This window comes from Ptychodera flava, chromosome 6 (assembly GCF_041260155.1).
Source record: "Ptychodera flava strain L36383 chromosome 6, AS_Pfla_20210202, whole genome shotgun sequence".
Taxonomy (NCBI): domain Eukaryota; kingdom Metazoa; phylum Hemichordata; class Enteropneusta; family Ptychoderidae; genus Ptychodera; species Ptychodera flava.
The window spans coordinates 18,874,343-18,946,431 of record NC_091933.1 but is presented as its reverse complement, the minus strand read 5'-3'; the positions used below and the strand labels follow the sequence as shown (position 1 = coordinate 18,946,431).

Here is a 72,089-nt window from a genome sequence, read left to right as displayed (position 1 = left end):
GCGGCACCTGTACTCGTAAGCATGTTGCAAGCTATTCTTGTCATAATGTATTAGTCTTTTTTCATTCCTTCACATATGCATACAGGGACAGCTTTAAAGAGTACTTCAGCAGCTCGTCTTGATGCATACTTGCATAGAAATGGAAGACAAGAAACTTCGCAGTGATCATTTAAAACAAATGGAATGTCTCCAATCTATTCTGTTTTAGATTCTGTAGTATTTTTTATTGATTTACCCCTTCAAGCTGCCGTCGATGTTATGTCTGGATTCAAATATACTGAAACACAAACATCTTTATTTATCATTTAGCATACCTCGGTATTGCACTCTTCGACGAAAACAAGTCACATAGGCCTACATGTGATAGAGTACTTTTCGCTCGAATGGCGAACTTGGTAGGAATTCAACATTGGTGCTTCATAATGATGATGATGATAATGATGAAAATAATATATTATCATATTTTCATATTTCTTTAATAATGTTCATATTTTCCATTATATTTTTTTCATATTTCTTTATTATCTTTATGACTACTGAATACCCTAAGCTTATGCTCCGATGTTATAGAGAAGAAATAACTTACTCTCGAAAATTCATATAGAAGATGAGTAGTACGTTATTGTTTATTGTTCATTGTACCAACAAGATTGACAAATGCAATTAAGATACAATTATCGAAGCTATATTCCAGGGGACAGAGGGGATTCCTTTGAGTTCCTTGCTTTGTAACACAGTCCCTCCTTGTAACCATGACGGGCAGTAGCGCCACCTACAACAACAGAAGACGCCCACAACGCGTGACCTAATGACCTATCATCACGTGGTGTCGAACTGAACACACAACTCTGCTGAGTCTATCCGAAGTCACAACGTCAACGGTGTAGGTCTTTTTAATTTTGATGTGGATTAATGGACAACGGCATCAGGTGAGCTGAAACCCCGAACCGCGTAGATTAGTGACTAATATTAACAAAATATTATCGCACAGCCACGTTATATGTACTGATATATGTACATACGTACACACGGAAGAAATTGCCCGTTTGCACTTGTGTTGATGAACTTTGACGGGTACGGGTAGAGAGTTTCCGTGCGGGCACCATGATCGTACCCTATCCACGGTCTCTCCACAAAACCGTTTACCCCTGCTCGAGAGCCTCGTTGCAGCAACTGTACTTGGCTTTTTCCATGTTTTTAAACCATTCATCCAAAAGTTCTCTCTTCTCTAGCCACAGTCGCTCGTGCTTGTCCCGACAGTGCATTTACCGCACGGGGATCTCGTCCTGCAAATGACAATAGAATCGTCAACGGCAGTGCGGTTACATAACCTTGCGATTGGACAACCGCGAGGGAGCTGTGATAACGAGAACAAGAAAAGTGTTTTGTGAAATGAAGTGTGTAGATAACTGTTAACCGTTTTCACCACGATAAAACGGACACCACTTCAAATCACGGTCAGTGACCATGTTCAAATGCAACATATTTCGCACGGTTGTACTGTGTTTCTCTGATTTATTGAGGACAGACGACATTTGCAATAATTATCATCATTTATTAATCGTAGAGGTCAAAGCCATATTCACACCCAGCGTCGAGCTTTCCAACATAACGTTCTACATGAAAAAACATACAAAAAGGGCTCGACTATCATAATTTGAATAATTTTCCCGAAAGTCTGCATATTTTGGGTTTGATTTGGTCAATGCTGGGTGTAACATTAGGGAAATAATTGCCTGTAATTTTTTTTCGTTTTTTTTTCGAGCTGATGCATAAAATTTAACACGAAGGTTATAGCACGTACAGGTCAAGCAAACGTTGGTTCAACTAGAAATGATATCAAATGAAGTGTATTTGAACTAAATATTAAAAACATATTGAGACTGGCATGGCAAAATATTTTATTATTTCACATAAATAATGATTAGGGAGTGCCATACTTTTACAACAAGTGTTGCCTATTTTTGTGTTTATTAGTCTCCTTTAGCAATCACATGAAAATTGTGGTATGTGCGCATATTCACCAACACCGACCAAATTAGTAATTTATGTGTTAAATTCCGGTAACCCGACCTACTCTTGTAAAACCCACAATCCTTCGGTGTTTTTTTGCATTAAAAAAATACTAAAATGCTCTAAATGTTACCTTATTGTGTGGATCTCAGCCAACAAAACTTAAAATGAAAATAATTCCGCCAACCTACCCACCCTCATTTTGGAGGCCAGTTATCAGAAACACATTGTTTTCTCCATTTGGTCCAATTGTTTCCAGTTATAAAGGTATATGCACACCATCAGTGGTTCATCCAGGATGCCATCAACAGGGGGATTTCCCCCTTTACCAGAAAAGTTCTGGGGGATTTCACTCAGTTCATGTGTTGTACTTGTATCTCTAAGGACGGTGTGACTGACAGTCCCATTTCATGTGGGGCTGGTACCCCTTGACAAGTTACTAGGGGGTGCCAACATGTCAACAGAGGGAGAATAGACCATGTTCCGAACCGCGCGAGACATTCCGAGATATCGCGAGAATATGTGGTTCGCAGTGGACGTGTTCTCGCAACACAGGACAAACTGCGTTAAACAGGACAAGTCGCTAATTACGTTAAACACTGCATAAAATATATGAAGTTGCAATCTTTGCTCACTTCTGCTCTTTTTCTAGTTCCATACAAAGTTCGACTTGTATTACAAAGCTGGAAACCTGTTTCTATGGGCATGTATTAAAGTCTCGCGAGATCTCGCAATCAGCGGAAAATCGTCTATTCCCCCATCCCCCTGTCTAGATGAAACACTGACTACTTTATTTCTAAGCTGTCATGCCCTTCAGTTTTGTTGACTTTCATTGCCAAGGTCACCTCTCCAGCAACACTGGCACTTGTTTATATTCTATAGGAAGGGGTAGAATGAAAGATAATGAGATTAAAAGTAGTAAAATTCATTGAAATTTTGATGAGATATATGCAAAGACTATTAAAGTTGTAATTCAATGCTTAGTGGGAGACAACAATTTACAAGTGAGAGACTTCAAGCAAAATGGAAATCTAGTTTTCAAAAAAGTTGGAAAAGGATGCTCGTAATTATTATACTGTGACATAATCATCATGTGAGTGGTATTTGTAGCGTATCATAGAAATGCTGGTTATCGTTCACCATGATGCCGAGTCATAAATACAAACCCAGCATGCAATGCAATTCAAAGTCCTTTTGAAAAAAAATTGTTTCGGTCAAAGTTCGAAAAACTGTACCAGTTTTAATAAAAGAAGGCTGGGTTAATACAATCACCATAGAATTTACAGTGCAGTGTGACTTCTACCTTTGATCTTTGTCATTGGTAGCCCATGGTTCGTGGTACTGGAATACAGGGAATAGCTTGCACAGAAATGTACTCTCTGACCTGTAATACATTTTGCAAACAATAGTCAGCAATGCAACATGGATCCATGTTTGACCCTAAGTGGGTGGGGGGAGGGGGCTGGTAGAAACAGAATAAAATAGCCCATAAAACTGCCCAAGGGTGTACATGTACATACATACCCAGTATGTTGGCGTTAGCATTTGATTACAATCGACAATGTTTGCCTTGTTTACTAGGCTGAGTTGTTCGAACATAAAATGCACCAAGGTTACCAGGTGTGGCCTCAGTGCCTCCATCCACACTCCAGTGTGGAGTATGGATGGAGGCACGGAGGCCAAAGTGAAGAAATAGGGTCTAGGCTAGGTTACCGGTAGCTTTATTCCAGTTTGTAATCCCAATCTTGCTCAGTTGCTACATGTATGTATTTAGTACTTTGACGTCAATACCAGCATCGTTGGACAGTTGCTTCCAGGAGTAGTAATGTGAGTCTGTGTATGGATGCGATTCAAAGGTCAACCCTTCTCTGTTCAACTGGCCATTACTACTAGGAAAAGTTTTATAGTTTAGATCCACCCATATGGAGTGGTATGTTAGAGAACAATGAGATTTGTCAGTTGACCGCCGATACAGGAGAGCTTGAGTCTGCCTTTTAGTCCCGGTAGTCTGATAAATATACATGTATATGTACCTAAATGGAGAAGGATGTTCATGTATCAAGATCTGCTGCAAAGCCAGGAAAAACAATAAGAATTTTAATGTGCAAATCATCTTCATCTGAGAAGCTGTTAAACTTTGCCAAAATTTGTCTGGTAGCAGGTACTTTTGGTGATATTTTTCCCTTTTGTTGTTTTCTCAATTGCAAGTTCTTGTTTCTCCTCCCCAAAGGATGTTGAAACACATGATTTACATGTAGCTTGTCAACATAGTATCTATATATGTAAACTGCACATTTACTGTTTACATTTGAATTCAGTCTGGACCAGAATTCATTTGTCAACAATAACATGATGTCTATACATACATGTATAAATCTGACTCATACAGCTGAGTTGACAAGCTGAAAACTGTGTATTTCAACATGCTTTGGGGAGTAAACAAGAAATTGTTGTTTGCTGTTCACAACAAAATGAGTGAAGAAAATCATGAAAAGTTACAGCTACTGGCCCTCTTAACCCTTTGAACCCGGGTCGGACATAAATGTCCGATGACATCATAGAGTACCAGGGGGTCAGGGTGCAAAGGGTTAAGCTAAAGCCCCTTGTGAGTGATCGCTATAACATATTTGAGTTGGTCAGATGAAGTTGGTTAATTTGTGTTTGATTATCATACAGATTATATGAATATCAGAAATAACACATTAACACCCCATTTCTCCTTGGATTCATGGTGAATTTATATATTTATTTACAGTGAAAAATGAAATTGCCACCTTCATGGAAAGAGGATCTAGGATAACACTCACAGACGGTTTGCCAGCAGCTGTACCCTGGCCTGTGTGTGTAAATGATATTCTCAGTCATAAAATCTCACAAATTTACCAATTTTACCAAATTTTGAGTGATTGATGGCAGTTTGAAAGCAAATTCATACAATATAACTACTCTTCTGACTCTACTATGGAAATCAATTGCTCCTGAAACCATTACTAACAGCGTTGGAAACTACCGCCCGTCCTCCCGTCCGAGACGGGTAACTTTTCAGTCGGACGGGAGGAAAATTGTACTTCCACGTCCGTGTGTCGGGCTCTCGATAATAGCCCATACGGCATACCCAGTAATCTCATCGATCAGCTGCTTCTTGATGTTGTGTAAAATAAACGAAATGTAGTATACCAATACGTCCAACTTCAACGCGCTTATGCTACTGAAACTGTGCAACTGTGTGACGCCGGAACGCAATGCAAGCTGGACATATAAACACGGGTAAACAGGAGGTCGCTCATACTAGTAAATCTCACACGTTATATCTGTGCTTTCTTAGGTCACTTTACAAGCACGGATACTCCATTTTATGGAAAGACCATGTGTGATCTAAGTCGAGGGCTAGCAAACACGAGAATACCCTCCGGGGTATCCATCGACTACCTCATAGGTAACGCAGTAAAAAACCAGCAAAAACATGGATCATTTCAACCATTATCTTTGTGTACAAAATATATACTTATTTTAACCTTGGCTCTTACACGGAAACCATTGGGACAAAATAAACTTCATCAAAGTTTAGTGCCTGAAACCAATTAACCTATCAGATAACGGTCCACTTTGACGGTGACGTAATGTAAATATACTCAAACCAGTAATCACATCCTGCCTTGCTACAAATAGAACAAGCTCAAAGTCTCACCAGTCTCAGACGAGCTCAGATAGTGATGTCTCCGCATCTACGGCCTGCTCGCTTAAACTAAGCACATAAGGGAGGACTCTATTACATGTAACACAGGAGAGTGAACAAAAAATCACTGCTTACTTCTGGGATCAACCCTCGAGTCGTTTTCTAACGACACTCTTCATGGTCTATAAAACGAGCATCTTTAAACAAATCCTTCTTACAAAATCATAGCTCGTTATGAATCTTTGACCAACATGTGAAGGAGTAAGCATTCCGTCGATATCCGGAACGACAACCGAAAAGTCCGGTGAGTTAATTCAAACACACTTTGCCAATATCACTCAAACAGTTAAAAGGTTTCACGATAGCGGGTTTAACAACGGGGAAACTGAATTTTTTTAATTTGTTTCCATTTTATGCCACAACTTATCGTATAAAACCAAGATGCAATCTGTAATCGAATTGGTACTACAATCAACCAAACTGAAAAGATTGCTGAGCAATACAGAAAACATCATCTGGCAAAGAAAATCAAAAACTGAGAGAGCTGCCATATAAGTAATCAAAGTTGGCGGCATGAATTAAATAAACCAATACTCTCCTCAGACCGAACCGATTTCAAAGGCCGTTTACAGCAAATATTGTTAACGAAACCATGACACCTGGGAATGGCTAAACACAGAGAAATAAGATTTATTTCTCGAAACAGCCTTTCACAACATGCTTTTCAAACATCGGAAAGCAGGCACCAATATCAACCCGAAATCTATTACAAAGTCCATGAAAAATTGACATAAAACCAAAAGTTCGCTTAATCGATTTAAATGCCTAAAACAAGTTATCGTTGTCAGATTAGTACAACATTTACTGTTAACATAACGAGCACTAGCAACGCTCAAAATATGCCCTAAAACAAAAATCCTTATAAGCGTCCAGAAACTCCGGTCGATGCTGGGTCATATATATATAATATGACACCACACACCGGACCGCTCATTATAGAGTCAGTCAATAGTGGCTAACTCTCTCAATAACGAATCTGGCTTCTCCTCCTCGAGGACGAAGATGACTTCATCACACAACCAAGCGGAGGGGATACAAAACAAGCGAGCGACTGATGAAGGAACCCCATTTTTGGTCCCGAAACACTGTTAAGACGAATCACTCAATCAACAAACCGGTTTACCGGGGACCCAGATCACATGACTAGGGTCAAAGCACTATCGATTCACCGGTGTCTCGCCATGTATTCCAGACAAAATAAATGCAATGATCCTTTTATTCACCATATCGTAATACTAAACAATCTTGGTAGAGCCGATGTGTGGAGTTGCCCTCATTTTCCTTTATATACTTAATGGTTTGGTGTTTTTTGAATGAATGGATTTGTCAAAAATTCAGGACAGGCAACTTTCTGGCAGGACAGGCAAGTTTTGAAAGTTACCAGTCCTGATGTCTGGCAAATATTTTGGCCAGTTTCCAGACACCATTACTAAGGTCATTCTGCATTTTAGTTTCGATGACATAGAACTTTTCAAAGTTGTTCATTTCAAACATATGTTATTCAGAGTGTGTTAATTGCCAGATACTGTAGTACATCGAATTCAATGGCCAGCAAATGAACAATAGCATCCTGTATGAATTGACATGTGAAGTGCAACATCTGGGACATGTTATGTTTTTAACCAAATCGACCTTGGATGGTGACATATGAACTTGGGCTAGTGGCCATCAATTGAGCAATAAAGTTGCATACACAATAGCATGAAATTCAAAAAAGTCTCCACGAAGTGTACGGTATTTGAACAAGTTAGTTGTTAGTTTAGAGTGGCACAGTTTATTTCTACAAACAATGGATGAGAGTGGGAGTATATGCACCATAAACTTCAGTCAATACATTTATTATCCTTCTCATATCTTTATCCAGCAGTCTATTTGCTGTTAGCTACATAAATTATGACTTGTATTTTGATGTGACTTTAAAAGACCCATTCATCCATTGCAGAACCTTGAGCTCTCAAGCCCTTGGTAATGACAGTTAGAGTTTGAAATGACTGTGACAAAAGGAAACTCTGTTAAGTGTAATGATCAGACTGTGTGTGAGCTCTCCTGTGTTCTCAACATAATGAACTGTGAACTGAACAAACGCCCACTTTCTTAGAGGATATTTTCCTGCACATCACAATAAATGTAATAAATTCATACTACAGTAAAAATGTCAAAGCAGCATCACATGTTGTCAGGTCACACTGTATGGTGCTTTCGCATTGACCCGACTTTAGCAAATGTAAACAAAAGTCATGTGACAGTGGTCTGTATGAAACAGGAAGTGCCATTTGCTGGGGATACTGGTTGTTCTGAGTCATTTCAGGAATAAAAAAGAGGTTCTCTGGACGAATCCATCACACTTGTTGCGCAGATTTCCTATCTGGTTTCAGATCTCACGTATATATCACTGTCAGTTTAACTTCACTTCTATGATCAAGGAAAAATTTTGAGATTGTGGGATACTGTTCAAAGATCACCACCGGACAGGTAATTTGGACATACATGTAGTAAATCTCACAGCTTATTTTATTGTCTTGTTTTATTGTTCAATTTCAGTTGACATTTATAAGTCAGGCATTAAACATGCGTTGAAAATCAAGCTAGCATTTCATTTGCCAAAAGGATAAGAATAAAAAAGTAGGATGTAGTAAAAAACTATAAGACCTGGTTGTGAATCGTGCAAAGCTTAAAAGCGCAAATATCGTACATGCTGAACAAGCTGTCTGTCACTTTTGGTGGGGGGTCATCCCATCTACAGCCTTGTGTATGGGACCCATACAACAGGTCTGTTGTTATGCACAACATACCCCAACATCCCTTGTCCATATCCAAACTTTTTAAATGGCAGCCGTACCGACACTGGTGACCACAGCTGAAGCATCATATAAAGGGATGCACCCAAAAGCTTATTTGGCAAAGTCTTGCAGTGATTTGAAAGCTGCAAAACTGGTGAACTATGGACATGTATCAACTGCTGAATTTGCTTCACATTTGCTCGTCATTCATCGCTTGTTTAGAGGAAGAGCTAGGCTATGTTTATCAACAAGAAAGTGGTGCAACCACAGATGGGATAACCAGGTTCCTTTCCTTATGCAATCAAAACATTACAATTAATGTTCATTCTTGGATTGACAGAAAACAGGAAGAAAAATATGAACGGAGCATGTCCTAGAGACTGTGTGAAGAGTTTTACATGCTAAAAACTGAACATTGACAATTTATATTCTCTGTCTTCAAGACCGGTATTGCTGTAATCATGATCTCTCTTTCTTGACTCTGTAGGAAGTCTTCACTTGTGTACCTGATCATCCGCAATGGAACCAGAGAAAACTGATGATGCCGAGTCTGATTATGAGGAGAGTGGCGGAGTACACGTGGTTAGACGTAGATCACAACGATGCATCACAGTTGAGCCGGCCGTTTTCTTCTTTATGCTTGCCTACACAACCAGTATAACCGTGCGAGTGCAATACGTGCAGTATGCTGTTTCTCTGAGCCATGGCGTCACGCCCTCGTTTTCACCGACAGGTGGTGGCTTTGTCCAGCAGAATGGGACCTGTGAGGAACTCAACCATAGTGACCCTGAGTATGAGCGTGAGAACACCATACAGTCAGAGTCTTCCTATTGGATTCTGTATTTTGACGTTGTCAGCTACGCTCTGTCAATATTCACAGCGCCGCTCATTGGTTCGTACAGCGACAAAGCCGGGCGCAAGATTGCCTGCATGGTTCCCTGTGGCGGCCTATCAATATACTGTGCCGTATACCTGACTGTCATTTCCCTGAATCTACCACTAGAGTATCTGTTCATTGCAGAAGCCATGCGCGGTGCCACAGGCAACTTCTTCACTGCCTTGTCAGGATTCTTTGCTTTTATTGCTGATGTGACCACCAAGCAACAGAGAACATATCGCATTGTTATTGTACAGTTCTTGACTATCTTTGCAGCCTCCTTCTCCCAAGTTGGTATCGGTTTTCTGATTGCCAAGCAAGGCTTCGGTCTTCCCTTCATGTTGGCATTGATATTAATTGTCTTGACTGTACTGTACACCATATTTCTAACACAAGAGACTATCATCTATGACCCAAATCAAAGATTTCACATGATGGAACAACTGCGAGACATTCGGAATCTCTTCAAAGATAACACCCAGGGGAGACGTTGGAGACTCATTGCCATCTTTAGTAACAACATCATTATAACACTGGTTGTCAATTCAGCTCTGGGACTGACTGTCCTATACGTAACGGCATATCCATTCTGTTGGTCTACTATTCTAATTGGGTTTTATGTTGGCACAACATTGCTTTTCAATGCTCTGGGTACGTGTGCGCATTATTCATGACTTCTCAAATCTATAGAAGTTCAGCCAGGTCAACCCATTCTGCCATTTCTATAGACAGTGGTCAAAATTCTCTATTTAATATTTAAGGTACTGGTAGTACATGCTTCAAAATTTGATGACTTAAACTTTTGCTCAATCTTTTCTCAAGGAGACATGAAACCTTTTCCCTCGGAAGTCAAGAAGAAAAATCAGGGGTCACCATGCAAAATTTGGTATTAGAGAAACAAAGTACCTAAAAATCAATGGTATTTGAAATTCAAAATGGCCACCATCCCTGTATTAATGCTATAGGGGAAATTAAATTTTTCATCTTCAAAAAACTAGGATGGTGATATCTGAGCCCCAAAGCAGTGGATTAGAAAAGTATTGTAAAAATTTGAGAGTCCGAATTTCAGCCACAGCTAGTTGTAGTTTAACAAGTTGCTACAAGCACAAACTTTCTTCATTGAAACTTTGAACTTTTCCTTTCCATAATCAAATACATAAGGGTCATTTTGTGCAAAGTTAAAGATTTTGGAGAAACAAATATATAATTTGCTGATATTTGTAATTGTAAGCGGGTGCCATTCCCTGTGTTAACTACATGTGGAAAATATTACTTTTCAGTTGTCACAAAAAAAATGTGAAAACAAAATGAATTCACACAAGCAGAAGGCCAGAAAGTATTGAAACATTTTCAGTGTTGGAAAACTGTCCCCAGGGATTAGCTCCATGATTCGACATGACTGGAAGAAAAATTGATCATTGCTGTTTACATTTTGAAATATGCCATCTGTTTCAAGTTCAGGCGCTATCATTTCTTTGAAATCAGATGACAGCATGCACGAGTCAGTGTCCTAACAGAATTTACCCAACGCTCATAATATCTATTTTCTTTTTTTTTTCTTTGTCTAGGTATGGTTGTGGGAGGCAAGCTTTTATCATGTTGTCTATCTGACCTGGGTATGATTCAGGCTGCTATAGTTTCGTACATTGCTTCATTGCTGCTGGTTGCCTTTGCATTTACTCCGGCCATCATGTTCATTGGTAAGGCACCGTTCAACTTTGTAAATTGATAGTTTAAAATTATTGTGAGGGTTGCGATTGCTCCCAAGAGGCCTCTGCAAAAAAGTCATGCGGACTGTTGTCCACAGATGTGCGTGTAGTGAGTTAGGAAGGAATCGGCTTCTTTATTACATGCCTCGTATATGGAACGTCGCACGCTCCATAGGATTCAATGGTAATTCATCGATGACGTCGCAGGCTGCATAGTCATCACTTGACTGAAAGTGACCCGAAACTATTTTCAACTTGACTGTAAAATGTTTAAATTACATTTTTTGCATAGTAAATCTGGGTTCTGGAAAATTTTGCATAAAAAATATTGTTAAACCGCATAACAGTAGTTTTAATATATCAATGCACCATTCGATGATGAAGATCGTTCCATTTGTAACACATTTTCGTCTAGGATGGAAATAAATCATTTGGCAATAAATGTAAATATTTTGAGTAAAACTGTGTAAGAGACGCATGTAATAAAAACATTATAGCCCAAACAAGGGACTATGTACCCTCGGGGCAGGAGACCATTGCCCTCCTTACGTTGGGCAAATGGTCACCTACCCTCGGGCACATAGTCCCATGTTTGGGCCATAATATATATTGTGCATATAAACACCACATCTATGCTGAGATAGTGTTATATTATAGTATTTTTGTAAGATAATGCATGGGTATGTCACCATAGACTTATAGATGTGTAGTTGCTTTCTATGCACCATTCAGCATCATAGAAATGTAGAAGAGTTCATTCAGTAAGTTTAAAGATGGTCAAAAACTCAGTTTTAGTCCTAATATTCGGGGAACTTTTCATGTATTTTTCTTGTATTTCTGTTTCTTTACACAGCTGCAGTTGTTGGTGCAATTAGCTTCTTGGCAATACCGATATTCAGGGCTAAAATTTCCAAGATTGTCAGAGAGTCTGAACAAGGTGGGTCAGTTTGAACACAGGCCACAAACTACACAAAGGTATTCTCAACAAGTTTCTTGAATGCCTGTTATATGTCAATAACATTTCCAAAGATATTATTTAAAAGTCAACGAAAGGAGGTAGTAAATATGTAAATTTAGTGTTTACGATTTGAAACTAAATATCCATATTTATTGGTCTGTTACATGGGTATCGAACAGATTGCGTATCATTGAATGAATACTGGTACTTTCAACCAATTTACCGCACCCAACCAACAATAGTTTAAACATACTAAGTTGTTACAGCATATATATTATTGTAAGTTTCTGCTGAGCACATTATGTGAAAACTTGAAAAAAAGGCTTTGAACTTATCCCCTTGTCTTGCAATTTTCATCTTTCTACAACAACAACAACAACACCACCAACAACAACAAATACAATGCATGTTGCATTGGAGTAAAGCGCCCTCACACCATTGGAGTAAAATGTTAAATGCTTCATTGCAGGAACGGCCTTTGCGACAGCTGGTTGTTTTGAGAGTATAGGCATGTGCTTCTCCCCCGTCATTTTCAACACTATCTACGCCGAAACTGTTGATGAGCTTCCAGGGTTGGTGTTCTTGACCATGGCCTGTCTTCTGGTTGTTGCCATCGTTATCACTGCGTAAGTCTCAAAAAAAAATCCCAATAGTTAAAATTGTTAGACAAGATTTTTAAGGGATTATAATAGTTTTCTTCCATTGATGTTTGGTCAAAGGATTGAAAGATGAAGTAACTGCAGTTCTGTTTGTACTGTATGAGTACATATACTCCATGATAGAGATAAATCAAGAGTTCAAAAAACAGTGTAAATGACTGTGTGATGTTTAATTACATCATTTCCTCAGTCACTATCTCCATAACAAAACAACTAATTTTGCCATTTAAGATATCTGTGATGTGACATTCAGAATATTTTTTTGCTCCAAAATGTTTTAGGTTAATTTATGGGTGCATTGCCATGGAAACACCTTAACCATGAGTCACCTTTGCCTAGATTATGATATTGTAATACATCACAAAAACACAGTTATCATGTTGTATTTTCTCTGTTTCTCACAAGTACGTGATTTTTGTTTTTAGGGTGTTGCAAATCAAAGAACCCAAGCAAGGTTACATACCACTACCAGGCAGGGATTTGAACGCTGATGGCGATGAGAAACCAATCATAAACTAGTACCGGTACTCCAAACATCAAGAGTATTGGAAAAGGAGCAATACCATTTTCAATGCCAACATTATGGTCAATAGTCTTATTCTTGAATTTTTACCCATTTCTTATGGTAAACTGGTCTCATTTACATATTTGGCTGGTGTCATTTCTATGTATAGAAAGGTGGAATATCCACAAAATGTTGTCCGGAATCAACATCCAGGGTGAAAGATTACTATAATTGACTGCTTTCACGCTTTTCATCCAGAATTGCCATGAAACATATTTGTCTTGTTATGTCCAACTTTTCAATTTGGTCTGATGTTGCATTGATGGTATCACATTCATTTTATGTACATTGTATCATCTTCAGAATGCATTCATCATTGTAACTGCTGTGGTTTACAAGAACCTAAAAGATTACTTGCAAACTGTCAGGCTGTCAGGCTGAAGGGGGCAGACAGATTGTTACCCTGTGCTAAAAACTCAAAATATACCACACACACAGATTTGAAGAAGTGTTGTGTTAGATGCTGACTTACATGACTATGTGAACTAGTTTCTGTTTCACTGCGCTGTTGGCTGGTCCATACACTCAAAGTCACTGAAAATTCAAGGAATTTTTCCAGCAATTTTAAAGGACTATTTGAAGTCTAAAACACCATTTTTCACGTGTCATTTTTTTCAAAATAGAATTTGTATATATCATCATACATATCACTTTCATGATATCATGACCAATCATTTTGTGATCAAAAATAATTGGTGGCTTATCAACATTCAGGAACTTTTCAGGACTCAATTTCATTCCAAAGGACTTTTAAAATACATTCCAGGAGACTTTCAAAAATTCAAGTACTTTCCAGAAGTGTATGGACCCTGTCAGAGTCCAAGGTCAAGACTTTCAGCCAAAGTCAGCCAGGATATGTAAATATAATTGTTACAGTGATGTACAGTTTGATGTGTCTTTTCCTCTAGATCTCTCTCATTACAAAGCCCCAGTACATGTAATCTAGGGAGATTTTCGAAGGATTTTGGTATCATGAATGTACTACGTTTAGTTTTTGGTCCTCTCCATTCCGTAAGTTTGAATACCCTATCAGCATGTAGTACATGATGCATGTATGTGGTGTAATTGTTCTGTCACAGACCCGATTCAGTATAGGTTAGATGTACCGGTATGAAATTGTCAATGATAACTGTGCATGCTATGGGTTTACAAGCTGTGTTGGCAGAAGAAACACCAGCCACTATACATGTATGTACATGCTGTTGGGGGTAGACCAACGGTTGTTGATTTTTATGGTAGAATAACAATACCAAAAAATCATCATGAGTTACAGGTACCATGACTCTCAATTAAAAAGTTCTCAGAAGGCCAACTTTCTCAGCAACTGCGGCAACATAAATTATTAAAAAAACTGATTATTTGAATAAATTAAAGACTCCTGCAGGGTACTAAGACTGATATAATACTGTGATGCAATACCTGATTTCTAATAATGCGTTACAAAGATTTTACTGCAACTTATGTACAAATAGATATGAACATTGTGCCTATCCATTGATAGGATACCAATGATAATGAACCGTGAACTTATCCTTGTATGTAAAAGAATCAGTTTTGACCCAATTGTGCTGACAAATCTGTTTTTAGCTGCCACTTTTTCACATGAATGTGAAAATGGGCGATTATTGAAATTCCTGGTCATCTGAAATATGCGTTGTAAGTTACTTGTAATGCAGATGACTATCTATTCCAGAAAATATTAAAGCCTTGAAGCTCAGAGACACTAAAGAAACACTGACAACATGTTCTTAATCTTGCCATTATCAAGACCATGACAAAATAGGGATTAGGGAGAACCAAAACACTGATTTCATGTCTAGTGAAAGGTACTTTATGTTAATTTTAAAAACTAATACGAGTTTACCATAAGAGAACAGTTTTATGGTATGTTCTTGTCATTGTCAACTGATTCTACCGTTATCCTTGTAACACCCCCGCAGCCCCTATGGGACGTTCCACCTTCACCACTGCAAAGGATGGAAGTGTGGTTTAAACCATCTTACAAGCAGGTTTCAATTGCGATGGCAATCATGGCTCACTGTTAAGCAATTGATGACATCTATCTTCACCACATCCGTGAGAACATTTTTAAAGTGTTTTGTGACTCCTTCGATCACTTTTTAACTTGTTAATCTCCAATCCTTGATGTAACATTTTTAAATACTAATAGTTGATGGATATGTGCCTTGAATTTACTTGGGATAGAAACAAATATTTAACTGTGTTTTTATTAAGGAGCCTAAACATGTCAGTGTGTGACACTTACTATTGATGTATCTGAGTTAAAAATATTGCACCTCTGAGTTTAAGATGCACTCTTTGTGAATAGAACACACCTTTACTAAATGTTGATAAGATTAAAGACGATACTGTATACTTGCTAACCATTTACACTACAAAGAAATGTCATTTCAATAATTTCATGGAAAATTTTTATGCGTAATTATTTCAATGTGTTCTAAAACCCCAAAACTTCAATTTCACCTCGTTTTTAGTCCCCACGGACACCGTCCGGGGGGACTTATAGGTTTGGTCATGTCCGTGCGTGTGTGCGTCCGTGCGTGCGTGTGTGCGTGCGTCCGTCCGTTCACGCAGATATCTCAGAGATGCAAGAAGCGATTTCATTCAAACTTGGTACAAGGATTACTTCATATGTCATACAGATGCACGTCGATTTGTTTTGTGATACGATCCAATATGGCCGCCAGGCGGCCATTTTATTACGATTTTTTCATGTACAGAGCCATAACTCAGACATGTTTCAACCGATTTTATTCAAAGTTGGTACAAGGACATTGACCAATGTCATAGATATGCACGTCATTTTGTTTTGTGATACGATCCAATATGGCCGCCAGGCGGCCATTTTATTACGATTTTTTCATGTACAGAGCCATAACTCAGACATGTTACAACCGATTTTATTCAAAGTTGGTACAAGGACATTGACCAATGTCATAGATATGCACGTCATTTTGTTTTGTGATACGATCCAATATGGCCGCCAGGCGGCCATTTTATTACGATTTTTTCATGTACAGAGCCATAACTCAGACATGTTACAACCGATTTTATTCAAAGTTGGTACAAGGACATTGACCAATGTCATAGATATGCACGTCAATTTGTTTTGTGATACGATCCAATATGGCCGCCAGGCGGCCATTTTATTACGATTTTTTCATGTACAGAGCCATAACTCAGACATGTTTTAACCGATTTTATTCAAAGTTGGTACAAGGACATTGACCAATGTCATAGATATGCACATCAATTTGTTTTGTGATACGATCCAATATGGCCGCCAGGCGGCCATTTTATTACGATTTTTTCATGTACAGAGCCAGATCTCAGACATGTTGCAACCGATTTTATTCAAAGTTGGTACAAGGACATTGACCAATGTCATAGATATGCACGTCATTTTGTTTTGTGATAAGATCCAATATGGCCGCCAGGCGGCCATTTTATTACGATTTTTTCATGTACAGAGCCATAACTCAGACATGTTTCAACCGATTTTATTCAAAGTTGGTACAAGGACATTGACCAATGTCATAGATATGCATGTCAATTTGTTTTGTGATACGATCAAATATGGCTGCTGTGTGGCCATTTTGTTACGATATTTTCATATGCAGAGGCATAACTCAGGCATATCTCAACCGATTTTATTCAAAGTTGGTACAAGGACATTGACCTATGTCTTACATATGTACGTCGATTTGTTATGTGATACAATCCAATATGGCCGCTAGGCAGCCATTTTATTACGATGTTTTCATGTACAGAGCAGTAACTCAGACATGTTTCAACGGGTTTTATTCAAAGTTGGTACAAGGAGATTGACTAATGTCATACATATGCATGTCAATTTGTTATGTGATACGATCAAATATGGCTGCTGTGTGGCCATTTTGTTACGAGTTTTTCATGTCGAGGGCCATAATACTCTAAGGCATATCTTAACCGATTTTATTCAAAGTTGGTACAAGGACATTAACCTATGTCATACATATGTATGTCAATTTGTTTCTTGATATGAGCCAATATGGCTGCATGGCAGCCATTTTGTTACAATTTTTTCGTGTCCTTAGCCAAAACTTGGGCATGTCTCAACTAATTGTATTCACCGATTTTATTCAAACTTTGTACAAGGACATTGACCTATATAATACATATGCACATTGATTTGTTTTATGATACAATCCAATATGGCCGCCGTGTGGCCATTTTTTTCCGATTTTTTCATGTCCGGAACCATAACTCAGACATGTACCGGTATCAAGCAAATTTATTCAAAGTTGGTACAAGGACATTGACTTATTTATACATATGTATGTCGATTGGTTTCACGAGATGGTCCAATATGGCCACATGGTAGCAATTTTGTTATGGTTGTTTCATGTCGAGAGCCATAACTCTGGCAAGTCTCAACTGATCTTATTCAAAGTTGGTACATGTACATTGACTTACGTCATACATATACATATTGATTTTTTAAACAGTAAGGTCACATTGCTTTAACATTGAAAAAGACATTTATCAGTGTCATTTTAATTAATTTGTAATTGCATAAGTAATGAACTTTCCTAATTAGGGTGATGTAGCCACAAATTAATACAACGTCAAATGTGATGAAACTTGATACAGATGTTGATCTCATAGTGTTGTAAATACTGCATCAAACTTTATGAAATATGGTACCAGTGATAATCTGTCAAGTGTTAGAATTGTATGCAAAAATGTTTTGCAACATCCTGTTGATTAATTCCTAGTTGACTCATTTTATGAACTTTAGGATGGTGGCCTACATTGGTTTTATGTTTTCATCACCATGGAACTCATTCTTGGCCATTGAGCGCCATCTGTATCAAAGTATTTTTATCACAGACCTAATAAATGAAGAGGACTCTATCCTCTTAGGACATGTAATCAAAGTACCCATTAACAAGTGGGGACTGTGTCATCAACGATGACTTGTTTTTCAGTGTTACTGTTGATGTATTTAGCAGCTCATTTGCATTGACACTTCAACCGTATGTCTTCCAGTGTTTTGACTGGTAACATGTAATACACCATGCACTGTGAGACAGTGGTTAGGGTACTGGACTCACTGTTGGGGGATGCATGATGAGCTAGAGATCTGGTAGGTCCAGAGTAACAGACTTGCTGTCAAACGATGGTGAGTTCGAGACTCTAGCACGGTGTTGTGCCCTTGAGCAAGGCACTTTACTCCTCATTGCTCCATTGGGTAGTTGGTTTTGGGAACCTCATCCTGTAATTGGGTTTGCCTGTTTGATGAGTAATACAATAAAAAATAAATAAATAAATAAATAAACATTAAGTAATTCTTGGCAAAATAAAAATCAGTCAGTACTTGGTACTGTATTCAGCACAGTCAATTGTTGATTTAGTCTTCTCCTGCAGGTCTTGTAGTGCTTGCATTGCAGATGATGACAATCATGCACAGAAATATGTCTGGTCACAGCAGCATTTCCAATTGCTGGTGTCTTCCTTGATAATCTGAAATGGATATGCTAGGTCTTTCAAGATAGATGTAAGACAGTCTGCAGCTCCTTCTGCCATTGTGGCCTATGCTTTTTGCACTTGTCCTGTGTGAGCCTTTAGCTCTCAGCTGTGTATAAAAAACTTTCGATTCACACCCATTCTATGGCACTTGCTTAACTGGCTACTTGTATTTCAGGCAAAGAGGGCATAAGGGACTGTCAACAGTCTAGATAGACTTGTGGAAATTTTTTATCTTTTTTTCAAAAAAATTTATATCATATTAAATTCCTAATCATTTTTCAAACAAATTTATGAAATTTTGTATATTGATAATGGTAATATACTGTTAGTCTCTTTTGAAAAACAAGAGTCCTTTATCAGTGTATGCCCGTAGAATATATGTAGATTTATACATGTACTTCAAATTGCATGTATTTCAATTTAACGTCCTGTATTTTCAAACTTTTGTTCTGTGTTTACCATCTTGCCGGTTCATTCTCAAGAGGTTTACTCAACAGTGAAGATGATGAATTTCACCAAGTCACTTTTTAGTCTGTTATCCAGTGATGCGTGTCTCGTTATATTAGGCTGTAGCATAAACAGTCGGTTTAAGGAATGTAAAATGTTGGCTAGAAATATGTCTTTCACCAGTGAAAGGCTGATGATAGAAATGCTTGTAAAACCACCATATGCATCTGTGTGTGTGAGTTTGTCAATGTCTTTACAGGTACTGTCACTTGGTTGAGTAATCTTCATAAATCGCGGGATATCATAAAACACAGGCTAATGTGTTGCCACATTTGCAAAACTGGGACAGTTGGCTCTTTTCTAGAAGTACCGGTAGTTTGTAAGTCAAGTTGTCTCCTGAAAGTTCTCCTGTAGCACCTTGGTAAGACTAGTTTGTTGTGTACAACTGGCTGTATCAAACTCCCTTGTCTAGAGAAATAAAAAAATATCAAACAGTGAAAACCTTATTCAGATCTGTATACATGAATGTGTTCTAAAGACTTTGGCAAGAAAACTGCTCACTTCTTGTGATTCACTCTTGGATTTCATTCAGCCGTATACCCTCATAGTGTGACTATTTATAAAATATCCGTAAAGAATGAGATCCCTGTGGTCTTTGGTTGTTGTGATGAAAGATCAATGGTAAAATTGATTTTTAATAGCATTTGCTGTGTAGTGTCCAGTCACAAAACTCATCCCAGCTTGCAATACAATAACAGTAGCTCAAATAAATTGAGTTCCAAATATTTTATATTTTTGGTTTACAAATAATGTGTACAATAGCAATGAGGCTGTTTTATCATGGTGTGTTCCTTTCATATACCATATTAAACCAGCATGTCTTTCACTGGGGGTGGGGGTGGGGGGGGGGTTGCAGTGATGATAATGATCACACTTAAGGGAGTACTTCCTAGTATTTTGTGACAGGGCTGTTTTTCTTCAGTCAAATTGCCACAGTGCTAACACTGATATGCACTCCATTTGCTCCGTAATATCTGCCAAGCTAAGTTTTGAAATAAAATAGATATAATGAAAAAATGGCAAAAGTAATATCCTTATGTAATTTGTGTATTTAAATATATTTGCAATTGTCTGAAATAACACTTATAGCTGCATATAAGCCAACATGTGCTGGTAGTGGGCAAGTGGGCCAATTGCAATTAAATATCAAACAAAACCTAGTTTGAAGTGTACAGCTGTATACTTTTATTGATCTTCCATAACAAGAGATCATCCTCAGCTCATATATTTTAAATTACAAAACTCTTTAAGCTTGTTACGATTTAGGCTCATCCAGGTGTTGGTAGGTGAAACATTTTTTAAAATCTCTCTGCTCATTTTTTGCTTGCTCTGTGCCCACGCATGTTGGTGCTGTTAAAGTGCGCCCTCTTAAGGTTTTTGCTGTCGCCACCGTCATAGATGAAACATTTACAAGGAAAAACGCAATAACGCAAATGTGAGATATCCTCATCAATATATTTCAAAACTGTAGTTAAGAATTACGGCACCTTACTTGTTTCACCCGAAGATTTTCTGAAAACTTTGTTGCTCGTTTTCGCTTATCCACCGTTAGAGATATTCTGACTCGTTATGATAAATATAAATATCGCTTTTTTGAGTTCTCAGAAATTACTGTATTGGCCTGAATACCAATGGGCAGGGTAAGATCATGTGATCGGGAGAGAGCAATGGGGAGCGTTTATAATGGGAGAGGGCAGTAGAGAGTTTTCAACGTTGTGAGAAGGGGAAACTCGTGGGCGGGTAGGGCAAATTTTCAACTCCGGAGCCGGAGGACAATTGCGAATAGCTACCACTTCTCTCTCAAAAATTAATTTGATTCAAAATACTCTAGGTTTTTAAGTTAAAAAATGTAAAATTGTTTAGAACCGACCAGCTGACTGCACCTGCATACGTGCAATCGTCCCAAACACACAGGATTGCTTTAGAAATATTATCAACATATTTGAGTATGAGAAGTGTACCAAAAAACATAATTCTCCGCGTTTTGATGAGAAAAGGGGGTCAGGTCAGGGTAGCCGTAATTGTGTTTGAACAAAAACTCCAGTCAGATAGAAAATTTTTGAGGTCCGGTCCCATCCCCAATTAAAAGTGTAAAGTTGGGTTTTTTTTCAGTCTTCAAACTTTGTACTTCGGTGTTTTGATTTTCAAGGCTATACGTGTCGACCAAAGACCGTGGTCACGGTCGATCATACTCCAAAGTCTGCCAGCGTTCAACGTTTTCTTAGCCATAACGCTGCTCGTAAGCAAACGGGCATTTTTTGTGAAACACATGAAGGCATCCTTTTCTAATTAGGGGATGCCGGATGGAGATATTTTCATAATCCTCTTGCGCAGCGGATGCGCAGAAAGTAGGACTGCTGGGCAGTAGCGGGCAAGTATTTCTCAAGCAGCCACGGGGAGAGGATGTGACTGGCGTTGCCATTTGTAATGGACAGCCAGTTTTCCTCGACTGAAAGATCCGTCGTTCGAGGACGCTCTCTACGCCCCCTCCTCTTACGAGGGGGAGCGACGGATCGAGCGACGGATCTTTCAGTCTACTAGATGTCCTAGCGCGTTCACATTTTTATATAACCAGAAGCAACCTAAACTACGGTGTGACGTTCTGTCGTAGATCTTGTCATTTATTGACTATATTAATTTGTAAACAAACAAACGCCGTTCTTTATTAACAAATATGAACACAATACATTTTTAGGGTTCTTTATTGTGTCTGGAAATAATCATACGTAACAAATAAATACGCATAAACAAAGAAACAATCAAGGAGGAGCTTGAGTCCCCTATTGTCATCGCCATGGTGTAGTGGTTGCCTTTCATCGATCTGCGTGAAATTGGCTATGCCCAGGTCTAGCCTTCAGGATCCTTTCGTAACCTTCTCTTTTTTATATATAGGCCTATTCTTTATCATGCTATAATCAGTATTCATATTACTAGCATGGTTAGATAAACATACACTTGGAAGGACAGACTCTTACATAGACATGTTTTATCATACGAAAACAGGTCTGAAGTACACTTTCAGTGTAGTGTCGTTCGAAAAAAAATAGGACGCGATAGTTCCTGCACAAATTGCAGCGGCCCAATCCAGCGGTCCCAGCTCTGATAATTACTCAAATCAGTGTCGAATATCGTCCGTTCTAGCTCAAACAAGGAACTCCTTAGAAGACGCAGGTACACAGCGGACGTGTGTCTGAAAATGCATAGAGGAATAGTCATCAAAACAGGATATGTACTGTACACTAATCAGAGATAAACTATCATGAAGAATAGGAGCAAACGCCTGAAGTTGGAAAATAAAAACAAATAAGAAATTGGATTATGAAGATTTTAAAAATATTGGTCTTTCGTATTCCGTCGTACAAACAAACAAACTTTTAGACATGAAGAACTATTTTAGACCAAAATAAAGTAAACTCAATATATGTATGCCTAGAAACTCGACTTCCATAACATACGGTGACATTAGATTCACAAAAATAGTTCCAAAGTACGAACATGTCGAGATACACCGTCTGGGCAGAGTTTCAACCTTTTATCGTTCGTCTAGTGGTAGCCTCAGCTGACGCAGTATAGTTTCTTCCCTACTTACACATATCCACCCCCTTCCCCTCCCTAACATATAAATATAGATCGCCGAACAAGGGCTTCAAGGGCATTCAGTCAACGACTTTACACAAATCGCAGAATGAAACAAGTATACAAATCCTTGATAACATTTATTTTCGAACAATCGCCTTTTTCACCACATTTCTCACTGCCAGTTGTTTTTCAAACACCGTCCTTCATTAATTATAGTCATGTGCATCTTGCTCATTGTTCTCATGTGACCCAGTTATATCATCATCATCATACGCAACAATATGCTATTGAATTCCCTCTCCCCTTCCTCTATCACTATAGTATAGGGAAAAAGTGCGTGACTAGAGCGAGAAACTGACGCTTTCTCGCAATCGGTGAGAATCTATTCTTATTCTCGCTGCTGTCGGTGAGAAAATTTTAATGTCTACTGGAGATTTGTGAGAAACGCACTCCTTGGCGAGAATCAAGTGTGAGAACAAATTCTCACCGGTGAGAATGGAAATTCTCACCAAGTACAGCGAGAATTGAAATTCACTGGCTAGAATCATTAAGACTCACCATTCAGAGTCTTTATGATTCTCGCCAATGAACGGCGAGTCTTGATGATTCTCGCCAGTGAATTTCAATTCTCGCTGTACTTAGTGAGAATTTCCATTCTCACCGGTGAGAATTTGTTCTCACACTTGATTCTCGCCAAGGAGTGCATTTCTCACCAATCTCCAGTGGAGATTAAAATTTTCTCACCGACAGCGGTGAGAATATGAACAGATTCTCACCGATTGCGAGAAAGCGTCAGTTTCTCGCTCTAGTCACGCACTTTTCCTATAGTGTATACGTCCGTCTGCCTGTCAGCCTGCCTGTTTGCCCGGGCCTGTTTGTCTATCTCTCTCATATATAGTTGCCAGTCAGTTTCCCCTGCCCTCCTCCGAGTCTCTCACACGAACATTGCTAACCTCTATCGTATTTGTCAACTGGATATGTTTAAAAGGATCAATGGTTCAAGGAAGAGGGATTTTTTAATCAAACTATAGTTCTAGTATTTTGTACTCGCCCTGCAGTCGTCTTTAATTTTTCACATTGGCAAGACACATACCAAATTTTTTTTTTAAAAAAAAGTAAAGTTAGGTTTCGTGTAAACTCAAACTATAGCCTCAGGTTGTTAGTGTGTAAGCTACATTCGCATGTGATTGGATACACGGTGAAGTGCGCCCCGTATATGCATTGGAAATTGTATGGAATAATTGCATATATGAGCCTTCACCGTGTATCCAATCATCACAAGCGACTGTGTTGAAGCAGAACCTTTGTCTATCATGAATCCACGGTCACTCGTGATCTATTCCGCTCTCGGACTAACGTGTGTACACGTCTATGGGCGTATAGTCCGAGAGCGGAATAGATCACGAGTGACTGTGCATGAATCATTAAAGCTCATGAGAGTGCGATCCAATGAATGTTTGTACTTGGAATCCCGGCTTGATTTTATGATCTCCAGCCTCTCTGCAGACGAAAAATAATTTATGCCACGGTTAACGAACTCCCGAATCGCAGATGGCTGATCGAGAATCGTAGCATATTTACATGTATGACGTAACTATGCAAATTTACGGGGTGAAATAAAACGGAAGGTCACACTTGCAGTGAGATAATCAATAGGATGGCGTTGACCGCCAGCAGCATAAGCACGTATCAGGCGCAGTCATTCCACTGTTGTGTCGAGTCCTTACAAAATAATTTTTGAAGGTTTTAGCAGTGACGTAAGTACTACAGCTGATGCTCTGTTCTGTGCTCTGACCACAACTCTCAGCGATGTCTGTGCAAGGGAAGATGACAGAGCCTGCACCAAGCGTCGAAACCGATCCGCTGAAGGCAGGTGATCCAAGCATATCGGTATTGGTAGCAAAGCCAGGGCTGCTGGGCCGATTGCGCCGTCTCATTACGGTGGAACCCGTGATATTCACCGTGACTTTTGTATACATGACTGTCTTCGCTTCTGTCAGAGTAGAGTACTTGACACAGGCTGTCGGAGAATCGTTGAACTACACCACTCAACCCTCGCCGTTCGAGAATCATTCCAGCGGCTGTGCCGTGAACAAAAGCGACCCGGAGTACATCCTTGGACACCAGGTGCAGGCTATTTCGTCTTACTGGTCTCTTGGATTTGATGTAACTTCTTCGGTGTTGATGGTGTTTTCATCTCTATTTTTGGGTTCACGCAGTGAGCGAGGATGGGGCCGAAAGCTGACTTTACTGATACCAGTCGTCGGTATTATGCTGTCAATTGCGATTACCCTGGTGGTGATTATGTTTAGTCTGCCCATTCCATACTTTTTCATATCCGAGGTGTTGCGCGGTTTAAGCGGCAGTCTATTTGCCATATTTTCGATATCCTTTGCCTACATATCGGACGTCACAACGAAAGAACACCTTACAATGCGGCTGATTATCGCAGAAACCTCGGCATACGTTGCAGGCTGCGTCTCGCAGATCGGAGTCGGCCACTGGATCAAAGTTGCCGGGTTCCTCCCACCTCTATGGATGTCCCTTGGTGTGACCGCCTGCACAGCCCTGTACATTACCTTCTGGCTTGAAGAGACCAGGGTTCTTCAAAAAACTAGAATTTCCCTTCGCGATCAATTTAATGACGTCATTCTAATGTTCTCCAACAAGCCAAGGGGATATTCATCGAGACTGACTGTGCTATCTGTCGTTTTCTTTTTCTCAGCATTGACGATGTCGTCATCTGTCATAACAATCTTGTACGTTATGGCACCTCCATACTGTTTTGGTCCTGAGTACATCGGCTACTACCAGGCTATTGCTTTCCTTGCCAATGGAATCGGTGAGTCTTGGTTCAGGCGTTCGTATCATCAGGTGCCGCCAACTAAGCTGTTCGTGCAAAAAGGTGTTCGTGCGAAGTTCTTCAGCGGGCGGGCAAATTTTAAAACTAATCAGCGGGCGGGGAGAAAATATCGATATTTACTGTGGGCGGGGAAGAAATTTCAATACTTTCAGCGGGCGGGGAGAAAATTTTTGACAGTGGGCACCGGAAAATACGTAGAGGGAGGGGAAAGCGGCGTGCTTGATAGAACTTGAGGAGAAATTAAGCGCATAACTTAGAGGGGAGCAATGTTCCAAGTACACTGCTAACTGCTCGCACGGTTTTGCGTTGTTCTGGGGTGCCTAGTGGGCATCTAGTTGGCAATGGAAAATTTCAGTAGTGGGGAGAGGGCAGCGGGGAGCTGGAATTGTTGTGGGGAGTGGGGAGCGGGCAGACTGTAGATACCGGAGGGCAGTGGGCATCAAAATTCAGTGGGAGGGTATATTTTCAGCGTATGCCAGTGGGAGGGCAGTTACGAGCAGCTCTCACTTTACCCTCCAAATTTTAGGTCAGGGTCAAAAATAAGAAAAATCGGTATATCAGCCTTCAAAACATGTTTTGTGATGATTTTGCGAAATTGATGAAATTTACCAGTTGGCGGCACCTGTATCATTGCTACATAAGCAGTCTCGGGTAGAAGGACGATGGACGAGGCCGAATGCCGAGCCCTTGTGGCAGATAGCCTTCGGCCTCGACTACAACATCGTCCTCCGCCCTCTTCGTACTTATTCCGTGAATGCAACGAGCGCCCGTAACCCTTTTCGAGGGGAGTCTCTAACTAAATTAGTAAATATATTTTGGTATTTTGAAACTCGCGTACCGAGTGCTCGATAAGTTATACCTCCTGCCCCTTACAAGTAGAGAAATCTGGCGTACTTGTAATGATCAAAATGCTGTTGTCGGTTATTATATCATACCTATAAATTGATAGCGCAAATACAGCGATCTAATTGGCCGAAACGTGAAAAGAACCCGGTATAGTGTTAATCCAAGCATTGAGGTCCAAGTCGCAAACATTACAAACCGCAAACTATGGCCACTACGATAAAATTTAACTATATCATGGATGAGCGCTCCCATCTGTTTTTTACTATATAGCCCTGCGTACAGGTATGTGTGTTCCCGGTGTTATACGGCCTCCACCGTGGTGGAGGCCGTATAACGCCGGGAACACACATACCTGTACGGAGAGCTAGTTACTATATTGCCTTGCGCTACAACACGGCCAAATAAACCTCCGTTATGCAAGCCGTACTGTTGCACAGTTTGATATTGAGATTGCATGCAACAGTCACCACGAGTCAGAGCTTGGTCATATTTGGGCACACAGTCCATGTAGCCGACAATGAGATGCAAATGATATGCGGCTAAGGTCTCCTCCACTAACTTTCAGCTGGTTGCTCACTTTCTACTATTTTTATAGTATTTTATACAAAGGCACAGACTTATTCTACCTGCAACTTAAAACCGATAGTGATTTTGTAGCTCATTCTTTACGATTTTTCATAGTTTTTGGTAGCCGGTAACAGACACTTCGTGTTCGTGTCGGCTACATGGACGATCTGCCCATATTTGGAATGCAAGATCCCTGTTACACAAGGCACGTGATTTTTCAAGTTATTCACTGAACAAAAGATGCGATGTGTTTGAAGGATAAAGTTGTTTTTCATCGAACTCCTGAAAACAGGAGTTGCATAGGACCGTCATTATACTTGTCCACATGCCATCCTTGGACGTATCGCTCATATATTTTCTCGCTACGCACTGTGGCTGGTTTTAAGCCGAACTCAGTGAGCTGGGGGTTGGGCCGGCGTGTGCTGAGCCAGGGCACCTACACCAGCGCGTAGCCTGCGAGGAGCTTTTTGAGAGTCTGCTAAGATCCCACGGAGCTCTAACAACAGAGAGCTACCAAATGGATATTGCAGCAATAAGGTTCTCTTCATACATAGAGCGACTATGGTTGGCTCTCGACGTCTTTTCACTGTGACACTGTAGTATTTCAATGTAAGTTTGGGTTGCAGGAGGTATTTTATGTCGGCTTTACATTCGGATGTATTGAGAACGCTTAAACATTTCCTTTCTCTATTGAATATTAATAGTTTATTAATATGGTCACATAGAACAAGGATATTGAAACAAATAAGGAATGAGAGAGAGAGAGAGAGAGAGAGAGAGAGAGAGAGAGTGATAATGTACTTACCAAACGTCAGTCTAACGTAATATAGACTTTTGTAAAAGTAGGTCCCAGGGCACACCAAGATCGCCACCACACTAAGTCTTATACAAGCTCGAACTACATATAAAGTAAGCTAGCTTTTGACAATATGTATTTATGCTTGACTTTGTAGGTCTGTTAGCCGGGGGGAGACTCCTAGCTTGTTGTTTGGGTGACATTGGTATTGCGCAGGTCAGTTTTCTGTCCGGAATAGGCTACTATGCCACCATTGCATTAGCCCAGAACGCCATCATGATATTGTGTGGTAAGTATTTCAATTCTTATATAAACACGTCGAGGTCCATTTGGAGACGACAGCGAAAGTATTGCTGTAAATTGCTAAAGAAATGTGTAAAATAAATTGGATTGACAGGAGGATCGTACGGTACTACTAATAGAAGTTCTCGTTATCTTTCCGCTAGGGTGATCGCGCCAAAAAGGAACTCTCGTCACCGCAATCGCAAGATGATCAAGTCCGCAACGCAAATTGTAAGCTTTCTGCAACGTTTCCTCGGTCATCTGCGGATGTTACTTTTGAAAAGCCCATAGGCATATTGGTGTGATTGACTTTGCACAAATCGGTTTGTGCCAGTAAAATCCGGTCACAGGGCTGTCCTGGTTCGTTCCCCGACTCTCCGTTAAATACTTGCCTTAGCAAGAGATAAGGATATATGACAAAATACATCATTGCAAAACAAAGGCTGCAATTGTCCAACCTCTGTGCTCATCAATCGACAAAAGCGAGACATATATCTCTAACGTAGAGCCATATGTCACCCCTCTTTGACCTTCATTCTTTTGAATTCCATCCTCCACCATCTTCGCTTGCCAAGGTCTCTTGTCAGGGCATGCTGAATGCTTCCCGGGACCAGAAGTAACGGACACGTGCGAGCGGGCGATGATCCTCCACTAATATATCCCACCTTTCATTTGTTGCAGCCCCTTTCATTGGATGCTTGGCAAGTCTTAGTTACCCCGTTCTGCGAGGGCGCATGTCAAAGCTGGTACATCCTACAGAGCAGGGTAGGTGCTTGCTCAAATAGTCATTGACCAAGAAGCTTTTGATGAAATGCAAAAAGCGTAAAGCTCTGAAGGCAGAGTTTTAAATACCCAGCGCTAGCACCACTGCCTTGTGACGGATTACATTCAAAGTTGGTATAAAGAGAATAAATTGCATGTCAATTTGTATCGCGATAAAAATCTGTATGGCTATCGGATGACAATTTTGTTCCTTATTTGATTTTAGAGGCACTACGTGGACCAGATTTCATCGAAAATTGACACATTTTCATATGACCATCAATTTGTGTCGGGATGCAATCAAATATGGCTGCTACATAACAATATTGTTCTGATTTTTCCATCTTTGTATCCGTTGCTCTGCAACTTGCAATGCATGAACATACTCCATTAAAACTTGACACAACGACAATACGTCAACTTATGTCACGATTTGAGCCAGCATGGCGATTAGATGACCGTCCTGTTATGAATGTTCGTCCCTTTAGCCGTTCGTCAGACATGTTTGAGCCGGTGCGGCGCGGATTTCTGACTCATAATGCCAGGAAAATGCTCGATGACGTACCATTCTACGTCTATCTATGTGGCTAAATGATCAGTGTACCCATGGTATATACACGCATGTCATGTATACAGCCGTATACAGACCACACGGTCTCCAACAGGAAACAGCTGTGATATGCAAGTATATAGGCATCGGCATGCAATTAAAAAACTACAACCAAGTCATCAGTGGCATGGATCAACAACTCAAGAAAACAGTTGGTCCAGCGGAGACTATATTATCATGATTACTTGATAGAGATATTTACTATTATATCATCATTAACTATCTACGATATTATGTCCATAGGCGTGATGTTTTCCTTCGTCGGCGGCATACAAGGAGTTGCCCAGAGTATATCACCTGTAGTGTACAACAACATCTATTCATCAACTGTGGAATTTATGCCGAATGCAGTTTATCTTGTGCTTGCGTTTACGGTTCTTATAGCCCTCTCTCTGGTCAGGTGAGTTCTTTTATCGGAATCAACGTGGAGAACGCCACCAAGCGTTCGACAAAAGGTCCTTGCCTAGCCTTGACTGCAAGCTTATTTCGATCTGACATAAATAGTTTTTTTCGCCCGCCTCTTCCGTTTTTCCCGACCGTCTAACCTTGCTCAGTTTTCTATCGTTTCAGTGCGCTCCAAGTAAAGGACTGCATTGGTGAGAAGTTGCAGCCACTTGATCCATTAATGAATGACAAGGGTTCGTCGGCTCCTATAAATGGAACCCCATCTGTGACTAAGGACTACGGCACCATCGCTACGAAAAACGAGATAGGATAGGCGAGAATGTCAAAATTGGATGCCAGCAAACGTCGGCTTTGAAAAGGAACATCGAGAAAAATCCAACGCGCAGTAATACAACCTCTTCAACCTCTGCCAAAGTGCTATCTTTTACAGTGTAAGACTTATTAGCCCAGAAGTATACGGGCCAGCAATATAATTCCTCAAGCTTTTCAAGAAATGTGCACCTACAAATATTTGAAATTGTGACACTTTCTCGTGACGCACCGATTTTAGTATTGTATACTTTACACCAAGTTCAACTATTGGCTGTCACCGTCGTGGTTGTACCGTTTACTTTAAAGCGTTGACCGTGACTCAACAGGTAATCATTTATACGACACGGTTTGTGGGAATCAAGTCACTATTTTAGTATTAAACCCCTATAGCTCCGCTTAAAAACTATCTACTGTTGATTGACCAATCAGAGTGCTCAATTCAGGGTGTTTTATCTACTCATAAAGCCTTGGTCACCAAATTCCAGAAACGAATGACAGCGCCGTAGTAAAGTACTGTCCAATCAAAAGTGAACATGTCATATTCTGTAGACATCTGGTACGTTTTAATATTCAAATTTGGTAACACAGCGGAAACCAGCTGCAACACAAAATCTGCTGTGCCCTAGGGCATTTATAGGATGTTCCATTACATTGAAAGGCTATTTCACAAATAAAAGTTTTAATTCATATCCTAAACATGTTACATTGACAAAGGGGACGGTTGACGGAAACACATTGAAAACGAAAATATATCAGTTAGGGGCGATAGTTTTTAAGTCGGATAAAACCCTCGTACTCGGGCTCTTCTGGTATATAAAGTCCAACCCTACAATAAAATGTCTTGGCCTGCGGCCTCGACATTTTATCGTTGGGTTGGACTTTATATACCAGAAGAGCCCTCGTACTCGGGCTTATCCTATACATAAAAGTCGTCCTACGGGATTTTTGTGCAACTTCAGAATCAGATGACGTTGATCGATTTTGAAGCAAAGGCGAACTTTAATATCGAAAACAGCGTGGTGCAGCAGAACTTAAATCTAACTTTTCAGTTCCATTTACATTTTAATTTCGTCATTTACACATTTTCATTATATTAAGACCAATAGTACAAGTGTTTGCTGATACATGGGCCTTCGGTGCGTATATTAAAGTGTCAACATTTTGCAATTTGTAGTCCAACGATTCGTGCCATCATTTTTTTGTACATGATTCTCGAACGTACGAACAGTAAACAAGTCGCAATAATGTCAAAATTACCTATTGTAAGTTACTTCAAATCAATAAAGATATGATAATGTGATGTTGTTTACATTGTGCTTAGTCGTATAAATCGGCCCGATCACCCATTATCTCACATCTATAGCTTGGTTACACCTGTGTTGGATACTGTTGATGGTTTTAGGGTGTACCAGAAACCTGTAATTTGCACTTGAAAAATAATACGCATTATGACATTATCTTGATATTTCAGCAACTCTGAAAGAAAATTGCATGTTTGGATCGAGTCTTGTCGAGTCAGGCGACCATTATGTGTGCCTCCTAATTGTTCACCTCTAGCTCATGAAGGAATGGGGCAATTTTTTTCTCAAATGAGTAAATTGCATAGCAGTCTACGTGTTTGTTGCGTTGTATCCGACCTCTGCACAAATTCGACGTGGTAAATTCGCTCCAGTTGTTGTTACAATGCTGGATGTGACAGCGATATATGGTAAGTTAGCGTAACCAATAACTGATCGAGTTAGCATAGCATGGTTATGTAACTAGCCTGAGCTACCCATTGCCTCGTCACTGTCTAAAGGAAATAAAATTTGGATGTGAAGTACGTCACCGTGACTCCCGCAATGTGTAATCACAATTTCACACCTTTTTTCGGTGTTATAGAAATTGTAAATGTCAAAAGAGTAAACTCACTTACCGTTGATGAAACTAAATCTTGCAAGTTCTAAATTTTCTCATATACACTAACAAATAAGGTATGGTCAACATTTGTGATGTATGTGTTTGTTAAATACTCAGTGTTTCCTCGGAGTTTTAAATTATTCTAGCAATTTGGCTGGCCATTAGTGATCAAAACATGAATTCAATTTGCCAACCCGCGGTTCACTTACAATGGCTCTTTGAAAATGATAGACGCAAACATTCGTCTTGCAAAGATTAGGCTTCCATTTTTAGCTACTATAGACTATAGTCTATAGAAGCTATTAGGATGGGTATCCGTCCGGCGTCCGTCGTCAGTCTGTATGTATGTATGTATGTATGTATGTATGTATGTATGTATGTATGTATGTATGTATGTATGTATGTATGTATGTATGTATGTATGTATGTATGTATGTATGTCCGTTTGTGAGGCGTCCGTCCACTCAAATATCTTGAGAACCGCAGTACTTACTGATTTGATATTTGTTGTGTAGATGAAAAGTATGATTTTGAGAAACTATTTTTTTTAATTTTTTGATATTGTTGAAAATAGGCAAATTAATGCCAAAAAGGTGTTTTTGGTAAAAAATCTTCTTCATAACCGCTGGTCAGACAGCTTTGTTATTTGGTGTACAGGTCCCTAGGGGTAACCCAACTTAGATTTGTTCAAATTGTGATTAAATATGCAAATGTGTATTTTTAAGGAATTTTTTGTCATTTTTGGTCAAAATTGACTTACATTGTATGTAATTCTTGTACTGTATAAACCCTATCAATTCACCCAGAAAAAAATAATATGATTTTAAATAATTGAATTAGGAAATCATCAAAGCCAAAATAATTTTAGTGTAGAATTATCAGAAAGTTCAACTTTTTTGACAGTTCATAGTGAAATGCTTACCATCTTGGAGGATTAAAACATGTAAAGGCAATTTTCCTGAATCCCAACTTTGACATATTTTGAACCGTCATTTATTGTGCCCTGTATGTTATCTAAAAGAAATTGCTCAAATAGGCAATAGAGATAGAGATAGAGATAGAGAAAGTTCTAATTTCCATTTATGGTTGACTTGGTAAGGATAAAATAAAATTACTTTTGAGGAAAAAAATAGAGTGGTCAATTAAAAGAGTGGTCAAAGTGATAGGGTTTTTATGGTAAGGTTTGGCTGTAAGATTCCTCATGTGCTATTTATAGCAATTATGCAATCTGTGTAAACAGTGCAATGAAAGTTACATGATTCCTTATAAGGGGAGAACCATTTGATTTCTGGGGGGGGTATGGAGGATTTTGAGAAAAAAAAATTTGTCACCAGGTGAGAGAGAAGAAAAAAAAAATTGATCCTGTCATGGCCTGAGAAAAAAAATTGTCATAACAGACAGAAGAGAAAAAAAAATTGTCACAATGCACCAGAAATAAGCAAAATTGGAGACCTTATTCTCATGTATTCTTTGCCCGCGCGCCGCCATAGGCGGCGCAAATGTTTTATCACAAGCAATTCTTATGTTTCTTTTCCCAGCACTTATGATATAAGCATGCACTACATGGGTTCTACTCTACACCTCAGTACACTCAATGTTTTCCTTCCATTTTCTGACCCAAGAAATCATATTTCAGGATTTCTGTTGCCATATCTCAATGGCATAGGCACTATCTAAAGGGGACTATTTGACTTCTGTAAATTGTGAAAATTTAAAACACAAGACAGGAGTCAATAAACTAGTGTAAAACCAATATTATTTTCTCAATATGAATTTGTTAGAAAGATGTACCTTGACAATGAAAAATTGAGGAACAACAAATATGATGAAATACAATGTGTGAGCCTTGTTTTTCTGACCACAAACACCGGATCGCAAACATACCATATTCAGGCTTTTCATTAGAAGCTGGCAGCTGGAGAAATGACACAAGAAGGTCACAGATTTTCCGTTCCTGTATATTCATTTGTCTTCAGTCTCTGGCAAACAGAACTGTTTTTCACAAATTGTATTGTCATTGTTTGGTGTTGAATATTGTGACTCAAAAACTGATCATGCAAAAAATGTAAAAAATATCAGTGTTCAATGTCATTTTCAAACAGTTTTACCGAGTGCAAAATAAACTGAAACTCCTCTCAGATTGCACCATTAAACACATCAATTTCTCAAACTTTCGAATACTAGAGGGGAACCCCTCTCGTGCTCTCCCCCCTTGGGGTATTCTAATAGTTTCACTTAGTAAACAAATTAAAAAAACTCAGATTGCACCAGACTGCACCATTGCACACATCAATATCTTAAAAAATTCCATGTAAGATAGGGGAAAGCCCCTGTGACACTTCCCCCTAAGCCTCTCTCATGTTCTCCCCCTGTACTTTCAAATTCTGCCCCGTCAGATATCCTAGTGAAAACCCTGTCATAATATCCATCCAAATTAAACAATATACTATATGGTTAGATAATGCGTGATCTTTTATATTTTATTTTATTGTGACTTTGAATTTCATTTTGATGTGTTCACCTTTTTTGAACCATCATGAGATAACTGATGATAGTCTAGCAGGGTACATCAAGATTTGAAAGGTCTTTACTGTTGCTGTAATTACATGTATTGGTATTTAACTTTTCTAAGTGGGGAATGGTCAAAATTTCAGAGTTAGAGAGGGAGTTTACTCAAATTCATCATGGTTGGTGAAGGGGGAGGGTCATTCGAAATTTCGGAGTTTCAGGCCGTCAATAATGACGGCTCCCTTATATACAACACATTACAAACTTGATGACCAATAAAAAAAAATTTGCACTGCTACTCCATTTGGAAAAAAAAAATGATGCAGGTCTGACAGTAGAAAAAAAAATTGCTGTCACTCTGACAGGAAAAAAAATTTGCTCCCATACCCTCTTCCTCCATACCCCCCCAGAATCAAATGGTTCTCCCCTAATGCTTTTGATGACCTTGAACTTCTTAAGTTTCAAACATTTGTCTCTTCAGTGTGCTTTCTCTGAGTATGTACAGTCTCAACTTATTCAACAGAACCCACTTACAATGTTATTCACAGATATCCACCTTCTTCATCAATACATGTGTCACAAAAAGGTTATTCTCTACATAACACAGCAGAGCTCTGTCAGCTGTTGAGTTGCTTGTTCTTTCAAAACTGCTGGTCACACAGCTTTAATATTTGGTTTACAAGTCCCTAGGATGACCTAAGTGAGATAATTTCATACAGTCAGGAAATACTTAATTTTGTATCCATGTCTATAGTAGCTTCAGGGACTTTGGCCCTATGTTAAATGTTATCTTATTCGAGTCAATTCCATGTTCACTTTTGAACCCGTTCTGCTGTCAGTCGTTATTGAAAGAAAACATTCTATGAAGACGCGATGGTAGCACAAGTTTGACATTGGTTTTGTATTCATGCATGAGCTATGGAACCAAAAACATACATCGCTGTTTTGCCAAGTTTGAACGGCTAAGTTAGCTACGAGACAAGAGGTACTCAGAACGTTAGTCAAAACCAATTTAATGATTCAGAACTAAAAACAATCACATTAGAAGTGAAAATAGAATACAATAATAGAAATAGAAGTAAAAAAACGAAAGAATCACTAGAACCAACACATGACGAGTGTCCTCTGATAGGCCTATAGGAGAATCTTGAACACATCAAAACAGATCACACGGGTCCAAATGTATTGCTTGTAACATCCCTTTTAGCAATATTAACCCAACCAGGCATTTATACATTAAAAATAACTGGGATGATAAACTAACATCAAGTGACCGATGAAGAGACCACATATTATTAAGTCTCAAAAAACGCTCGTCAAATGGACCGTGTTTAACGAATTGTTCCCGCTACATGTCAAGGGAGCGTCCCGCCATAGTTTATAACATAATATTGCCACATACACAAAAACAAAACATTCAACATAAATTGAACACTTCACACCAAAATTTACACAATTATAAAATGAGTATCGATATGTGGCGCTGCCTTTCTTATACAATAATCTGGTTCCCCCTGAAGACTCAGGTGTTTTTCGTAATTACGATAATTTCTCCCGTGCCCCTCTGAAAATCCTCCAACCTCCCTTAAAGTAAATTGTGAACACTCCCTAACGCCTGACAGTCCTGTCTCTACACAATATACACTGTAACACTCTTCGACGGGTGACTCGGAGAGGACTCCCGACATTTGAACACAGTCCTATCGCAATTGTATGAGGTGAGTGATTATTTATTAACAGGGGGTAGTTCGTTTAAGTACCTACACCGTATGGTTATGTCGTCTGAAAGTTCTGCTCTTCGTCATTGGAGGAAGGGTAGTCGATAATGCGCATGTGCGACTTTCTAGTTTAGAAAACAATGTAAAGTAAGCCTTTATTGAAATCGTATCCCAGTTGGGATCTTGATCATAAAGTACAATAAAGGTTTTGCAAAAACAACAATGAAAGAGTATATATAATATATATATAAATATAAATATCTATACATGAGGTCAACATATTAAAGGTTCATAAATAGTTTACTTTGTCTTTTTCATTTTGTCTTGTCTGAGTTTAAAACATGTATGTATGTATTTTCCCAATTCACATAGTGATGCTTTATCTGTCCTTGAAAAGATGCTTACAAGGTCTTGTGTGCCTCTGAATGCGTTTTTACAAAAGTTTAGTTTACTGAAAAAATCATGTCTAATGTCTGTGTATTCTTTGCAATGAAAAAGAAAATGTATATCATCATGCATGGTATCTAGGCGAATCTCGTCAACACTTAAGCCTTGCAATGTGCATTAACCCTTCCACCCCCAGTTCCCTGTATACAGGTCCAACTTTACCATAGAAAACAATGGATTTGGGACAAACCATGGTGGTGAAAGGGTTAAAAGACAAACATGTTTTAACTTTCCAATTCCTCAATCACCAGCGTACCTTGATGCAGTGTTTACAATGGTCATATGGGTCCCACACGACATTTTAGCGCAGTTCCGACGGACCCCCTCCCTTTAAAATTCTTACCTCATCTGTTATCCGTATAGTGTTGTATCCAAATTGTTTCTCATCAAGCTGTTCTCTCCCCCCCCCGGCAGAAGTTCGACAGAATGGTGTCTGTAATCACAACTATTCAGGTTGGATCTTGGATCGCATGCCCTTTACAATGTAATCTTGTATTTTTACCTTCCGATCGGCCTGTGCAATTCTCGTTACAGGACAAAAAATTCATCATCTAGTCTGACTTAGGCCATCATGCATTAGTGCCAGGTCTATGAAGCATTTGCATACATCGTCTTGATACTAGAACATGTCAATTTTCGTAAAATGAAATGCTTAATATTTCATTTTACGAAACTTGACATTGGTAAAGTTTTACAGGTGTTTTCGGGATATATTTCTTATCGAATGTCAAAATGAAAACAAAGCTTCTATGCTAGGACATTGCGCTGCTCATTTCATACATATTTTCTTCAAAGTGCTAAGAAATATGACCGATTAATTTCCGGACTTTGTATATTTATGATACGGCCCCCTGTTTTGACAAAAACAATAATTACGATACGTCCATCGCTTACTGTCGATGTCAGTTGAGAAACGTGGCGCTGTGCACAAATATGGCGTAACCTTCGGACTCTTTTCGTCCTTGGGTGAAGTGACCTTAACTGAACTATGCAAATCAGTGAAAAACGCTGGGTCACTCTTATAGTTTGTGGTTTGTTCACTTCGTCAGCTGATTTCGTACTTGGTCCGTCAATTCACGCGCTCCACACAAAAGTCATATACAATATGGAGTAGCAATTGGTAAGCCTATGTTCCATGCTCTGCTCTGAGCTCTGACCACAACCCTCAGCGATGTCTGTGCAAGGGAAGATGACTGAGCCTGCACCAAGCGTCGAAACCGATCCACTGAAGGCAGCAGACCCTGCAGATCCCAACGTATTGGTGGCAAAACCAGGGCTGCTGGGCCGATTGCGCCGTCTCATTACGGTGGAACCCGTGATATTCACCATTACCTTCGCGTACATAACTGCCTTCATATCTGTCAGAGTAAACTACCTGGAACAGGCTGTCGGGGAATCTTTGAACTACACCACTCAACCCACATACGAGAATCAATCCTTTGCCTGTGTCGTGAACAAAAGCGATCCGGAGTACATCCTTGGACATCAGGTGCAGGCTATTTCGTCTTACTGGTCTCTTGGATTTGATGTTACTTCTTCGGTGTTGATGGTGTTTTCATCTCTGTTTTTGGGTTCACGCAGTGAGCGAGGATGGGGCCGAAAGCTGACTTTACTGATACCAGTCGTCGGTATTATGCTGTCAATTGCGATTACCCTGGTGGTGATTATGTTTCGTCTGCCCATTCCATACTTTTTCATATCCGAGGTGTTGCGCGGTTTAAGCGGCAGTCTGTTTACCGTGTTTGCGATATCCTTTGCTTACATATCGGACGTCGCAACGAAAGAGCAGCTTTCAATGCGGCTTATCCTCGCAGAAGCCACACTGTACGTTGCAGGTTGCGTCTCGCAGATCGGAGTCGGCCGGTGGATCAAAGTCGCCGGGTTCCTCCCACCTCTGTGGTTGTCGCTCGGTGTGACCGCCTGCACAGTCCTGTACATTGCCTTCTGGCTTGAAGAGACCAGGCCTCGTCAAAATCACAAATTTTCGCTTTGCGATCAGTTTAATGACGTCATTCAAATGTTCTCCAACAAGCCAAGAGGGTATTCATCACGACTGACTGTAATATCGGTGGCTTTCTTTTTCGCATCACTAACGCTGACGTCATACGTGCTAACGATTTTGTACGTTATAGCTCCTCCATACTGTTTTGACTCTGTACTCATCGGCTACTACCAGGCTTTCATGTTCCTAGCCATCGGAATAGGTAATTAATCAGGCCAAACAAAGTAAAATTGTGTATTTAAGGTAACCTGGTAACATACCTCAGAAAATTAGGGTAGGTAGGGTCGGAGGATTTTTAGTGTTTATTTTTGTCAACCGAGATTCATAAAATATGGTAAAATTTAGAGAATTTATTCGAAAATGCGAGAAAAAATGTCCAAAGTCGATGGATTTTTCTAGGGGTAGATCAGGTTACCGTAAACACACATATTTCTTTATTTGGCCTCATTTAAGGAGAAAAGTCATCGTCTTTGCACGTTTGCATTCTTTTTAGAAGTCGGTGATAGTTTTGTACATGTACCTCTGAAACCCGCTTACAGAGTAGTGTACAAAACGCACCCACACCCTGCTATGATATTTCTGTTGAAATACTGTTTATAGAGTATTAACGGGTACGCCAAACTCGAGGGTGGCCCATGAGGTCATGGTCACCGCAGTCGTACAGGTTGGCACGCCCATGGTGGGTTTGTTTCTTAATGTCTCTTGCTAACAAAGGATGTCCAATTGTGCCTTCCTTTATTCAATTTACAGTTTCGGACACCATTACGAACGGTTACCAAAAGGCAGAGTTTGATGATATACTCGATGTGGCATAATTTTACACTGAAAGGCATGATTGTCAAGATTGTCAAGTTATACACAAAACATTACTCTGCACCAAATTTGTCACTTTGGGTCAACCTTGACGAGTGTAGCATGCTAGCATGCTAACGTTTAGCCATTCCGGTAACCTGGTCAAGGAGACCCTATTGGGCCTATTGTTTTCGTCATTTTCTATATAAAGTTGTTTCTTGGACCTCTTAAATTATCTGCCTTGAATGATATATGATTATTGCACCTATTGCGGTGCCATATATTTATGGTAACCGTAAAGTTTTGTTAAAGAAAGTGAACGTCTGTTTAATTCTAAACATAGAAGTTGCATAGAACAGCCATGTAGAACAGGTCTGAACCCATGGGGCTAGCTGTCCCAAAGAGCGTTGAACATGTTGAAGCCATAAACTTCTACATATTTACTCGTGCGGTTGCCCTGTAAGGTCACGCGTGGAGTGACCGTGATTGTTGTGTGGTTCGAATTCCCTGCCTCATTTCTACCGCTGGCTGCGCGCTCGCGAAAAATAGGAAGTCGCAGCCCGTCACGGCGGTAAATCGAAATTCGGCAGGGAACAGATTACAGTGATTTGCAGCGACGTTTTGTTTGGCGGTCAAGTTCTCCAAAGGTGACATAATTTATTCATGTTATCTTGAATCATTGACAATAGAAAAACTAAGGTCAATGCTTCAATTGACATTATTGACCAATGCAAAAAGCAGTGACTTATGAATGCAAAATCACTCTATAAGATAAGGTTGATGGTCGGAACAAGGATATCTGAGAGAGAGAGAGAGAGAGAGAGAGAGAGAGAGAGAGAGAGAGAGAGAGAGAGAGAGAGAGAGAGTAAAATTCACCAGACTTCATACCTACAAAATAATGTCTTACTTCTGTCAAAAGGAAAGAAGAAGAAAGGAAACAGTTAAAATTTCACAGAATGGTGTGACCATTCCGTGGACCATAACTATGGCGAGTTAATCTAACGAAATGTTTAATTTGGTGAATTAGGTCTCAGGGCACATCAAAATTACTGCCCGGCTCACTAATGTAAGTTCGATAATGTTCGTAAATATTTAAAACTCCATGTAAAATAAAAGTGCGTATGGATAATGTCTACCTCTGCTTGACTTTTAAGGTCTGTTGGCCGGGGGAAAACTCCTTGCTTGCTGTATGGGCGACATTGGTATTGCGCAGGTCAGTTTCCTGTCCGCAATTGGCTTGTACCTTATGATTGCATTCGCCAAGAGCCCCATCATGATATTGTGTGGTAAGTAGTAACAAAAGTAGCAGCAGCAGCAGTAGTAGTAGGTTTAATCATAGTCTATGGTTTAATCCTGACAAGAACTTATAATTATGCTACTGCTGATGTTTGTCGTTAATGACAATCCATATCATGCCGACTTAAAACATACGACGTTGCAGTGATCGGAGCAACTCAGAAACTGCAGCTCAAATAATCTCTCGCAAACCACAGAGTGTAATTGTCGAAACATCAAGCCCTTGATAGTCAACCCTAAACATAGAACGTTTTAATTAACGCAATTTTACAAAATTACAGTAAAAATATAAGTAAAGCAAAATCTTTCAAAATCGACAAAATTAAAATACACCGGGGGGGGGGTAACTCCCATAGATGGCTATACGGGGAGGGTCCGCGCGAAAGGGGTCGTTTATTTGCACAGTTTGGTATCAGAAAGGGTATACTTTTCACGAGGTGTTGGTATGAGAAAGGGTCCGGTTTTAAACACGTACAAACTGACATTTGTTAAAAAATCATGCTGTCAACACTGGAAACCCATGTATCTACATCCCAGATCTACCATCAATATTTCCGATCTGTCGGTTTGACTGTTGGTACCCCTGGTACGCAAGGCGAGTGAGTCGTATCTGTATATGTATGGTATTGTATGGTATCAGATAGCTGTGGAAACGCAGCTATCTGTTGGCGGGGCAGCGTGAGTTGCTATGCGGGTCAAAGGTCAACCCCGCCACTCACAAAGCAACTCACGCTACCCCGCCAAGAGATAGCTGCGTTTCCACAACTAGGTATCAGAAAGGGTAGTTTTTTTTGCTCAAAACTGGTATCACAACAGTTTGGGTTTCCATGTTCGTGCGGAGCCCCCCCGTACTATTAGCCGTGGAGTTACCCCCCCCCCCGGGAAATACGCGTATATCGATCGCTGTGACACCATCAACTGAAACAACGTCCACTTCGACTGCCATGAAATTAAAATCTCTACGCCGATGACAGTCGACACATCTTCAGCCCTCGACAACGGAATGTACCAGTCACAACGAGCCACGTGTCGTTCCTCTCTTACTTTCATCCCGGTACATTTTTTATCATTCACTAACACCGCCCCCACCTTCATTATTGCAGCCCCCTTCGTTGGATGCCTGTCCAGTCTCAGTTACCCCGTTCTGCGAGGGCGCATGTCAAAGCTGGTACACCCGACTGAGCAGGGTAGGTGCTTACTAAAGTAGTTACATCGTGAGCAATTGCAAGTCCGACCATAGACAGTACATAAACTACTGTCTACAGTCCGACTCACAGGCGCTCCTTAGCTGGGTCGTCTGCTAAGTAGATCGATTTTCGGAGACGACCCAGCTAAGGAGCGCCTGTGGTCCGACTTACCGTTTGATGTGACTGTCAAAAATTTGAACAGAAATGAAACCACGTGAAGAGAACTACCCCTGAACCAGCCAACATTAATTTGGTACTCCTTATTTTTCGCCTCATGTAGCCTACATGCTGACTTTTGACCAAGCTTTAGATGAAATGTAAGTTTTTGACCCCTGCGTTTGATCTAGCACGACTTGTGACCCCTGCGCATGACTCTAACACGACCCAGAACCCCACATTTGCACTTTGGACATGTCTTCACAGTTAAGGTATTTAGAACGGTATTCCAACGGAAAAGTAAAATGTTCTTCAGGGTATGTCAGCCTTTTTTTCTCAAAAAGTAAAGTATGTTACATGATTGTACACCTTTAAAGTTTTGCAGTTCAATATAATATTTTTACTGGCGCTTCATTTCCAGCGTGTCTTCAACCAGTAGAACAGTTCATTATCCATTTCAGCATGGTTACTCTACCCCACGTGATTTCAGTTTCTTGGTAACGCGTTGATCATTCTTACCTCCCCTGGAATGGATGCAAGAAAGTCAAACGCGAAGTACAAAGTGGACTGAAAGATCCGTCGCTCGAGGACGCGCCCTGTACGCTCCCCTCCCTAGGGGAAGCGTGGAGAGCGCCCTCGAGCGACGGATCTTCCAGTCTAAGTACAAAGTAACAATCTCTAAAATGCACCTAATGCTTTATGAAAGTTTGACAAAGGGTCCTTGGGAGCAGCTTGGGCGAATGTCGTTGAGCAGTCTTCTCTCAGTGCTTGTAGACTGTTCACCATGATGATAAAAAATGCCATACATGTTCCTTCCTGAATTTCAAAATTCACTGCGTTTCCAATGCATTTCACCACATAGCATGAAGGGCTCCTTCGATAGTGCGTATAGAGACACGTCAGTATATTTTGTAGACATTTTATCGTAAGCTTCGATGTGCAACCTTCTGTTAGATCACGATCATTGATGCTTGACACATGTATAAATTGTAGGCTCCAGTTTATCCAATCAACCAGGCTTATAAAGCGTAACGTAAATCGTATTTTAAAATCAAACTTACAAGTTTCTAAATCACAAAAGTAAAGGTGCAATAATTTATTAGTCCGCCTTTGTAAGTGCCTAGAGAGAGAGAGAGAGAGAGAGAGAGAGAGAGAGAGAGAGTATGATAATTTGAAACTTATGAACATATATTACTACCTGTCTTTCCATAGGCGTGATGTTTTCTTTCTTCTGCGGCATACAAGGAGTTGCCCAGAGTATATCGCCTCTTGTGTACAACAACATCTATTCATCAACTGTGGAATTTATGCCGAATGCGGTATATCTTTTGTTTGCGTTTACGATTCTTATAGCAGTCTTCCTGGTCGGGTAAGTTCTCATTTCTAGTCATGTCGGAATCAAAGTAGAAAACGCCGACTAGCGTCGGACGCAGTTGAAGCAGTGTCGTCTTATTACCTGATTACAAATTATTTTCGATTTGACATCAACTTATAGGATGGTTTCCTTGGCCGCCTAAACCGTCTTATCTACTGTTTAACCTCGCTTTGTTTTCTTTCACGTATTTCAGTGCGCTTCAAGTACAGGACTGCATTGGTGAGAAGTTGCAACCACTTGATCCATTAATGAATGACAAGTGTCTGTCAGCTCCTATAAACGAAACCTCACCTTCGACAGAAGACTATGGCACTATCGCTACGAAATGAACCATGTCTGACCTGTGAACATGTCGAAATTTGATGTCAGCCTATCTCAGCTTTGCAAAGGACCAAAGAGAAAAATCGAATGCGTACATTATCATCGTATGCAAACGTGGGAAACGCGGTGGTGTACACAGCTCTAAAGACAGAGAGAGATATGAATAAAATTAAGTGATAATGTACTCCCTCCCGGCCCATAATGGTGAACTGTGCACGACATAATGTACGAGTACAATATCGGAGTGCAAAGACCGCGATCGGGTACATTATTGAAATTACTTTATAATGTTTTAGAGATGCCAGTGAATTTTTGATGTGAAAATCTTGTCCCACAATGCTGAATAATCGGACACGCTATCAGTCATAATCTGGTGGGATGACTTCACAAAATTCACTGGTACTGACAAAGCTATAATATGATAGGTAACACACGAAGGGGTCACAAGGGTTAAAAAGCACAACTGTTGATAACAAACGCACACTAAAGCTTGTCGAGCGTCATTTTTTAAATTATTTACAATTACAATACAATGCAGGAAATTGATTCAGACGGTTCAAAAGTGTATCTATTTAATTGTTTATATTTTGATTTTGTCATTTACACATTGTCATATTATTTATAGACAAGGGTAATCAGTACAAACATTTGTGATATATTGGTCTTCGATGCGAATTTTAAAGTGTCAACATTGTGCAATTTTTAGTCACCGACTCGTTCGATAAATAAGGAGCCATCGTTTTTGTGTTTCCTTTGATGTGAGGCTTAAATATTGAACAAATCGTCGCCATGGATTGAAAGTTACTATGTTAAACCAATAAAAGTAATGGAAGTATGTAAACAATAATGCATACGCATGTTTCATTTTTTTATTTAAAATAAGCTGACCAGCCAAACATGTATAGCAAGGTTATCCCCTTTGTCGGTTGCCTTTTGCCTTTTGTGGTTTTGTGTGTATATAGCCTACGTACCAGAAAACTTTTCATGATTTAAATAGAAAGGCAAGTATTCAATATGATAAATTCTTAATATTTTATCACCTCAGAAAAGTGCATATTATGGTTGAATTTAGTCAAGCGACAATGATTTGTGCCTAAAATTTGCCATCTTCCGACTAGGGGTGGAGAAATGTTTTTGCATTCAAGTCTCCGCTGAGGAGCTAAACCGATACCCAGCACTGCGCTGACATGCGAACTCACCCAGTTTGCGCTGAAATTTGCGGTGAGAACAAAAATGCTTATCTGTGGCCATTGGTGAATTTATAAGACAAAGACATATTACACCAAAATGCAATAAAAAGCTACGTTGCCGAGTTTATCACTGCTATTATATCAGCCAGTGTGAGCGCGAAGCTCGTTTAAATGCCCGGTCACATGCACAACAATGAGCTTGAGAAATGCGCCAGCTACGACCATTCTGAGAAGAGCTTTACCGGCTTATGGCGACGAAGCAAACAAGGAGAGAATCTGAGTTGCCGGGTTGACAGACTTTTCTACACTGAGTGCGAAGGTCATTGTATGTCATACATGTCACCGGCCCGACCAGCTAGTCCTAGAGCGAGATCAGCCGTTGACGTTGTGTGCGGTATGTGAACTACTAATTTAGTTTTCCTAAACGAAGCACAGTCGTTTGACCTGCAAATACTGTACTTGTTGGAGTCATTATATACAGAGCTTTCGCAGGACAGGGCCCGTCTTTCTTGTCCGTTGTCATATGTCATGGACCATGCCATGGATCTAGAAACGGCTAGCTTATGCGTGAATTCAGGCACAGGAGCTTTTGCTCGTTGATCCTCCAAGTCCTTATGTAATGCAACAAGTTAGCTTTTTACCTCCATGATCAGTGCACGGTTTTATAGGGATGACCGTGATCAGAGTCACACAAAAACAGCAGCAAACCCAATAGCAAGTGTCAGAACAAAGTCTGCATCAGCATAGCCAGTACAATACAAGTTAGATCGACTCTCGTTTGTTCTATGGTGTCAGCAAGAAGGGTCATAATGCAATGTGATTCGTGATTATGGGTTTCCAAAGTGTAAGCGTAGTTTCTTCAATGTGCGTGGTATGTATGGCCCTTGTTTATATATATATATATATATATATATAATATATATATATATATATATATATATATATATATATATACACATATATACAGTGGTGAATGAAAAGTGACCCATGCGGGTCATTATATATATATATATATATATATATATATATTATATATATATATATATATATATATAGTCGGTCATATATATATATATATATTATATATATATATATATATATTATATATATATATATATATATATAGACACTTTATTATATAACTTTATTACACAACTATGTCATCAGCACATATGATATAGTAAAATAACAAGATAGATACTGGTTAAACAGTCCATTCTTAAAAGTTACTATTGCCCCTAATGATGAAAATGATAGCGAGCTGAGCATGTTGTACAACTACTGCTTTATCAAGTGAAGAGGTTTTCTTCCCAATTTGTCTTCATTTGCATATAAGATTTAATTATGTGCATCGATAATCCTACATGCATTATACAAGCATCAAATATTTTCAATGCACTGAATGGTGACTAATGACATTTTTCCCCTGTCTTGACGTGAAATGTAGAACATCATAATAAGTAGTGAAAGGTATAGAACTGTGTGACTCAATCAGTAGCAAGGTTTTTGTCCTCAGAGAACTGTTTCATTCTTAAATATGAAAGTTTGTCATCGCAAGACGAGGTTTCACAAATGCTGATCAAACATTTAAGGTGTTAATTGTTTTTATTCTGTTTCCCCACAGAAGTAAAACACAATGGTGTCTGCAGTCACAGCAATTGTTGGCGGAGTCTTGGGTCTCCTTGGATCAACAGCCATTGCAAATGTAATCCTGTTTATCTTCAGACCAGCCATTTTGTACAATTTGTATATCAGGTAAAAACAAAATCTTCAACATATGTAGTGTCAGAGTCAAAGGCAAAAGCTATCAAGAAAATTACTGAATTAAAGTGCTCTCTGTGTGGCCTGGATTATAGTTCAGCTGGTGGACAAAATTGTCCCTGACACCATTGAAGCACATTGTAGTGAGGTATTCATTGTTTTGATTGAGTTAATGTGTTTTGTTTGTTCTGGCATGTGTGGGTTGCATTGAACTCTATCTGTGCAGAGGGTTGCATTCAAAATTGCAAGAACTTACTTGGGATGTTGTACCATCTTTATTTAGAGATGTGGAGATAGCCAAGGCTTTGAACACTGACTCTGCACCGCACCCCGGGGACAGATATTCGGACTGTCAAACTCTTACAATATTTTTCTGATCTACCATTTATGGGGGCTCATTTTAGAGCTCTTGGAGTCAGAAAAATTTTCACCATCTTAGTTTTTTTTAAAAATCAAATTTAAATTTTTCCCCATACAGTTAACGCACAAATGGCAGCTATTTTAGTTTCAAATATCGGTAAATGTTAGGTAATTTGCTTCTCTGATACCATACTTTACATGTTGACCCTGAGTTTTATTCCTATTTGGTAAGAGAATGGTTGACAGTTTCATATAGGAAAGTTTGAGCAAAAGTTTTAAGTCTTTCATCTTCGAGGGGCATACTACCTTAGGGTTAATATAGGTATACGGAGGTATACTGTATGTTTTGAGTTCAAATTGAACAAAAGTTGATATCAGATAAAAATATATACAAATGCATTTTTGATATCTTTGCAATGCAAATGAGTTCTTCCACTATTTGATCCTGCCAGCTACCACAAAATTAAAGTTCACCGTATATACATACATAATTTATCATAAACACTGATGCAGGACACATATTTTGCCAAAATTAAAAAAGGAATCATCAACAGATAAAGTTTTTAAATTTTAATTCGCATCCGTGATGCAGTTGCCATGGATTTTAGTGATTTGACACCATGTAGATGATGAAAGGAAAAAATCTTATAAAATGATACAAGCTTTTGTGAAGATGATGTCTTTGTTCAGTCCGGGTTATGTCCATACAGAGGATATTACGATTGACCAATCAGCGAACCTGCCGCTGCGAACGTCATGAATCATGAACCATGCAATCCTTGGCTCGCAGATTGCAATGAGTTTGGAACTTTCGGCTAGATTTCACCCTTTATTTTTAGCAGTAGGTAGTTTTTAGATGTAGACGTTATGCACAATGTTCAGTATGGTCGAGATGGCGACTGACACTGGTGGTTATTACATCGAATATTACTTCTTTGGATGATTTTCCTGGCTAGGTACCGCTCCTCGAAATCAGGATTTGACCCTTGTAAATTTACAGCAAGTTATTTGTCGCCAATATCGCCTATTTTTGGTCAAATTTAATTTAACCTTTCCATCTGTAGCATGGAGAATGTTTCAAGCTTTGCAACAATGGGTCAACTGTTCTGTCAATGATCGGAGCACGATGGAGCACGATTTTTTCGATCACCATGCATTTCCCGGTACGATTGACCCTTCGCTCAGAAAAACGCACACAGAATCAATCGCCGAAAAGTTAACCAGAAGCTGGTAAAGAGTACGAAAAACGTCAAATAACTCTTCGTCGAACATGGTCTAGGGTAAAGACACTCAGAAAACTATTTCTGAAGAAATCCTTACAATTTTTAACACCGTAGAACGTCGCAAATTGACTCGAGACCTCCAGGTAGCCAACATTCTCACTCGATCGGTCACGGTGGATCTGTCAGATCAGATCGCGATCTCAGCATAACATTTCAAAGTGAACCCACTTAACCTTTAACCGCCATTACATATACAGTATGTGATTGTTCTTGCCTTAGCCTCATTACATATACGGTACGCCATTGGCTTTTCCCAACTATCCTCTTGTGGACATAACCCGGACTGTTGTTTCACTCTTGGTAAGAGCTTCAGTCTCTCCTCAAAACCATCGGAAGTACTACCAATCCACTGTAATCTCTTAGCTAAAGTCACATGGCATTGATTGAAGAGAGTTCTCTCTGATACAAGAAAATGTTATTACAGGTAACACGTGCTGGTATAGGATCAATACCAAAAGATTTTCAGAAATTCCTACATTGATTCAAAGACTTTCTGGGCCACTGTAGGGCGGAGTGCAACCACAGTCCAATATCTCATTCAGACACTCGTGACGTATAGGAATATGGCACTCTAGTTCTCATTTTCTTGTCCAGGTATCTCATGTTCTCACTGGGATTAAGGGTAAACAATCTTAAAGCTGGTGACTTCACCTTTTGTTATGCTGAGAGGGGACAGGGGAAATCTTCCAAACCAACCATGCTCTTTCTGCATGGATTTTCTGGTGCTAAAGACATGTGGGCACGTGTGATCAAGGTAATTTGTTTTTGTTTATTTTTATCTTTTTAACTCGCTTTTGCGTTAAGTTTTATCCCCCCCCCCCAAAAAAAAAAATACAATAAATGTTTTCAACAAATTAATTTATTTGCCTTATGTATGCCAGTCAACTTTTTCCACATACCAGCAATGTGTTCCATATAATCTGTGGTCAAATGTTTTACTCCCCTCAAGATCCATATATATACCCATGCATGACTCTGTTTGTGAATAAATCTATCATATATCCTTCCCCCTCCCCCCTCCCCTCCCTCTTTAGCATCAGGGAAAACCCTCTTTCAGATGATCAGAGGCAAGCAATAAAATGCAAATAGTTCTTTCTTTTACTGTATGTAACAGGCATTGCCAACAGATGTACATGTCATTATCTTGGATATGCCAGGCCATGGCAAAACAAGCAGAGACATGAAGGCTGACTACACATTCGTTGGACAGGCCAAAAATATTCATCATGTAGGTTTATCAAATTTTTGTTTTCTTTCTTGCAAGCCAACTTTTTAAAAATATCCCACAGGAAGAGTTACTTGCACGTTTATAACATGGATAACTAACACTTTTCTGTGTTTTTTCATGGTCACTGAAAATGTGTAATATCTGTCTTATAAGTGAATTGTCTGTCAGAAAATTCTTCAGAAGAGAGAGCGAAATATAGATAAAGCAATGGTATTATTTGTTCATGTATATCATTGTAATGAATTAAGTTTTGGCATTTTGTAATGCAGAATGTGTATAAATTATTCTCTGTGTACTTTCATTATATTTTGCTGTAACTCTGCAACAGTTGATTGCATTCAGTTCACATGATCAAGATTCCATTTGCATGGTACTCAAATGGCCATAGTTGTTTCAACATTTCATCGTTCACAGGGATTTTGTTAACTGTTTAGTCTAGTTTCATGGCCATAGCTCTTCCCCATGTCAGTCCTGCTTAATCTTCAAATTAGAGCAGGTTGGCTGCATGCTTGTTTGATTGGAACAATTGTTGGTATACTGAGAACTCAATATGTGACGCAACATCTTGTCTCTCAGTGACAAGTCCTTATAGACAGACAGAGGTTGACCTTTGGTTCGTCCAACAAAGATTAGATCAATGAAATGAGGGAAGAGCAGATTAACAGTTGTCACATGCAATCAATACTGACATAATGTGACAAAGATGTATTGTGGCTAATCAGCAAAGAGTTTGATATAATTGCTTGAACCCTTGCACCTCCTTATGCCATGTAGAGTGGTCCAACACTCTAAAGAAAATAAAAGGGCAATACTTCAAAAAATTTGATTGTTAAAAGGTTTATGTAAAGATTCATAAAGTACACTATTAATATCATTTCCTCTTCCTTATTCTGTTTATTCAATGCATTGATCCTATAGTTTGTACAGGCCTATGGACTTGACAAATCCCCATTTCACATACTCGGCATTTCCATGGGAGGTGGAGTAGCAGGAGTCTACGCAGCTCTGTATCCGCAGGATTTGGTCAAGGTGTCCTTGTTCTGCCCAGCAGGTGAGTCAGAGAGAACTGAGCGCCTTAAGTGCAGACATTCTACGTGTACCCGTAAAAAGTTGCTGGGTCTTATTGAAAGCTTCCACACCTCATATGCCACATAAAATGTCAGTCAGATATGTTAGATTGCTTTCCGGGAGAACTACATGTACATGATCATATTTACTTTGCAAAATAAGAATGTTTTGGCCAGCGGTCACTGTACTCTACCCTTCGTTGTTTTTGGCGATTATTTACGTATTGGCATCATGGTAAATGTAGCTTGTAAAAGGAAAGATACTTTTTGTCTGATATGAAACATGTGATGAAAAATATGTCTGTTAAGTGAAGATAAAAAGCCTGTCAAAATTTTATAGTTTGACTGTTGGCTCTTTTACAAGCTCCTGTTGGACCAGTCAATGTATTCAGTGAACAGAGCACCTGAAAAAAGTGCAAAAAAAAGATGTACAGAATGCATGCCATTTGTGAGCAGGTAGTAGTAGCCTGAGGATATTCATACAAGTACTTGCTTTGAAATGCAAGACAGACACAAGGTTAAGTGAAAGGAAACCTGTATGTGATTTCTTCACAGCAATATTGTCTCCAACAGTCAGTAAATATGGGCAGGAAATGGTGAAAGATGAGACTGTACCGCTACCAGTGACTGCACAGGAGATCAAAAAAACCCAGCCATACATAGTCTATAATGGCCGTGAGATGCCTAACTGGGTAGGTGTATCATCTCAAAAAGTTGGCAGATATTATATGTTTCATGCGATTACAGAATAAGTGTCATCAGTGAGTGGATAATACATTCGGATCATTGAACCCGCACTTCTCCTGTGGGACAGTGGAGCTGTTTGTTATGAAAACAAACCTAAAACTGCCAAAAGTAATGTAGTAAAGGGGTGACACAGGAACATACATGTATGGTGTGAGACTCAAAACCAATTTTTTTTTCAAATTCTGAATTTCAAATTTATACCCTGAGGGCCCCAGTAGGTGCTAGGAACAATACATCAGATAACACAAAAAGATTCAGAAACTCATCAAGAACAACCTCAAGGCATCTGTAATTATCAATATTTGAAATCGTACAGTCACCAACATGGAACTAAAAATTACTTGTGACTCTCTCATTTCTGAAATATTAGAATATTTGCAAATAACAAGACAATGGCATTGAAATCACAGACCAGTAACATAATCAAGTATATCTTGCATTGTCCTCTTTGTTATCAGAAGTTGTCTGCATAGAAATACAACAACATTAACATCTTTCTGCCTTGCCTGACAGTTGAATCATTGAAACACTGTGGACAAATAAGGATATAAATGATCCCTCAGTCTAATGCCAAGATCTGTTGTGCTGTGTCTCATTCACACTAACACAAGCAGAAATAACTGAATACATAATGATTTATAGGTGCTGGTTATTGATCACATAATTCATTTTTTGCCATCATTGCAGTCATGCCCTACATGTATGTCCAGAAAATTTCCATTGCATGCTCCGTGTTAAATTTCATCCTCCTGACGTTTTATGAAGTTTCATCCAACTGCTTTGGTTTGTGACCCAGGAAACCGTGGGCTTGTGACAATACATTTGTGAAAATGGATTATTGCTAAGTCATCATCCTGCAAGCATTCATCTTCAGCTTGTTGACTTTGTCTCATCTTTTGGTTATTGTAAAGGTTTACAGGATAATTGCTGAACTGAGAAGACCCCACAATGAATTTTACAGACATGGTAAGAACGCTTTAATTTATGTTTGTTTGTGTGCGTATCATTTTTTATCCTATAAATATGGACAAGGGAATACAAAGTTCAGCATGTGTGGTAACCTTCTAAATGAAATTCTTGTTTACTTTGAGTGAAAATACCACCCTTTGTATGACATTGATGAGCAAGAATTTATAAGACAATTTGAAATCAGAGAGGAGACTTCTCCACTGCATGTACATGGAATTTTTCGAAGATTAGTGTCTTTGAAGTCAAGTTGATATGAGACTGTCACTCAAGAGTTAGTCTTGAAAACAATTGTAATAGTATATTCGTAAAAAATGACTTAAAGAGTTCAGATATCTATTGGAAAGTAGAGGACACTGGCGTAAAATGTTAATTTGACTGTAAAATATGCTGAAGTATGACAATGTGATTGCACAGTTCTGAATCAACATATCTGTCTTGCATAGATACAGAACAAAAAACTCGTCTTTGAATATAAGCATCTTACATACATGGCAAAGCTAAGTTCATAAAGAGTTGTATATGTGTTCCAAATAGAGACATATTTCTGTGGAATTTTACTCATGTGGCAATCGTTGCAAAAGTTCAGCACAATTGCTACACAACATCATTGAAAAAGGTATTGTGCTCATCCTTCTTTGTAAATAGTCTGTGCCATGGCCCTGCATTAGTTCATACTCTGGGTGTGAAATCTTGCCCTGTAAATAATTTCTAACACATCACTTTTCACATGTCACATTCCAATCACCAATCATATGTCATTTTCAGCTCTACGGTAAGCTGTGCGAGTAGTATAGAGACAACCCAATATCAGTTCAGTTTGCTGTTTTCACTCCTGTCACACATATACTTCATTGCATTGATGACATTGTGAGAGTTCCCGCACGCTTCATGCATGTAATGTCTTGGAATAAAAACAAGTGTGCTTCAACATGTACAATACAAATACTTTACTTTTTAGTGTTGCAAGAAATGAGCAAAGAAGACTCCAAAACTGCACTGCAGGCAAGACTCTGTGATATCAAGACTCCAACTCAAGTTGTTTGGGGTGAATTTGATTGGGTGAGGAAAAAAAATTATTTGATCCTTAAGAAAGTTTTGGGAAGGTAAATTTGGTGAATCCTTGGAGTTCCTTCATTAAATTCTTGTTTTGTGTAAGTCCCAATGATAATCAGTGATTGAGTGAAGAGCTTTGCAAGTATAAACATTTTGTACTTACATGTACCTTAAACTCGTCAAAGCAAGGCTATTCGTAGCTAAGTCATGAATACTGATGAAATCTATAATGTGCCATAATGTGAAATTAGTGGAATTCACCTGATACAAAAAAACGTACATGTAAAATAAAATCATGATACTGAACGGTATAAAACATTATCATGGTTTTAAATCTGGTAAATAAATTTATCTTTTGTACTAAATATTTCAGAAACAAGGTAGTTTTAGCTTGATAATATTTCTGTCTTGTCACACAAATTTTGCACTGTAACATTCTCCACCTTGTCCATTATTATATCGTAATTTCAGTTGTTGGACATATCAAGTCTGGACATCATCAAAGAAAAGCTGAAGAATCTTGACCGTGTTGATGTGTTGGACAGGTGTGGTCACTCCATCGCCATAGAGAGACCGTACAAAAGTGCCAAAGTGATCATGGAGTTTGTGAATTCTTGATGACGTTTCAAGTTTATCAGCATCTTAACTACAGTGGTTTGTGTTGAACTGTTTGCAGTACGGGAACTAGACAAACTATGTAAGTTGAGGAGTTGCCAACACTGTCAGGTGTAATTGTTGTCGAGGCGGCAATATCAGTCAAGAAATCAACTCTGAGAAAGTTGAAACTTTGCCTGTACACAGTTGGAACATTGCCTGCCTTGTCATGAGTAGTCAAAACAACACCATACATCCACGCACACCCAGCTCGGAACGCATCATTTGCAAGTGGTATTTGTGCGGTCTGATGATGTTGCTTTGACTACATCTCACCTCCTCCCAGACAATGTTTCAACTTTTGCAGAGTTGATTTCTTTGTGATTGACTGGTATTACCGCAGTTTTTGCAACTCCTCAATTTAGACATTATGTCTAGTTCCTGTATTGCCAACAGTTCAACACAAACCACTGTGTGTTTGGAAAAAACTGAAAGAAGTGCTGTTGATACTTGCAATTCACAGTGCTAATTTATTTCAGTACGAAATGAGATGACATCTGAGAGACAGCATGTATGACTGCTCATGATTGGATACATATAACAATGTTTCTATTTCTTCCTAAATTATAAAGAAGAAATATTTTAATGCAATGATTTACTTTTTTCGTGACATTCTCTACTTGTATTTATAAGTCATTTTTATTTTTCTCCTTCATGTCTGGTGAAATAATATTTTACTGAAATCAATGAACTTTTCAAGACTTTTTCAAAATAAATATTGATGACATGGTGACAGAGGAGAATATTTACATTGTGGTAGACCCACCTTTGATAATGCTCGGTGTTCAAAGGCCTGGACTATTTAAGACTATTTTGCAATATTTATCGATGGCAATTTATTATATATGTTGAATGTGATGAAAGACACATTTACAATGACACTCCAAATATATTGTACTGGTGGGAGTCTTTCAGATAGAATCTCTGCTCCCAGAGTTTCCTCGGGTGTGAATGACTCATTACCATATTGTATATGGTGTTTTACTAGGGCAAGTGTGTCTCATGGGCACCTGTGCGGCTGAAATAACATAAACATCTTACTAAAAAGAATAAACTTTGATCTGTAGTAAAACTTATGCTTTCAGATGTGTGGTGTCAGTTTTCATATGTATTGTTATAATCACCTTGGATGAGGATGCATTCCTTTTCTTTTTCCAACTGACAAATCTTGAAGGAGAAAAAGTGTCTATAGCAACAACTACTTCATGTTGTCGCTTTACCGACCGCAGGTTGCATCATCTTCTGTGTCCTCATTCTCTTGATTAAAGCACACAAACACATTGAGTGACCTGGTCACCCCTCGTTTGACCCTACTTCTAATAGACAGTAGGAGAGTATGCTTATCAGCACCAAATCAAGTTTGTTCATGGAGCGGTTGTAATAACAAGACAATCACATCTTCCCGAGTCGCTAAAGAGTTGTTCAAAGTTTCTGGTAAAGTGATTAAACACTGAATCTGCTGATTATGTTCTTGTCAGAAACAGTAAGTAATAATCAGTAAATTTGACAAGGTATTGCTGATAGCATGTCAAAAAGTGCTCGTAGTACCTAATACTTGGTACGTAAATTGTCTTTGTTTCGACATGGAGGATTGTTAGATGCTTACTAGGGTTGAGCTTGTTTCTCTGATGATTATTACAGGAAAAAATTGGACAGCATCACAAAAAAGAATTGTTTCCAATGAAAGTGCCCGCTTTTATCTCAAATTAACTTGCATAAGTGTTGATCTGTCACTGGCAACATCATGCAAGAGAGTTGCGATCATTCAACAATTTCATACAAACACAAAAGACCTGCAGATAAAAAACACCAAAAAACAAAAGCACTTCCCCACCTGACAATTTGATTAACCAGCAGAGAAATACACCCACTGATCAAAATTATCTTTCTACTTTGCCGTCAAATACCGACTATATATATATATATATATATATATATATATATATATATATATATATATATATATATATATATATATATATATATATATATATATATATATATAAATATAGGACCTGACATGAACTTCATGTGTTTCAGTATGTTTTGCAGTTGTCTGTTAATTAACACTTTCTATCATTGTTGCCACAGGTTTCCAATTTCAATACAATTATTATGATAAACATTGCAAGCAATATTCATTGTGGATGGCTTCTATTGAAAATATCGATAAATATACAAATTAGTAATTAGCTGAAATGAAAATGCTAAATTTCTCTCACTGCTGTCATGTCATCGTATCATCACTTTATATAGCAAGTTTACCTGCCTATGGTCAAGTGCTTCAAGTTTTATATGTCAAATTGTGAAATTCATTAAGTAATTGATGTCAAAATTTTAAGATATATTAAATGTCTTTCATTTCTGCTGTATCATTGTAAAATCAATATACCTAGCAAGTTACTTTCAACTTTGGTCAAGTCCTTTCTGTGTAGTGTTCCTAGTTGGGAAAACTCATTACATGTATGTGGTAATCATTAATTTGCTTACATGAAAATGCAGGATGTCTCTCACTATCACTACACCATTTCATTAATGCACATAGTAACTTTCTTCAATTTTGGTTGAGTCCTTTCAGTTTATTATACCGAATTGGGAAGTTCGTTTAATATACAAATCAGTAAGCTGATGTTAAAATGCAAAACACAAGTTTCATAAACTTTTGTGGTGTCAATCCTTATAAATCAAGGAAGTTCATTAACTAGTAATTAGCTGATCTAAAAATGCTAATGTAGCAGATTTCGTCAACTTTTGCTCGGTAAATTCATAATCCTCGGTAAATATATATATATATATATATATATATATATATATATATATAATATATATATATACATATATACATATATATATATATATATATATATATATATATATAATATATTATATATATATATATATATATATATATATATATATATATATATATATATATATATATCCCTAACTAGGAAAGATCATTAAATACGTAAATTAGTAATTAGCTTGTGTAAAAATACTAAACAATTGACATTAAAATTAAATCGTAGAATATTGAACACACAGTAAGGTCCGTCAACTTTGATTTAGCCAAACCTGATAAATACCTGTACATAGGAAAGCTCGTTAAACATATATAGAAGAAATTAGCTGATATAGAAATGATATATAACTTTCATTTTAGTGTTACATCATGGTATATGAAGTGTAAATGGTAAGTTTGGTCACCTTAGGTTAAGCCAAGCCAGATATAATATTCCTAATTAACAAAGTTCATTAAATACACAAATGAGCAGTGCCTTCGTCATAAAACTTCTATTTGATGTTGAACTCTGCCAAACGCTCCCTTTAGTGACATCTGTTACAAGATTCGGAAGATATGACACTGTCCTGACTGTCATTCTGAAAATGTCTGATTTCTAAACAAATAGATATGCAAATTAGTATTAATTATGCAAGCCACACCCACCATCTCATTCTGAACAGAATCTGTGTACCAGATTTGATCCAAATCCGATCAGCTAGGCGTTCGTGAGATATCCGCGCCCACAAACTGACAGACACAGAGAGACATCATTGCCACATTAAATCACGTGTGTGAATACGTGTAAACACCACTTTCGTTTTCAATTAAAAGTCTTACAATATATGAGGCAGCCAAAACTAAATGAGCAAATATCACAACAGATGAATAAGTGTGAAACTCACAGACTGCTTTCCGTAAACGTTCATTACAACGCAGTTATTGTAGAATACTTCCAATTTTGTTGACTTTAACAGCAGTGTGTTGGTATGATTAACCGCTCCAAAAAGCACGAAAACTTTAACTTCACTATGTGTCTTGATACTGGCGACTTTCGGTTGATCACTGTCGCTAGGCAGAGCTTTGGTTTTCGCGTCAAGACCGTATTATAAGCAAAATAAAATCGATCAGTCTCAAACAAATCAAACATAACACCCTTAGAGATGTGTAAGCAAAATATCGCGGTATATATACCATTGCTTTTCATGAAGAATCCATATGATGAAGACAAAAGACGAATGGTCAACTTATGAGGTTTAGTGTCATAATAGAAGAGATGTAGTCCTACCAGGGTGTCACACAGAAATGGTCCTCATAACATACACCGTCGACGCCAAAATCTTTGATAAGCTTACGACGAACAAACAGGTAACCCTATAGCGTTGACTGTTTCTAAGGGAGCCGTTATTATTAATTGTGGACGAGATAACTCAAATTATATTTTAGGATTGTGAGATGCGTTTCACATTTTTAGATTATTATCGTGCCAGGCAAAACCTTGGTGTGAATTCCACATTATATCTTATCCGTTGATGAGGATTTGCTCTGCACTTTTATGATACACCGATGTAATTGGCTTCATGTTCATTATGTAGGGCCAGCAGCTTACACAACCACTACCTCTACGTCGCAAATACCGACACGTTTGTTTCATGTTGAACTCGGAACAAACAGTTCAGATTTATATCCCATTTCAAAATGCAATGGATGCACCATGCGTCAGCCACATGCATGCTTCTTTTGGCAAGGTTAAATTCTAATCCCGGGTGGTGACACTCTCAGAGAGCACGGGCATCCATGTTGGTTCCACAAAATTTCGGAAGATACCCCTAATCTGGGATTTTTCAACAAAAAAGACCCCCTCATTTTGAGAAATATGGGAGAAAATACCACCAAAAACCCTTACTTACAAAATCCTACCCCTAGCTTTTGCACAACCCATACATATACAGGCAATTCAAAATTGACTCCAGAGAAGTAGTGCATTGTTAAATATCTAATTTTATAATTTAAATAAATAAATAACTTGTTTAATATGTCGGAATAAATAATTTAAACACAAAAGCTGTCAAAATTTTGCTTTAATAAAAGTAAATCACAATTGTTACATGGTATTTTGGGTAAAAATATTCAAAATTGTCAAAACAATTCATTTTAAAGTCGCCCTATTCCATGTACACAAATTTATTTTGCTAAAGTTGGTGTTTCTCAGAAAGAACAATATCTGAGCTTTCCAAAAATGTAAGGTGTTTGCTATTTCATGCTAGTTTACTTAATGTATAGGGGAGGATATAGTACCCCCTACCCCTACCCGTTTTTCGCCATTTTTCGCGGTACATGCAAATCAAAAACCAGCCCAGAGAAGTAGTGCATCCAAAAATATCCAATGTTAACATATTTTTTCTAGTTCAGCTGATACTAAAGAACAAAAAAACACCAATGTAGTAGGTTTATTGGAGGTGCATGGTGGGCCCCTCCTGCCCACGGTGAAATACTTCTGAAACTTTAAAAACTTCTGAAACTTGAAAATTACGACTGCAACAGCAAAAAAACTATGTTTCAACAGAATCTAAAATCGTTCGGCGAAGTGAAGTGAAGTGTTTAATTTTGCAGAGTGGGTTGCTGAAGTGTTGCAAGATCATTTACATAATCTATGTATCTTATGAAATATACTATCATCGACTCTCCTTCATTAATATTTGGACACTTTATCAGGCATGTTCGGACAAAAATTACCATCTGCTTGACAATGTTGAGCTACTACTCCTAATTTTTCACATACCATGGGTAAAATCGCACGCATACACTCATTTTGTATAGAGAAAGAAGGTTATTCAGATTTATTGCGTTGGTCGGGGGCGGCGTACTAAAAATTTCCGAGTGATTGGACGAATTCGTCCTACCATAATTAAAACGGCTGCCTAAATTCTGTGCTTGCAATACCTGGAATGTTCATCGCTGAATATCTTTTCAAATTCGTTGTCATCTTGACCTCGTTGCTACAAAAGCCTCCGGGTGAATCTATTTTTATCCGGGGAGTTCCATTACAGTTGAATCGTGCGATGTTGACTCACGTATTGCATCAGAAAAAATCTCTAAAATGGGGACGGGACTTTCCCGACAGAATGTATTTATTTACATTCAGCTTGCGCAGTGTATCATAGCAAGTCAGGTATTGACGTTATCACAAGTGTTTTAAGTCTCCGTAAAATATTTCATACTTGACATTTGTGTCTGGACTGTCTTATCAAGGTAAGTGTTGGCAGCCAATACGTTCCGTGGACGATCATTTTGACGTGTGGACATTGAAAAATGAGTCTAAAATTTATGGCGCGGAAGAAAATGCAACCGGTTTCGTTATCCGGGTTCATATATCGCTTGACGTGCCGATAGACTCTGTTGTTCTTGAGAAAAGCAATTACACGAACTTCTCGTGCATGTGCTTGAAAACGAATATTTATTCGGTACCGGGAATTGCGAAAATGGTTGAGCATAGTTATTTTTCAAAACTTATAGCCGATGTTCCTTTTCGTGCAGGTCAACTTTTCATTTGGTACGTTCACGTGACCTACCTAAGGCGAGAAGAATCAAAGACTCGAATTTCTTTTCATAGAATCTTGAACTTCATAGAATCGCATTTTTAATAACCATGTACAATTCACGATGAACGCGTGACGCTGCAAGGCAGTCGACTCAGCTCAGATGTCTCTGGCATAAGGCTGCGTTCACAAACACCTCTGTGGGGGGATTCCAAAAAAGTTCCCAGATTTTTTTCAAATACCCCCCCCCCCCCAACAAACCCGCGATGTGTTCAAGTCCCCTTTTGACTAGCTGTGATTTTGAAGTCCCCCTCAAGGGAAGGCAAAAAGTGGCCGATATAGTGCTTCGTCCAAAAATATCAAATCATAATACACGGGAGTCTATTGGGCAAACTATTAACATTTTTCACATAAAAACAAGCTATATTTCTACATTTATATGTGTGTGATAATTCATGTAAATGTACATTGCTTGAAGTGGCAGGTAAAAAGTGCATGTGTGTACAAATAATTTGATTTTTAGATTTCATCGATAATATTCATTGTACATGATAGTCTATGAGAAAACTATGAACGCGTATTTTCCAATATAAAACTAGCAATATCTGTTCATCTATAGACATTTGATAACTGATAGAAATGTACTTAATTAGCAAGTGCACATGTGTACAAGAAATTTGATTTTGGAATTTCGCCGAAAATGTTGATCTACTATACATTTGAGTATATGAAAAAACTGTTAATAATCTTTTCCTAATTAAAAACCTGCAATATTTGGGCATATGGATCCTGAACAATTGACATAATTGTACTTGCTTAGAAGAGGGTGGTTACATGTACATATGTGTACAAGAAGTTTGATTTTGGAATTTCGCCAAAAATGTTGATCCACTCTACATTGTAGTCTATGATGAAACTATGGATAATTTTTTAAAGTACAAAACTTGGTAAATCTGTGTAATTATGTAGGCTTGATTATTGATATCACTGTACTTGATTAGACCAGGGTAGTTACAAGTCCATGTGTGTGCAAGAAATTTGATTTTTGAATTTCACCGAAATGTTGATCCATTGTGGACGATGAGGAAACTATGAATAATTCTTTTAAAATACAAAACTATTTAAATCTGTGTATTTATGTACTTTCGATTATTGATATTAATGTACTTGATTAGACCAGGGTGGTTACAAGTCCATGTGTGTGCAAGAAATTTGATTTTTGAATTTCACTTAAAATGTTGATTCACTATGCATTGTAGGCTATAAGGAAACTACAACTAACGCATGTTATCAGCTCCCAAATTGTTATTCAAAGGTTGTTTGACTAGAAGCTTTCAGTTGTTATTGATGACACTATGCACTATTCTAAATAGTTTGTATTCTGTCAAAGTCCTCAAAAAATAAAATGTACATACAGTGACATGAACGTTTTACACTGACCTGTACCCAATGTATTGTCAATGGGAGAATGATATCAAATAAGTCATCTCCCAAACTGTTATTGAAAGGTTAAGTTGAAAGTTTTAGTCATTAAACAGGCCAGTTTTGCAAAACAGAGGGGTTTGGTAAGTAGAAATCATGACAGCCTAAACCTTTTGCCTCAATGTGGCTGCTTGGATTATCGAATTGTTTAATATACCCTAAAACTTGCGGCCGAATGGCGCGCCGAAAATGGAAATGGCAGGAAATGAAAGTGCCAGAAGGTATTTGAAAAGGAATTTGATATTCAATAAATTTTCAAGTCCCCCGTTTGCAACGTCAGTTTTTTCAGATCCCCCGGCGTGTTGTAATTTTTTTCAAGTCCAGCCCCCTTCCAGAGGTGTTTGTGAATGCAGCCTCAGGAGACCATTCATTTTAAAGCCTCATGGTAACAACATATGAATAGCTATTAATATTATATAGGGCTCAGCCCTTGGTGTCGCGCCAGGGGTTAAGATTGGCAATGTTATTTGTATAGATTTTCTGTAGCGTGTAAAATTTTGGACAAAAATTGGCAATTTTTACAATGATAACAGCCTATGGCGTTAAACAAGGGACGTATTATGCAATAATTATCATTGCAATGGTAACCGCACTGCCCACCTTCCACTTGCAAGCTGAAAACTATAGTGTTCCGTCTAAAACCTTGCAATTTTTGAATCTAATTATTGACACAGGGGGCGCTCTTCTATAATTCAATCCCAGCATTCTTTGCGTATGCCCCCGTTCATATGCACGACAGTTTTCTCCGTTATCTATATCAACGATACTTTGTATCAGCGACAAGGTGTATAATAACATTTACTGGCTATAAAAGAGGTATATTTTATAAAAGGCATGTTATTTCATAGTAATTTGTTTCGTATTTGTTTATTTACGAGTAAAAAAAAACATGGCGGCGCCCATCATGAGAAAGAAGGGTACACTTCCGGTTACTCGCATAGTATATTATGAATAAGCGCATGCGTAGTCAGTAAGCCGCTGGCGCGACTATAATGCCAGATCTGAAACGACCACGGATATATGACTCAGAGAAAACATGATCGGTTGAAAAAGGAACGCATAATACTCTTGCCTGATAAACTTTATTCCGTCACTCTGAGCAGCATAGCCGCAACCGCTGGAAGAACGATTAGCAAATGCCAGTGCATGGTACAATGGATATAAAGGGCGATGTTGTTTGAGCAAACACTATAGGTGAAAATATTTCTATTGTGAGACAAGCTACATACAGAGCAAGGCACGCACAGTTAGGTGGATGAATGTGAACCACTACTTAAAAGGTGAAAAGTTTTAACTTAGTTGAGGGGTATTCATATTTCTGGTGACCTACTTGCTATAGTTCAGACACGATGCTGACTCTTTTTATTCGTTTTCGTTTTTGAGTCACCGACAGAAAGTGACCAGGTTTCGTCTATAAAACATAATTATGTTTATTTTTTTTGAAATGAAAGTGTCACTATAATATTCCGTAGTACCTTAACATGTGTTAAATTCAGTAAGCTTCACTGTTCAAAAACTCTTTTCTGATTCTCGTTATCGTTTTAGTGTTGAGATGAAAAAAACTCTTTCTTTAATAGGAGGATAGAATATAAAACAGTTCTATCGTGTTAGTTTATTTGCAATTTTTATTTATCTGTTTCTTTAATGTACTCATTTTATTTTTTTACGTAATTTATTTCTTTTTTCTTTTCCATTTGTTGTTTGTGTACTTATTTAGCCGTATTGACATATGTCAGCATTGCACAAATTAATCGGTGATTTGCATATTTGATGAATTTTTATAATTAGGGTGATGTCTAGGTGATGAACTGTGATACATGTGATACAGGTGATAATCTGTCAGTAACACGATTGAAACTAATTTGGGATAATTGGATCTTCATATTTTTCAAATTTCTCAAAAGTGTTAGGAGCTCTATAGCTGAATGTTGCAATATTACAAATTACTCATAAAAACAAGTGTGCACTTTAAAAAAAGGAGATGAGCTTAATTTTGCGGATTAAATCGACATTAATTCACTATCAAATTATTCCAAATTAGTTCCAATCGTGTTCATTGTTATAATTGAATGAAAAATGATTTGCAACATCCTGTTGATAATTTACTACTTGAGTCATTTTTGTAATTAGGGTGGCAGCCCAGACTGGTTTGACGTTTTCACGACCATGGGGCTCATTCTCGGGCATTAAGCCTCATCTGTATTGCAGTAATTTTAATCACAGAGCCAGTTAATGAACAGGACTCTATCTTCGCTCTCCGAGGACCTGTAATTTAAATTACCAATTAACAAGTGGGGACTGTATCATCAACGGTGACTTGTTTTGTAGAAAACATTGGCCAAGTGCTTCCTAAAACAATGCAGATCTTTTTAAAAATACACCGTTACTAAAAACTTCAAAACTTCAAGATTTTTTCAAATGACCTTCCTTACAAAACTCAAAAGGTGTTAATGATCAGATTTCCCCTTCTGACTTGCTATAATTTTGAAATTACCCCTCAAAGGGGTTGGACAGAAATTACTGGTGGATCGCAATATTTTTGCGCAAGCGTGTGTGTACAAAATTTTGATATTTGGATTTAATTAAAAATCAGCTGTTGAAAATGTTGATTCACCATACATGGTACACATACATTTTCTCATACATGTATAAGAAATCTATGTAATACTTTTTCAATGCAAAACTATATCTGTGCATTTATAGATATTTGATAATTTACATAAATGTACTTAAATGAAATAGGGCTGTTACAACTGGTATGCGGACAAAAAGTTTGACCTCAGAATTTCACCAAAAATGTTCATCCACTTTACATGGGAGTCAATGATAAAATTGTGAATGATGTTTTTTCCAATGAAAAAGTTGGTATACTTGTGCATATACAGATGTTCAATAATTAACATTATTTTACTTGATTACAATATGATGGTTAAAGGTGCATATTATGTGTACAGGAAATCTGATTATGGAACTTCACTGAAAATGTTAATCTACTATATATGGGAGTCTATGAGGAAAGTATGAATAATTTTTTCCAATACAAAAATAGGTAAACCCATGTATTTATGTACTCTCGATTATTGATATCAATGTACTTGATTAGATTAGGGTGGTAACAAATGGATGTGTTCGCCAGAAATTGGATTTTGGAATTATACCAAAATGTAGATTCACTGTACACGGGAGTCTATGAGGAAAATATGAATAATTTTTTCCAATACAAAACTATCAAAATCTGTGTATTTATAGACATTTGATAATTCATTTTAAAGTACTTAGTTAGCCTAGGATGGTTAAAGGTTGATATGTGTGCAAGAAATTGGATTTTGGAATTTCACCGAAATGTTGATTCACTATACATTGGAGTCTATGAGAAAACTAAGAATAATTTTTTTTAAATGCTTAACTAAATTAATTTGTGCTTTTATAGGTGTTTGATAATTGATACAAATGTACTTGATTCAAATAGGGTATTTAAAAGTTCAGATGTGGACAACAATTATGATATTGGAATTTTACCTAAAAGTATTATTTAACTTTTCATGGTACTAGTAGTCTCAGTACAGGTAACTGTTAAATAATTTCCCTGACAAAACTTGCTATATCTCTAATATGTAAGTAATAGGAATTGTTCATCGCCCTCAGTGCAGTGAGCTTGATTTACAATAAGACAAGCCTCAGAGTTGTGAAGTCAAGATGTTCATGTGACAGATAATTATACTTTTGTTCAGATTTACAGGTGAATAACTTCAGAGAATGAAATCATGCAACGAATCAAAATTTATCTCCCAGAATATTTCTGAACACTGAAACTGCTTTTTGACGGAACGGATACTTATGAAAATTAAGTGACCCTCCCCTCTAAGCTGTTTGAAAAATACATGACCCCCCTTTGCACTTTTCAAATTTGAGGTGACCCCCCTGGATTTTTCCGGCCCACCCCCGGCCATAATAACTGAACGCTCCCTTACTCATATAAGAAGAGTGGCAATGAAAATATTATTTTTACCACCAGATGCATATATAAACATTTAATAATAATTAATATGATGTTATGAACACGCAAACGTTGAAAACGACTGTCGTAAAAAAATCTTGTCATAGTGTTCAAAAGTGAGTACTCATATTCATAGTACATTCGGCATCATTCACATAACGCCGTATCGTATCCATGTAAATGTAGCGACATTCGAAAGACTACACGTACCTCTGTGAACAACATGCAAATTGAATGTACGCAATTCATGTTCCTGTCATTTATTTCATTTTCTCCGTAAATAATTTGTAAAGAATGATGGATCGAACTCCTTACATTACTGATAGAGACCTACACGCCATACATGCAAAAAGTCTCTGCTGAACTGTTGTAAAGTTTAAAATGGTGCCTGTGTGAATAAGCAGGGATATCTGGTTCAAGACAACTGTTAGCGACGGATGCTGCATAAGCAGAGTTGATAAAAATCTGCCTTTCGGAGTCAAGTACACATTTTCTGCATGCTATTTTAAAGGGAGGGGTCGTCCCTTCTGAGGCTGCGCGACTTTCTTGTTGATAAACATTGCCTCTTTTCAGATATTGGCGGTGAATGTCGCGCGAATGTGAAGCAAAATCAGCATTTGATGCATGTTCATAGTTCACCAGTTTTGTAGCTTCCAATCACTGCAAGAGTTTTCTAAATAAACTTTGGTTGTGTCCCTTCGTTTACATGAAGCTGATTTGGTGCCGAGTTTCGGTATAGTCGCCATTAACACAATTGGAACTAATTTTGGATAATTGGATGGTGAAGTAATGTCTGTTTAATCTACAAAAGTAAGCTCATCTGCTTTTCTTTTTAAGTTACACACTTGTTTTTACGAGTAATTTGTAATACGCAACATTCAGCTATAGGTCACCTAACACTTTTGAGAAATTTGAAAAATATGAAGATCCAATTATCCCAAATTAGTTCCAATCGTGTTCATTTTAAAAATTTGGATATGCACCAGCGATGTTGGGATATATGCTGTGTACAGCACCAGACTCGTTGCCTGGGTCTTTTATAGTGGTCAAACCTTCCAGCATTCAAAAAAAATGCACTGTAGTTCTGTGTGCTCATAGATTAGAGATACTGTGAAATTATCTTTACAGGACAAACTGCCACACTCCGAACTCAAACCTATCGCGTGGTCAAACGAACATATTCCAAACAGTTATTCTTTTATACTGTAGGTTAGTTAGTGTCTTTGATTTACTCTTCACTAAGAGAAATGCCATCGAAACACCCAAAAGTTACAAACTTGGGATTTCGGCAATCTTTCTCTTTATTCCGGCGTGAAAATCTTTTAGATGGTGGAAGAATTTTCAATCTTTGTGAACATTTTCGATGGACTAAATCTCTAGCGCTTCCTGTTTTCGTCCAGAATTTAAGATTTATTGAACATAAGATCCACCTTTTTGATAAGCATACTTTTAAGATCTTTTTTTTTCACTAAGTGCGCCCAATTCACCTCAATATTTGAATTTGTCCCTCACGCCACATAGGCGACCATCTTGCGGTTCTATGAAGGTAAAAATGCCGCGTTATCGCTCGTCCTGTAATCTTTAATTGGCTCTGCAGCTCACTGCCCTGAGGCAACTGTAAAGATATGATATTATTTTGAGACTTCTTGTATGAAAGTCATCATGTTCATTGTGGGTTTATCTTTTTCCCCCAGAGTATTTTGAGAAGACATATGGAAAACTTTAACCATTCATAAGCTTCATTGCCGTGGAAATATGGATGTATCTACGGATGCGGGACTCTCAGAAAAGTTTCATGGAAGCGCGGACAGTGGTTTCCCGCCACCGGATGGAATTGTTACAGTAGAAGATCCAGGCAAAAATGAAAGTGAGCAGACACCTTTGATTGTGGGGGAACCACCTCCGGATCCTGTTGGTCCAGAATTTGACATAAATGACGAAATGAACTATCACCATTGGCTTAGGAGAATGCTGAAGTTCCTTGGCTATCACCCTGGACTTCGATGTGTCTACACGTCCACCTGTCACATTTTGATCAACGTGATATTGTGTTTACCCGCAATCGCTTCTTACCTATACTCCCACGTCACCAACAATCTCCTCGCACAACAGACAACAAGAAAGACGTACGAAAACGACGGCACGCTGATCGCATTGGTACTTGTGTCACTCATCCACGCAGCACCACTCGTCTCTTATTGTCTCGCCCTGTACATGATTGACCGCAAGCAACTTCTGAAGGTTGTTTGCGCCATAGTTAAAGACAGTGTAAGAGCAGACGATGATTTGAACGACGAACAGACAATTAGAAGTGAGTGTGGTAAATACACCAACAACTTGTTGAAGCGTGTCTTTCCATGGGCAACTTTGTACTTCTTAATATATGTCGCACTGGTGGTATTGGACACAATGACAGAGCCGACATCGGGTCCAGAAAACCCTCTTTCATTCCTGTACGGCATCGGTGGTCGCAAACGCATACATGATGGCAACGCAATAGCACGAATCCTTTATATCATTATGGATTGTTATCCATTCCTTCTGATGACAATCGTTTCGCTCCTCTTCTACGCGTTTCTTCATTCATACGAGTTTAGACTCAGCAAATTTCCGAAAAGGATGAAGGGCCTGAGACCTGAACAAGTCACGCGAGAATTTCATATGATCACGCGAGATAAAAACCGGATCGTGCTTTTCAAATCTGTATCGCAATTCCTTTTCTTAAGTCTGAGCACCGGTGTAGCGCTCCCAGCTGTTTATGCACACTATCATTTCGCTTTAAAGACAAGCTCGTCCAGAGAATGGATGATCACGGTTGCTATGATTGTAAAGGTTACAGTGGGATTTTTGTCGCCATGGATTTTTATCCTCAGCGCCTGTCTCCACATATCCGACACTTACAAGGCAATAGCTGAAGAGGCTCGCCGCATTCAAGTCACCTTTGAGTCACAAGATGAGAAGGAGGAAGAGCGCCACCAAGCTAGATGGGGCATTGTTACCGATTACCTGACCGGTGGTCCGTACACAGGTTTCCATCTTAACTGGCTGGATATGGTCGTGAGTCGGTCCCAGGCACTTCTCTTCTTACAGGGTTGTTTTGCGGCACTTCTATGGGCAGCATTTAGTAGCCTGAACGACTACCGAGTTCGTCAAATTATGATGTCTGAATTGACGGCAATTTGTAACAACAGCAAAGCCGTAACGATAGCGCCACCTGAAGAAGCGGGAACTGCGGTGTTCAATGCCACCTACTAACCTCCATTGGCCATGGACTTTTCGTGACGTTATCAATTTCATCCGCCACGACAGCCGTCATTTCTGCTCTGACATCGAGACTCAAAGAACACTGAGAAGGATTTCGCGGTCGTGTTTCGTAAAAGTAGAAGAATGTCGAACATCTCAGTGGCAGGGTTTGACGTCAGTCAATAGGTAACGACACTTGCTGTAGCCGGCGAGCGGATGAATGACCTGCTGTATACTTAAAAAGGCACACTCTTCGTGTTCGTCGAGTTACCAGCCGGACGAATTTGCTTTCTTTGAAATCTGTTTCTGAGAAAACACTGTGTAGCTTTCCATATTACGAACACCTAGTCTGGTAGAAAGCTAATAAACTTCGTTCTCAGTCAGATACTCATACATACAGCGACCTCCTAAGAGATGGCGAAGAATACAAGAAGTGTCCGTTTTCGATGATAAACTTGGAATAATAGTTAGTGAGTAGTAAACTACTTTACAATAAGATAATTAGGATACACAGATGAAAACCTTTCAAAATTGATACAGTTATGTATGTAATCAAAATGAGCAATTGTTCGCAGATTTATATAGGAAGACATATATAATTGACTTCCCTTCATTTAAAAATTCAACCGAAAAACCTAAACAAGTCTTTAAATACCTTAAATCCGTTTTGATAAGAACAATTTAATCTCTCCATTCTGTACAGTACAAAGTAATAATATCCGTTACTTAGGTTTCATGCATCCTGCAATCCTCAGACGGAAGTAGATTTTCCTTAGATCTTCACTCTCATTTATATAGTTGGGACGAACCATTCTACCGTGGATTTAGGTCGTGTCGAAAAATGCTATTTATTTTGGTGGCGAAATTTTGAAACCAGCCCGGAGCTTAGGTAACAGATATTATTACTTTCTACTTGAAGTAATTCCTCTTATAGCGCTCTGCTTTAAGCATCGAGTAATGTATTTCCCAAGAAGACATCTGTATACTTAACTTTTATGTGTCCGCGTCCGTGTATTTTGTGTCTGTATGTCACCAACCGGAATTGTTGTAAATGGTATGAATATAAGATGAAAAATGAAAAGCGCACGGAAATAACGTTTTCCATTTGCTGACTTAAAAATTGAAGCAGCTGTCCTTTGAGGGTGCTGTCATGTCTTGATTTTGACCTGTAATGAACCGACTCAATAGCACTGTCCAGGAGGAAGGTATGGGTGTGTGTGTATGTGTGTGTGTGTGTGTGTATATATATATATATATATATATATATATATATATATATATATATATATATATATATATATATATATATATATATATACATTGACAATCAGGCTGCATCGTACACGTATTGTCGTTTTAACCCAATGAGTAGCGATATTTCCTCTTTTGAAATTTTCCGAAATTAACATATTAATTCATTGAGTGACGTCACCATTATTTTTCAAGTTACCCTCCGCATACTCTCTTAGACCAGGTGCCGATTGCTGTAATTGTTTTTGTTGCGAAATCCCAAATAGACACTTATAATTGTTTTGTTACATATGTTTTCAGTAAAAAACAGTCACATATATATTTCATCCTTCGGAATGTAATCTATTTACCTAGATGTAATCTCGCGGGTTTCTCAACAGAGTTTACGTATCCGTAATTCCAATGTTCAAGATCAGTTATTTCTGATTCAAACAGTTCATACATATGATATCGGGTATATTACTTTTAAAGTTAGTTGTTGTGAACAGAAACAGTATCAAATTGACTTAAACATTGGTTTGTTTGCTCTTTAATGAAAACTCTATATCTCACTGACAGCTTTAAGACTATTAAGGGGACAAATAAAGCGATAACTTTTGGTATTATTCCAAAAGGCGAGCACATTTTTCTTCCTCTTCTTCTTCTTTTTGTCCTCCCTTCAGCGTATGGAAACTCAAACTGTTACCTTTGCTGCACACATTATGCATTTTAGCAATATACAATGTTATCGTTGAAAATGGACTCTAGCCTAAACCAAAATTCAGCTTTCAACTATAACAGTAGGCATGCGCACACAGTACAACGATGTTTACAAGTTGAACTTGACATCAGGCATTTCGACATGAATTTATTAGTAAAGAAGTAATGCATTGAATTGACAAAAAGTGATAAAAATAATAGAAAACACATAAATAGTTACAGCTTTAAAACGAATGTGTAATAAATCGATCTCAAAATATCCTGAGTTTTCCAAGAGTGTTCTGTGAATGAGACCCATTAAAGACTGAAATGGTGTATAACACTGTCATAAGTGTCGAGAGTGGTATGTAAACTCAAACGTTTTACCATCATTTTAGATTTCCCGCCATTTTCAAAAACCAATCATGTGACAGAGAAAATAAAGATTACGCCATTATACTGTTGGCCTTCGTAATGGCATCATGCTTGTTTCTTGGATGATTACAATGTGTATGTGCACGAAATACTGCATTGTTTGTACTATTCTTTGGGGTGTCTTTTTCTTGGTGCGGCACCCGTTTATTGTTTAACTTTTTAAACTCGTGGTCCAAACCAGTCAGCAGTGATACTTCTATATATGTTCTTCAGTCAGCATATTTATAGGAACCAACGTTGGTTTGAAAATAAAATCATGAAAAAAAATTCATGTAATTGGCAGCTATTGGGGCTTTAACATCTCGTACAGT

At 38.5% G+C, this 72,089-nt stretch overlaps 4 protein-coding genes across 6 annotated transcripts; all 4 read left to right on the top strand.

Moving 5' to 3' along the window:
• The first annotated feature begins 823 nt into the window (after positions 1-823).
• Positions 824-14,547, top strand: LOC139135054 (proton-coupled folate transporter-like). Its single transcript, XM_070702246.1, has 6 exons — positions 824-929; positions 9,017-10,057; positions 10,975-11,106; positions 11,969-12,052; positions 12,543-12,699; positions 13,158-14,547. The coding sequence occupies exons 2-6, from the start codon at positions 9,049-9,051 to the stop codon at positions 13,249-13,251; spliced, it is 1,476 nt and encodes a 491-aa protein (XP_070558347.1). The 5' UTR covers positions 824-929; positions 9,017-9,048; the 3' UTR covers positions 13,252-14,547.
• Positions 14,548-24,548: 10,001 nt separating this feature from the next.
• Positions 24,549-44,906, top strand: LOC139135052 (proton-coupled folate transporter-like). 2 transcript variants are annotated; one of them, XM_070702242.1, is made up of 5 exons: positions 24,549-25,757; positions 28,145-28,276; positions 28,951-29,034; positions 43,576-43,732; positions 43,932-44,576. In XM_070702242.1, the coding sequence occupies exons 1-5, from the start codon at positions 24,725-24,727 to the stop codon at positions 44,065-44,067; spliced, it is 1,542 nt and encodes a 513-aa protein (XP_070558343.1). In that variant the 5' UTR covers positions 24,549-24,724; the 3' UTR covers positions 44,068-44,576. The 2 variants fall into 2 exon arrangements, with proteins under 2 accessions (XP_070558343.1, XP_070558344.1); XM_070702243.1 differs by lacking the exons at positions 24,549-25,757; positions 28,145-28,276; positions 28,951-29,034 and adding exons at positions 37,933-39,134; positions 40,879-41,010; positions 42,124-42,207 and having other exon boundaries at positions 43,932-44,906.
• A 117-nt stretch (positions 44,907-45,023) lies between these two features.
• LOC139135053 (monoacylglycerol lipase ABHD6-like) lies at positions 45,024-55,447 on the top strand. Of its 2 annotated transcripts, XM_070702245.1 has the most exons (9): positions 45,483-45,643; positions 46,874-47,004; positions 49,248-49,407; positions 49,768-49,881; positions 50,800-50,932; positions 51,504-51,640; positions 52,607-52,661; positions 53,623-53,723; positions 54,189-55,447. In XM_070702245.1, the coding sequence occupies exons 2-9, from the start codon at positions 46,886-46,888 to the stop codon at positions 54,333-54,335; spliced, it is 966 nt and encodes a 321-aa protein (XP_070558346.1). In that variant the 5' UTR covers positions 45,483-45,643; positions 46,874-46,885; the 3' UTR covers positions 54,336-55,447. The 2 variants fall into 2 exon arrangements, with proteins under 2 accessions (XP_070558345.1, XP_070558346.1); XM_070702244.1 differs by lacking the exon at positions 49,248-49,407 and having other exon boundaries at positions 45,024-45,643.
• A 4,861-nt stretch (positions 55,448-60,308) lies between these two features.
• LOC139135051 (uncharacterized) lies at positions 60,309-70,480 on the top strand. Its single transcript, XM_070702240.1, has 2 exons — positions 60,309-60,405; positions 67,866-70,480. Exon 2 carries the CDS (start codon positions 67,927-67,929, stop codon positions 69,424-69,426), a length of 1,500 nt encoding a protein of 499 aa, XP_070558341.1. The 5' UTR covers positions 60,309-60,405; positions 67,866-67,926; the 3' UTR covers positions 69,427-70,480.
• The last annotated feature ends 1,609 nt before the right edge of the window (positions 70,481-72,089 follow it).

Coding starts and splice junctions, on each gene's coding strand:
- LOC139135054 (XM_070702246.1), top strand. CDS start 9,049: ATGGAACCAGAGAAAACTGATGATGCCGAGTCTGATTATGAGGAGAGT. Junction 12,053..12,542: donor TGTCAGAGAGTCTGAACAAG/GTGGGTCAGTTT, acceptor GCTTCATTGCAG/GAACGGCCTTTGCGACAGCT. Junction 12,700..13,157: donor GTTGCCATCGTTATCACTGC/GTAAGTCTCAAA, acceptor TTTTGTTTTTAG/GGTGTTGCAAATCAAAGAAC.
- LOC139135052 (XM_070702243.1), top strand. CDS start 38,102: ATGTCTGTGCAAGGGAAGATGACTGAGCCTGCACCAAGCGTCGAAACC. Junction 41,011..42,123: donor CCCCATCATGATATTGTGTG/GTAAGTAGTAAC, acceptor TCATTATTGCAG/CCCCCTTCGTTGGATGCCTG. Junction 42,208..43,575: donor GGTACACCCGACTGAGCAGG/GTAGGTGCTTAC, acceptor GTCTTTCCATAG/GCGTGATGTTTTCTTTCTTC.
- LOC139135053 (XM_070702244.1), top strand. CDS start 45,421: ATGCCCGGTCACATGCACAACAATGAGCTTGAGAAATGCGCCAGCTAC. Junction 49,882..50,799: donor AGGCCAAAAATATTCATCAT/GTAGGTTTATCA, acceptor TTGATCCTATAG/TTTGTACAGGCCTATGGACT. Junction 53,724..54,188: donor TTTGGGGTGAATTTGATTGG/GTGAGGAAAAAA, acceptor TCGTAATTTCAG/TTGTTGGACATATCAAGTCT.
- LOC139135051 (XM_070702240.1), top strand. CDS start 67,927: ATGGATGTATCTACGGATGCGGGACTCTCAGAAAAGTTTCATGGAAGC.